The following is a 72,089-nucleotide window of genomic DNA, read 5'->3' as shown; positions in this document are numbered from 1 at the left end:
CGGAAACCTTCGGATTTCAAGAACTGTGAGATTTATTTTACCTTTTCTTTTCAGTTTATATGATGAATATGTTTGTTCTCCTATGCTTATTTTTCCTATGATTGTTTATTTTAATTGCTAGAGCGGACTCTAAGTTATTATTGTAGACAATCTATTGTTAAGTTTTGATATCAAAACCGGAGTTGTGGTATATGAACTTGTGAAGCAACTGAGTTTAATAATTGTGGCGGATCTACGTTATTAATCTTAGGGAGAACATTCAATCAAATCAAACATAGACTGCGGACAGTTATGTTTTCTTGATTAATCAACTTATCTAGTTCTTAAGGCTGCCATTGCATTAAATTACTAGTGCGGACACTGTGGTTGTTTGATGGTTAGGGCTAGTTATACGGCGGATCCGTTAACTAACCAATGTTAAGAAGAGATAAATATTCAGAATATAAATTGATGTTTCATTTCCATGATCAGTTCTGATTTCTGTAGGTGGATGTGTGCTTGTGACCAAGGTTTGTTCTCTTGATAATTTTCTGATTTTATTAAATTTAGTTTGATAGTTTTCTGTTTTCTTTTGCTTTAGTCTAGATAACGTCCAACCCCCCCCCCCAAATTGCATATCATCTAGCATAAAAATCTGACTTGAATCTTCCTCGTGGGATCGACCCCTTGCTTGCTCTATACTATCTTGTGTGTTGTGTTTGAAGCTAGGGTAATTAATTTGTGCGACCACGACATCGCAACAGGACTATACTGCAAAATAAAGAGGGAGATTCATCCTTTTATATTTATATGTATACATTAATTGTCATCATAAAAAAAGGGAGAGATTGTTGACCTTAGGTCATATATTAATATTTGTATATTTTGATGATAACAATTAATCGAAAATGAAATAATAATATGCTTGGTTGATATTAAATTTAAATAGGTTTATATGAATATCATCAACAAGCATGAAGAATTAAATGAAGAAATAAACCAAAAGGTCCAAAATACAAAGCAAGTGAAGACTTCTTAAGGATTTATTTTAGTGCTTATTATGTAAATACTTATATCTTACTTGATAGCACAAATTAAAATGAATTCATAATCTTTATATTGCATGTATAATAGGATTAATATGCATTTAGTCGGTTCAAAATTCACCAATCTTAAAAATGTTAAAACTGGATTTTAAGTTGAACTAGTCAATTACTTATTCATCAGGAACGAATATTTAAGAATCTAGAAGAACTGATTAACCGATTGGCTTAATCAATCTGAACTAGTTGACCATTTTAGCTATCAAAGAAATAATAATGATAAGAAATCTCTCCTTACGTGGGGGGGGATTGAGTGCATGGCTGGGGGTACGGTTACTATTGTGTTTTGTGTTTTGTTGAATAAGTCAATTAATAATGTAATGGGGAATAGGAGTTGCTGAAAGCATTCCTAGTCTTCAGCTCCAGTATTGGAATTCCTGTTAATTAGGATTATCGTTGCATTGAAGTGGCCTTTTTAGGCTTACGTTTTCTGTATTGAATGGGACATTGAATAACAAATAAATACTCTATAAAACCTCTGTTCTTCTTCCTTCTTTATCTTACCCAAATTCTCTTCTTATTAGTGGTATCAGAGCCATTCCAGTTCATGGATACACGCAGTAAAACTTATGCGGAGTTTCGCGTTGAGGTCACTGAGGCCCTCGCCCGACATGAAACCAACTTCGATGACTTGAATCACAATTTTGGCCGAGTCAGTGATGCCTTACAGGGAGTCATGGCTGAGTTACAGGCAATGAGACTCGCCCATTCCAATCGCACTCTTGACAAGGACGTCAACCCATTTGCAGCTGGAGAAAATTCCCATGACAGGCCTTCTGCTTCAAACACTTCTAATTTCGACAGGAATCACACTCACCTCAAACTGAATTTTCCAACTTATGCTGGCGAGGGTGAGGACCCTACAGGATGGATTTTCAAAGCAGAGCAGTACTTTGAATTTCAAAATATTAAGGCTCCACAACGAGTGCAATTGGCATCCTTCCATTTATCAAATGTGGCTCTTTAATGGTTTCGGTGGTATACCAAAAACAGGGGTCAGTTGCGTTGGAATGAGTTTGTCAAAGCTCTCCTCCATCGTTTTGGTCCAACAGATTATGAAGACCCGTCCGAAGCATTATCACGACTCAAGCAAACCACGACTGTCAATGCATACCAAGAGGCCTTCGAAAAATTATCCCATAAGGTGGATGATCTTCCAGAAACTTTTTTGGTGGGGTGTTTCATTGCAGGGCTGAAGGATGAAATTCGTTTGGATGTACGTGTTAAGCAACCAAAGACTCTTTCGAAATCCATCAGTGTAGCTCATCTAATAGAAGAACGCAACCAGTTCCAGAAGAAAACCAACAACCATTTTAGGCTGGCAGTAACTCCATTCCATCCCAGACAGCAGCAGAATTCCACAGTGGGACTTCTTGGTTCCTCGCCTTCTCAACGGACACCTCAGGCTCAAGGAACCTTTAGCGGACCTGTCCGACGACTCACTGGACAGGAGGCAAGGGAGAGGCGTGAGAAAGGGTTGTGTTTCTACTGTGATGAAAGGTATGTTCCTGGGCACCGTTGCTCCAGACCACAATTATTTATGATGGTAGATGTGCAGCCGAATGAGGAAGAAACGGATATGGACATGGATATTGAGTTAGCAGAGGAAGCCATACCAGAAATTTCATTCCATGCCTTGGCTGGTACAGCCCACCCACAGACCTTTCGGGTTATTGGAAAGGTAGGAAACAAAGATTTGACGGTGCTCATTGATGGTGGAAGCACCCATAATTTTATTGATCAATCTGTGGTTACCAAGTTTGGATTGCCTGTGGTTCGAGGCAGAACATTCAAGGTGAAAGTTGGCAACAAGGAAGTTATTGAATGCATTGGCCGATGTTTGGGGCTCTCTTTATCACTTTAAGGCATAACCATAAGAGCTGATTTTTTTGTTCTTCCAGTGGCGGCATGTCAAGCTGTTTTAGGAGTCCAATGGTTGGAAACTTTGGGTCCAATCGAGACTAATTACAGGAAACTCAATATATCTTTCACACAAGCAGGCATAATTCATATATTGAAAGGGCTTACCAATTCAGAGCTTGCTCCCCTGAGTGACAAAGAATTGCTGCATTTATCAGGCATGAGATTTTTTGTTCATATGATTTCAGATGAGCAACCAATTCAAGAAACTAATTTACCACTAGATATCAGTCAAATTCTGTCAGAATTTGCACATGTATTTGACGAACCTACTGAACTGCCACTTATACGCAACCATGATCATCAAATTCCACTGCTGCCCAACCAGCCTCCAGTTAACACAAGACCTTACAGGTACCCCCATTACCAAAAAAATGAGATTGAAAAACTGGTAAAGGAATTCCTTCAATCCGGAATTATTCACCCTAGCCGGAGTCCCTTCTCCTCCCAGTATTGTTGATAAAGAAATCAGATGGGTCTTGGCGTTTCTGCGTTGACTATCGGGCACTCAATGAGATTACAGTTAAGGATAAATTTCCCATACCTGTCATTGATGAGCTGCTGGATGAGTTACATGGCGCAACATTTTTTTCCAAACTGGACTTGCGCTCCGGTTACCACCAGATCAGGGTCCAGCAAGATGATATTCCAAAAACCGCTTTCCGGACTCATGACGGTCACTATGAGTTTGTGGTGATGCCATTCGGATTAACAAACGCTCCAGCTTCTTTTCAGAGTCTCATGAATGATATTTTTCGGCCGCATTTACGAAGGTTTATTCTAGTCTTTTTTGATGATATTTTAATATATAGCAGGACTTGGGAAGATCATCTACTGCACTTAAAACAAGTGTTGGGAATTCTTTCTATTAATCAGTTGTATGTCAAACTTTTCAAGTGTCAATTTGGGGTGTTATCGGTGGGGTATTTGGGCCACCGCATTTCTTCGGAGGGGGTGGCAGTAGACCCAGCAAAGATACAATCGGTTCAAAATTGGTCGGTGCCAACGTCACCTAAACAGATCCGCGGGTTCCTTGGATTGGCTGGTTATTATCGTAAGTTTGTGCGGGGATTTGGTATCATCGTTGCCCCCTTAACAAACCTTCTCACCAAAGATGGCTTTTGTTGGACTGAAGCTTCTCTGGTGGCTTTTAACAAACTGAAGCAAGCTCTTATTTCACCTCCTGTATTACGGCTGCCTGATTTTTCACAGCAGTTCATAGTCGAATGTGATGCTTGTGGAGATGGTTTAGGTGCAATCTTGTCTCAGAACAACCAACCTATTACCTATTATAGTGAAGCATTGAAAGGGAAATCTACACTCCTGTCCACCTACGACAAGGAGATGCTGGTTGTGGTGAAGGCAGTGCGTAAATGGAGACCCTACCTTCTAGGCCGACCATTTGTGATCAAAACTGACCATAGAAGTCTAAAGTATTTATTAGAGCAACACCTCACAACGCCTTCTCAAGCTCGGTGGCTGCCAAAGATAATGGGTTTTGATTATACTATACAATACCACAAGGGAAAAGAGAACCAAGGAGCTGATGTTCTTTCTCGTGTCGCAGCCTTCCACTTTCATGCCTTGTCATTTCCAATTGCAGATTGGTGGCAAACGTTACAGCAAGAGGTACTCCAACAACCTTATTATACTTCTTTGCTTACTAATCCATCCTTACACTGTGTTCAACGAGATGGTATTTGGATGCAAAGTGGACGGATCCTCTTGAGTCCCACTTCTTCCCTGTTGCCTGATGTCTTGGCCGATGGCCACTCTTCTCCTTCAGGTGGACATTTTGGTTACCTGAAGACTCTCTCCTGTATTTCAGCAAGTTTTGTTTGGCCTGGCATTCACACTTCTGTCAAAAGTTTTATTCGGGAGTGTGAAGTGTCTCAACGTTGCAAGCATGAGACCCTTCAGCCGTCCGGGTTGCTTCAACCCCTACCCATTCCACAGTGAATTTGGACAGATGTATCCATGTATTTTGTCGAAGGATTACCGCTGTCACAGGGTTACAATGTAATTATGGTTGTGGTAGATCGCCTCTCCAAATATGCCCATTTTGTGCCCCTGAAGCATCCCTATACAGCAGCATCAGTAGCCAAATGTTTCCTCAATAATGTGGTGAAATTACATGGGATGCCTCTTTCCATTATTAGTGATCGTAACAAAATTTTCATTAGCTCTTTTTGGAAATCTCTGTTCAAATTACATGGCACAACACTATGTTACAGTTCTAGCTATCATCCCCAATCCGACGGCCAAACTGAGGTGATAAATCGCACCCTTGAGCAGTATTTACGTTGCTTCTCTTCTGACCAACCCAAAGGCTGGATGGAATGGCTTGCCTGGGCCGAATATGGGTACAATACAGCAGTACATTCAGCTACAAAAGTGTCTCCGTTTGAAGCTGTTTATGGAGTTCCTCCTCCGACTATGACTTCTTACATTCCAGGCATAACAAAAATTCAGGCTGTGGATAACTTGCTGCACCAACGAGAGGTCATACTTCGTGATCTCAGGCGCAATCTATTGGAGGCACAGGTTCGCATGAAGTCTCGCGCAGACCTGCATCGTCGAGAGCTCACCTTTGAAGTTGGGGATTATGTATTCCTTAAGCTGCAACCTTACCGCCAGAAATCAGTAGCTTTCAGAAGCTCTTTGAAACTGTCGCCTAGGTTTTTCGGGCCATTCAAAGTTCTAGCTCGAATTGGGGCAGTTGCGTACAAATTAGACCTTCCAGCAGGGGCGCGCATACACAATGTTATTCACGTCAGTTTACTAAAAAAGAAATGGGGACCTGTCATCGACCAAACTGTGATCAATCTTCCTCCTGTCTCAGCAGATACAGCCCTGTTACCAGAACCAGAATTAATTTTGGACCGACGGGTTATTCAAAAAGGCAAATATCGTCCGAAAACAGAAGTCTTGGTCCAATGGAAAGGGGCTCTGCCTGAAGATGCTTCATGGGAAAACTTGTGGCGTTTTGCCAAAACTTATCCTCAATTCAACCTTACGGGCAAAGAACTTCTTAGGGGGATGGATTGATAAGAAATCTCTCCTTACGTGGGGGGGATTGAGTGCATGGCTGGGGGTACAGTTACTATTGTGTTTTGTGTTTTGTTGAATAAGTCAATTAATAATGTAATGGGGAATAGGAGTTGCTGAAAGCATTCCTAGTCTTCAGCTCCAGTATTGGAATTCCTGTTAATTAGGATTATCGTTGCATTGAAGTGGCCTATTTAGGCTCACGTTTTCTGTATTGAATGGGACATTGAATAACAAATAAATACTCTATGAAACCTCTGTTCTTCTTCCTTCTTTATCTTACCCAAATTCTCTTCTTATCAAATAACGACTATAAAATACTAGTTTTTGCTGGACATATAAATAGTTTGTCTAATTGAAGAATATATATATATATATATATATATATATATATATATATAGGCTATTTTAAGAGAAAAAATAACTTCAAATCATCAATCTCAAATCATACTCATATTTGTGCATTAAAACATTTATATTCTTGCACAAGAGTATAAATTCTCACACTCACTACAGTTAAACACCTTCATATATTCTAAGTGTTATTGAGTGAGCAATAAAGATATAAGCTTTAATTGTATTATCTACTATTTGAGAGGGTGTTGTTACATTTCGAACAATTGTAATCCTTCAAGGGTTTAAGTGAAAAAATCTTGGTCATTGGTGAGGTACATCAATAAGATAAAAAAAAATCTTGAAGAAGGTATTTCTTTAAGTAGGGGTTTGGTGAGGATTCATCAAGGATGTTATAATCTTTAGCTTGGATTAGTAAAAAATACAATACTCAACACCAGTTTGATGCTTGAGGTATGGATGTAAGCTTGTTGAACCACATTAAAAATCAAGTTTGTGATTATATCCTTATACTATTTACTTTAAGTACTTTAATTATGTTGTTAGTTTATTATGTTTAATTGATTAATTGCAATATTTATTATTAATAATAAACACATAATTCACTCCCCTTCATGTGTTATTGTTGTTTTAATCCTAGAATAACACATATGTCCAAGAATAGAGGCAAGAGAATAAACTAATTAGAATATTCTCGAATAACTGGAAGCCACATATACATTATGAATTGCACAAGGCTTGATATTACTTACTCGGTTAGTAAACTAAGTAGATTTATAAGTAATCCAAGTATGAATCATTGAAAGACAATAAAAAGGATACTAAGATATTTGAGATACACCTTGAACTATAGGCTACACTTATTAGTTACCCAATGCTACTAGAAGTGTATATTGATGTTAATTGCATATCCAACACTAAGGATTTAAAATCCAAAAGTGGATATGTCTTCATACTTAGTAGAGCTGTTATGTTAAGGAAATCCTCTAAATGAAGTGTATCGCAAGTTCCATGATGGAATTAGAGTTTATTGCTCTTAATAAAGTTGGAGAAGAAGCCATATGGATTCAAGGTTTCTTAAAAAATATTCCATGTTGCCCAAAACTAGTGTCAACTATTTGTGTCCATCACGATAATCAATCAACAATTAAAAGGGCATAAAGTATTATGTATAATGGTACGTCTATATATATATATATATTGTAAACATAATAACATTAAACACTTACTCTTGAATGAAATTATTTCCATTTAGTACATAAAGTCAAAGAAAAATAATGCGGATTCACTAACAAAAGATTTTTCGAGAGAGCTTGTATATAATTAATGGAGGGGAATGGACTTAAAGCCTTTTAAGATGAAAGAGATTAATGATGATAACCATACGTAATCAATTGGAGATCCCAAGATCTAGGTTCAAATGGAAAACTAAGTCATATAACATTATTAATAACACTAGAAAACTATTATTTTCTTCTTATTTTTTTTTATGAAATAAGTGCTAGAAGTAGTGTGACAAATGGTGAGTTGTTCTCTTAATGATCTTTTTATCTTGGTACACCAAGTAGAGTATAGTATAATACTTTTAATGAAAGATCACCTATATGAGTGAGAAATATAGTCGTTTTCTTTAGATTTTCAGCAAAGGCTAAATTCTCTAAAACACTCATGAATCCAAGAATTGTTTAGAGATAAAATAAACATAACAGTAAAAACCAAAAGAAATATCTAGGTAGAGAACTATGTGAATACTAATGTCTTAGTTTATACAAAATTAAAGTTGAGAAGTTAAAGACATCGTATTCACTATTTAGACGATTAAAACTAATAGTATTTCATTAAAAAATGTTCAAAGCCAAAAGCAACCTTCTATCATATAGTAATCTACCAAATTAGTATCCTTCAATAAATCTTCGAGTCATTTTCAAACTGGTCAGACAATTTTCATTTATGTGGTGGATTGTTAGAAAATTTATTAAAACATAGTTAAATGGCACATGTAAGGCCAAATAAAAGAGGAGTCCACTCACTTTTTTTTGTTAAAACTTTATTAAAATTTAATCTCCAATATAAGCTTTTTAATATAGAACATTAATATGATTTAAATAAATTATGAGTAAATAAGAAACTGATCTCAAAGAACCCTTGGTTGACATGTTTTGGAAAAACTCTTCAAAGCAAAAAAAAAATGATGTCTAGGTGCATTTTTGAATTCTTCTAATGATTTTTTAGTTATAATCAATCTTAATGAGGGCAATTCAATCTTTTAACAAATATAAAAATAATTAAAAAATTAAAAATAGTTGGCATATATTAAACAAGCGCCAACGAGTGAGAGGATCCCACGCTTTTTGGGTGGCACATGCGGCGCCTCTAGGCGATCAAACGTCATCTTTATTGATGATATTGGAAATGTCACTCCATCCTCTTCTCGATGGTTAGACGTTTATGTACGGCGGAGTAGTTATTGAGTTTCGATTGACTTTTTTCTTTTCTTTTATATTTTCTCTCTCCTTGCATCAAATTTCGTGTAAGACCTTTTAAAAATCAAATAAATCCTGTCAGTTTGTATTTGTATCAATTTTTTCTTCATTCTTTTAAATGCTATTTTTTCTATAATATTGTTTTAATTGATTTTTTTTCAATTGAGTCCCTCAAAATTCTATTTTATTTAATTCTGGTATCTAATTTGGTCCTTGTTCTTTTTATTTCTATTTTCTTGGTTTTTTTTTATCATTTTCTTGATTTATTATTTTTTCAATTTATCCCACAACATTTTATTTTATTTAATTTTTGTATTCAACTTGGTCCCTTTTCTTTTAATTGCTATTTTTTTGTTTTTTTATCCTTATTAATTTTATTTTTTTAATTTCATCCTCATTATTTTATCTCATTTAATTTTAATAATAGATTTGGTTTCATGATCCAGGTCATGAGTTTCGAAGGTAAGCTTGATTTGACGTTCTATTTTAGGTTCTTTTTTTAATTGATTTTTTTTTTATTTTCATCATTCGACTTTAAGTTATTATACCTTTAGCTTTATGATTTTATCACTTTAAGTTATTATGCCTTTAGCTTTATGATTTTTATCACTTTCTTTTTTATTAGGTTATCTTGATTTCATATCTCGAGCTGTAGGTTAGTTAAGTTAACTCGAACGTTTTTTAATGTTTTTCTAATGGTTTTTTCCTTTTTTTTCATTTTATTGTTCTATTCATTTTTTTATTTTTGTGTGAGGCTATCCCAATGTCACAACCAAGCCATAAATTTAGCATACTGACTCGAGTTACTTTTTTTTCTTTTAAAATTGTTTTTATTTTTAATTCGTCCTTTAGCGTTTGATTTGCTAGTAATTAAGATTCATATTTTTTCTCTCTCTTTATGAGGTTATCTCGTTCTCATTTAATTTTTTATTTACGATCAAATAAGACCGTTGAGATATTTTAAGAATATTTAGAGGATATCTTTACGTAATATTGGCAAATATTTATTTTTTAATTAGTAATTGTCATTTTTGGGGTTTTTTTAATTGACGTTGCCTTTTTTTGTAATTATATATTTAAATTAACCAAGCTTATTGAACTCATGTTATTTATAGGTTAAATGCCCTAATTGCATGAATTAATAGCTAATTTCAACCACTTCATACAAAACCCTTAAATTATGCAATTTATCCAAACATTCAAGTCAACACAAAACTCAACAAAATTCATGTTATTTTCATGCTTAATTGCGTGAAACCAGCGCTAATTGCATGATTTCATAGTTAATTTTAACTAACTCAAATAAAATCTTTAAATCCAGTAATTTCATGACCTAGGTCATGAGTTTCGAAGGTAAACTCGATTTGACTTTGTTTTTTAGGTTATTTTTTTAAATGATTTTTTTTCTTTTCATCATTCGACTTTAAGTTATTAGGCCTTTAGCTTCATGATTTTTATCACTTTCTCTTTTATTGGGTTATCTTGATTTCATATCTCAAGCTGCAAGTTAGTCAAGTTAATTCAGGCTTTTCTAATGTTTTTTTATTGGTTTTTTTTTCAGTTTTTTCATTTTATTGCTCTATTTTTTTATAAAGTTATCCCGATGTCACAACCAAGCCATAAATTTAGCATACTGACTCGAGTTAGTTTTTTTTCTCTTTTAAAATTGGTGTTTTTTTTAATTCGTCCTTTAATGTTTAATTTACTAGTAATTAAGCTTCATATTATTTCTCTCTCTGTATGAGGTTATTCTATTCTCATTTATTTTTTTATTTATTATCAAATAAGACCATTGAGACCTTTTAAGAATATTTAGAAGATATCTTTACATAATATTGGCAAATGTTTATTTTTTTATTAGTAATTGTTATTTTTGGGGTTTTTTTTATTGTCATTGCCTTTTTTTGTAATTATATATTTAAATTAACCAAGCTTATTGAACTCATGTTATTTATAGATGAAATCAATCCTATTTGCATGAATTAATAGCTAATTTCAACCACTTCATACAAAACCCTTAAATTAGGCAATTTATCCAAAAATTCAACTCAACACAAAATTCAACCTAATTCATGTTATTTTCATGATTAATTGCATGAAACTAGCCCTAATTGCATGATTTCATAGTTAATTTTAACTAATTCATACAAAATCTTTAAATCTAGTAATTTCATGACCTAAGTCATGAGTTTCGAAGGTAAGCTTGATTTGACCTTTTTTTAGGTTATTTTTTAATTAATTTTTTTTCCATCATTCGACTTTAAGTTATTAGGCCTTTAGCTTCATGATTTTTATCACTTTCTTTTCTATTGGGTTATCTTGATTTCATATCTCGAGCTACAAGTTTGTCAAGTTAATTCGAGCTTTTTCTAATGTTTTTTTATTGATTTTTTTTTCTAATTTTTTCATTTTATTGTTGTATTCATTATTTTTATCACTTTCTTTTCTATTGGGTTATCTTGATTTCATATCTCGAGCTGCAGGTTAGTCAAGTTAATTCGAGCTTTTTTTAATTTTTTTTATTGGTTTTTTTCCAATTTTTTCATTTTATTGTTGTATTCATGATTTTTATCACTTTCTTTTCTATTGAGTTATCTTGATTTCATATCTCGAGCTGCAGGTTAGTCAAGTTAATTCGAGCTTTTTCTAATGTTTTTTATTGGTTTTTTTTCAATTTTTTCATTTTATTGTTGTATTTTTTTATGAGGTTATCCCGATATCACAACGAAACCATAAATTTAACATACTGACTCCAGTTAGTTTTTTATATCTTTTAAAATTCTTTTTATTTTTAATTCGTCCTTCAGCGTTTGATTTGCTAGTAATTAAGCTTCATATTTTTTTCTCTTTTTATGAGGTTATTTCGTTCTCATCTAATTTTTTATTTGCTATCAAATAAGACCGTTGAGACCTTTTAAGAATATTTAGAGGATATCTTTACATAATATTGGCAAATGTTTATTTTTATTATTAATAATTGTCATTCTTGGGGGTTTTTTTATTGTCGTCTTCTTTTTTTATAATTATATATTTAAATTAACCAAACTTATTGAACGCATGTTATTTATAGGTTAAATCAACCCTAATTGCATGAATTAATAGCTAATTTCAACCACTTTATATAAAACCCTTAAATTAGACAATTTATCCAAACATTCAAGTCAATACAAAACTCAACAAAATTCAACCTAATTCATGTTATTTTCATGCTTAATTGCGTGAAACCAGCTCTAATTGCATGATTTCATAGTTAATTTTAACTAATTCATACAAAATCTTTAAATCCAGTAATTTCATGACCTAAGTCATGAGTTTCGAAGGTAAGCTTGATTTGACCTTTTTTTAAGGTTATTTTTTAATTAATTTTTTTTTCCATCATTCGACTTTAACTATTTTTTTATGAGGTTATCCCGATATCATAACAAAACCATAAATTTAACATACTAACTCGAGTTATTTTTTTTATCTTTTAAAATTGTTTTTATTTTTAATTCATCCTTCAGCGTTTGATTTGTTAGTAATTAAGCTTCATATTTTTTTCTCTTTTTATGAGATTATTTCGTTCTCATCTAATTTTTTATTTGCTATCAAATAAGACCGTTGAGACCTTTTAAGAATATTTAGAAGATATCTTTACATAATATTGGCAAATGTTTACTTTTATTATTAATAATTGCCATTTTTGGGGTTTTTTTTATTGTCATCTCCTTTTTATAATTATATATTTAAATTAACCAAACTTATTGAACACATGTTATTTATAGGTTAAATCAACCCTAATTGCATGAATTAATAGCTAATTTCAACCACTTTATATAAAATCCTTAAATTAGACAATTTATCCAAACATTCAAGTCAATACAAAACTAAACAAAATTCAACCTAATTCATGTTATTTTCATGCTTAATTGCGTGAAACCAGCTCTAATTGCATGATTTCATAGTTAATTTTAACTAATTCATACAAAATCTTTAAATCCAGTAATTTCATGACCTAGGTCATAAGTTTCGAAGGTAAGCTCGATTTGATTTTCTTTTTTAGGCTATTTTTTTAATTTATTTTTTTTATTTTTATCATTCGACTTTAGGTTATTAGTCATTTAGCTTCATGATTTTTATCACTTTCTTTTCTATTGGGTTATCTTGATTTTATATCTCGAGCTGCATGTTAGTCAAGTTAACTCGACATTTTTTTAATGTTTTTTTATTGATTTTTTCAAGTTTTTTCATTTTATTGTTCTATTTTTTTATGAGATTATCCCGATGTCACAACCAAGTCATAAATTTAGCATACTGACTCGAGTTTTTCTCTTTTAAAATTGATTTTTTTTTCCAATTTGTCCTTCAGCGTTTGATTTACTAGTAATTAAGCTTCATATTTTTTTTTCTCTTTATGATGTTATCCCGTTCTCATTTAATTTTTTATTTGTTATCAAATAAAACCGTTGATACCTTTTAAGAATATTTAGATGATATATTTTCATAATATTGACAAATGTTTATTTTTTTATTAGTAATTGTTATTTTTGGGGTTTTTTTTTAATTGACGTTGCCCTTTTTATAATTATATATTTAAATTAACCAAACTTATTGAGCTCATGTTATTTATAGGTGAATCAACCCTAATTACATGAATTAATAGCTCATTTCAAACACTTCATACAAAACTCTTAAATTAGGCAATTTATCCAAACATTCAAGTCAACACAAAACTCAATATAATTCATGTTATTTTCATGCTTAATTGCGTGAAACTAGTCCTAATTGCATGATTTCATAGTTAATTCTAACTAATTCATATAAAATCTTTAAATTCAGTAATTTTATGACCTAAGTCATGAGTTTTGAAGGTAAGTTCGAGTTGACTTTCTTTTTTAGGTTTTATTTTTAATTAATTTTTTTTATTTTCATCATTCGACTTCAGGTTATTAGGCCTTTAGCTTCATGATTTTTATCGTTTTCTTTTCTATGGGGTTATCTTGATTTCATATCTCGAGTTGCATGTTAGTTGAGTTAACTCGGGTTTTTTCTAAATTTTTTTATTGATTTTTTTCCAGTTTTTCATTTCATTGTTTTATTTATTTTTTTATATGAGGTTATCTCGATATCACAACCATGCCATAAATTTAGCATATTGACTCGAGTTATTTTTTTCCTCTTTTAAAATTTTTTTTTCAATTCGTCCTTCAACGTTTAATTTGCTAGTAATTAAGCTTCATATTTTTTCTCTCTCTCTTTATAATATTATCTCATTCTCATTTAATTTTTTATTTGTTATCAAATAAGACCATTGAGACCTTTTAAGAATATTTAGAGGGTATCTTTTTATAATATTGGCAAATATTTAATTTTTTTATTAGTAATTGTCAATTTTTGGGTTTTTTTTATTGTCGTTGTCTTTTTTTATAATTATATATTTAAATTAACCAAATTTATTGAACTCATGATATTTATAGGTGAAATCAACCCTAATTGCATGAATTAATAGCTAATTTCAATCAATTCATACAAAACCCTTAAATTAGACAATTTATCCAAACATTCATCTCAACACAAAACTCAACAAAACTCATCCTAATTCATATTATTTTCATATTTAATTGCATGAAACCAACCCTAATTGCATGATTTCATAGTTAATTTTAAGTAATTCATACAAAATCTTTAAATCCAATAACTTTTTCAAACATTTAACACAATACAAAACTCAACAAAATCCAACCTAATTCATCTTATTTTCAACCTCAACCCTAATTGACTTAATTTACATTTAATTTATCAAAACCCAACAATTCCTAAACAATAATTTAATCACAACTATACCAATTACAAATTAAATATAAAACCCTAATAATATAGGATATTTACGTTACTTTTTTGACTGAAAAGTGGTGGTTGTAGCTAGGAAGTGACTAATTTCTTTTTTTATCGTGTTATTCCTTTAAAATTTATAATTTATCGTGCTAATTAAAAAGAAATCAATGCTAAGGCTCACTATCCTATGTCATTAGTCAGTGTACTTTTTCTTTTTGTTAACATTCTCATGTTACTTGTTTTTTATCAGCCAAAAAAAAAGAAGAAAAAGATGTGACAATCACTAGTTAATTAGCATAAAATAACAGGAAACAAGAATATTTTAATCTTACAATTATTAATTTCCAACAACTACACTTGCTCTTCCACAAACCTGTTTGAAAATTTCCAAGAATAATTAAAGAAAATATAATAAGAATTCAGAAAAATAATAATAAAAAATCCCTTAAAATCCAAACCCAAGCATTGAAGTGAGAAAAAATAAAAATAAAAGAAAATCATAAGATAAACAAGGAGCTAAATATTATCCTCTGCTCTATTGTTGCTTTGATGGTGGGCGTGTATTTTTTTTTTGTGTTACCATGAACTCATTTAAATTAACACCTAGTTAAATATGATATGATTATTTTTTAAAATATTTTTTATTAAAAAATATATTAAATAATATTTATTTTATTTTTAAAAAATTATTTTTGATATTATTAGCATATTAAAATAATCAGAAAACATCTAAAAATATTAATTAAAAAAATAATTTTTTCAAAATCGCTTCCAAAACTCAATTCTAAACCTACCATTTGTTACAGTATATATATAAAAAAATTGTAGTCAGCCACGATTAGCATAAGCTTCTATGTTAGAAGAAATCAAATGAATTAATACTGCAAATCATCATTTATTACAAGTCACTTATTTTTCATGGAAAATAAAGTCTCGTTAAATCACCGCAACACGTGTCGTCAAGATGACAGGGAAACATCCATTTTCATTGCAAAACCAATCCTATTCCTAGTTGTTGCGTTGTCTTTTCGGGGCGGTTTCTGTTTTCTTCTTCTCTAGAAGCCAGTCCAACATAGAGCCCACTTATCACCACCAACTCATGCCCTTGCTCGTTATGATAGGCCGGAAGACCAGCCCAATCCTGGATTTCCCCCCTCTCTTCATTTGGTCCATGCCGCAAAAAGTCTCATCTCCCATTTTTATTTTCAAATCCTTGACCATTGTGAGATATCTCCCATGTTTATCTTAGAGGTTACAATCTTTCCTTAGTCATTCAATTCTGACATCTAGGTTTCAGCGTCTCAGCAAAGGCGGCGGCGACGGCGGCTAAGCGCTAACGATAATCTGGTCAAGAAAACTGTATAGAGCCTTCGAGCTCGAAGACTGGTGTGAATATATAGGCATCAAGAATTGAACAATTCTCCGAGCGTGTTACAGGAGACCATTATGGCCGGCCCTGGACTTGTTCAGAATGAGCAAATTAATTTGAGAACTCCACGGCACCGATATTCAAACCCGTCATTTTCTTTGATTTGATATTATTTCCTTTCACCGGAAAAGAAAGCGTGCGTGTCCATTTTCATGAAGAAATTAAAGAAAATGTATCTTTTTTGAAGACTAACTTTTATTAAGAACCAAAGTTGTTCTTGGATTATACCTTCATCCTTTTTCTTGGTTCCCACCTGTTAATTAGGGCCTTCCGAACTTGAAGAGAACAAAGGGAAGGTCGTAGATTCCCAAAGATATGATCGTAATAGGATAAACATAGCATATGCAAAAAGATTGACATTTTCAACATTAAATCTTTGGTCATTTGCCATTTCTCTTGTTGATCATACTCCTTCCTTTGGTCTAAGATTCTATAATCTTTTGATGGTTGATAGATCCCTATTCAAATTCCACTCAAATAAATATTATTCGCCATTTCTTACTAATTAACTCCCATACTCCTGCATTAGAATATAATCTGATGCTCATCAAGTTTTTTTTTTTTTTTAATGTGGACTTGACAAAATGCTATATTCAATATGTTTCATATAGGAAAAAAAAGGTATTAAGCAAAACTGTGACATAATGTTTTGTTCGGTCAAGTCTTATCACATAACGTTTTAGTGTATGAAATCAGTGGGATTTTAAATATTGGACCGAAATTCCATGTTGCATGTGTATATACACACACACGCACACAATAATAAGTGGTCTAAGATCCTCCTAACATGGGAAAAATTGTCTCTAAGCCAGGCCCGTTGAATTTATTCTTGGTAAGGCAATTGGGCACCCAACGTGAGGCTTAAAATGTTTGGTAGAGAATGCCAGCCGTACCAGTCGATTTTTCTTTCTGCGTGGGACATGTAAATGCCTCAGCGGGAAACCACAAGAATAAAGAATATATTAAAAGACTAAACTATTGATTTGCTGCTTAGCATGCATGGATTGCGATGACTGATGTGTGCTGGTTTGGAGCTGAGCTATCCCAAAAACATACCTGCTTCATTGTCTGTAGGCGTGTCAGTGCATAATTTACTGAAATAATTAGTCTTTTTTCTTCTTTTCTTCCTTCTTGGGTGTGCATGAAATGTTGCTCGTTATGATTGAGGTGAAGACCATTAACGTTGTGATTCAACATAAAATTATGATTCCTGATCTAAGGGTATAGGTAGTCGCAAAACGCCAAGAGGCTAGACCTACAAAATTTGTTTAAGAATCAACACCGAGGAGATATAGAATCCAAAATCCAAACTATCATTGGTCCACATTCGCAAATGCACCCCCCTTGTTTCCTGAAGAACTGTCACGTAACTATATATTCCGTCCACTTCATGCTCAGGGCCACAAATCTTGTAGGCTAATATCCAACAATGAAGTCCCAACTCCCCACAGCTGAAGTAACAGAGCACACGGTTGCATAATTGATCTTCTTCTACATTGCTTTCACCGACAGTAGTACCATGCAATAATTTTCTTGATCGTGCCCTAACTCCCACAGGAAGGAAACTGGGTTCCATATGCTACTTTTAAATCTTTTCATACCAAATACGTGACAATTAACAAGTGTCCCTTGCAGCATTGTCCACACATGGAAATCTTTCTCTACTGGCGAAAAGTCATCATGCGAGGCTCGGCATATAACCGCGTTAAAGCAGCGTTGGCTCATCCTGAAAACAGAAGTACGTGCTTATCATTTCTCTTGTTGTCTTCTTCGTGGCTCCAAATCTACAACACAACTTTATTTAAAAAAAAAATAATAAATAAAGTGTTGATAGTTGGTACAATATAAAGTGGCATTCTCCTCCGAGAAAGAAAATGGCTCTGCCGTGCCAGCTATCACCTCTCCCTTTTCCTTCATTCATGTTTTCCATGGAAAATAAATATTAATTTCTAGAGAGAAAATTGTCACAACGTAGGCCAAGATCCATGCCTAGGCTTGACAACCCTTTCTCATTGTGAATCTAGACTTTTTAGTTACTTTAGCTCCCCAATCCTTCCTTTACCCGACATGAAATCTGGAGCTTGTTAATCAAATTTGCCCTTCTTTTTGTTTTTCCTAAAGTGCCCTTTAAATCCTATCCATAAGCCGCGTCACTTCAAGATTAGAATTATTATTATGGCATACTTTAACATAATTAGAAAATGACAAGGCAAAGTACCGACTACATCTTAAGGAAGAACTCGAGAAGGTTATGAAAACTTTTTCTGATTACGCCCCTAGGTGGTTCCATGCTTGCTTGCTTGTTTTCCCATTCTTAAATCCGTGGACAAATTCCTGTATGCATAAGTTCATGCATCAATTTTTTCGTACTGGAGTATGATTTTTGTGAAACTTATGGGAAAGGGAGCCAAAAAAAACAAAGAAATCCACCAATTTGACAGAGAAAGAATTGGAAAGGACCCTCCCCTGTGCACCAATCTATCACCACAAGAATTGGTGGAATTTGTTCAAATTATCTTGTGCTCCATAATAGAAGATTGCTCCATTTTGATCAAATGAATAGTGATATATAGTGGCCCATTGCACAAATAATGAAGGGAACTGCATCTTCATCTCTGCATACTTTCACGAAAGGATGACATTGGAATTGACAAGGAACCTTTATTCTTTGTCTTGCCAAAACAACAATGAATGGGGCTTTACATGACAGTTTGTCAAGATCTGCTACCTAACACCTAGCCATCATGTTTCACTTTCTCTATCCTTCCCCTCTCATTGCTTACGCATCAATTCCTTCCCTTGGCAATTGATAAATTAGGCAAGGTGTGGTCACAAACTTGAAAAAAAAAACCCAGAAAAGAAAATAATAACTTGGAGGATACAATTGGATCCTTCCCAAGTGCGCACCCTTGATGCTAGTTAGCAGCGTAGATTTAAGGCTCATCACAACCCAAGGCCCACACAGTCATTCATAATTGAGAATTGTAATGGGAGAAGAGCATGTGGGTCACAGTTGCAGAGGAGGATGATGAGAAGGGAAAAATGGAGGAAGACCCTTAAAGTAAGGCGTATAAGAAAATCCCACATGGCCAAGCCAACCACACCACATGCAAATAAGCTTATCTGTTGATCATATGATACTACTCTCATTATTTAATTAACATTAAGATGGATAATAATATTAAACATTGAAAAAAATTGGAGACCTAATATTATCCAGTACCGATTCACTTCCAATCTTCGCAGCAGCCCACCACCACCGCTTATGCTATGCACCAGCAACAATTTGAAGATAAAATAGAAATACTTTCAATCCAGAAACCAGCCAGTAAAATACTTCATTTTCTATATCATTTAATCTTCTTCTCTTCATCCTCGTCTTCTTTCTTGATGCCGTCCTCATAGTCACAACCTTCTTTAGGACTCTCCAAAGCTCTCTTCTCTTGCTCTTCCTCTTCCTCTCCCACATCCTTCAAATTCTTCTCTCTAACACATTCTCCACTCTTCAATTTCATCTCTGCCTTATTCTTCAATGCCTCCAACAATTCAATCACTGCCCTGTCCTTATTTCTCCTGTTCTTGATCAATAACTCACTTATATCAGCAGGAGTCATCTCTGCCTTGTCAATAACCTCTTCCAATTCCTTCAAAACCCCCTCATCCAAATCACTTTCTGCATTGCCCAAGTAATTCTTCAACAAGATCCTCAATGCAGGAAATGAACAGTAGCTCATGAAAACATGCATGTCCATTCTACCACTCCTTAACAATGCAGGATCAAGTTTGTCAATGTGGTTTGTTGTGAACACGAAAATCCGCTCGCTTCCACAACATGACCACAACCCGTCAGTAAAATTCAATAACCCAGATAAAGTTATTGAATTCCCTCCTTCATCACCAGTGCTAACACCAGGCCCAGATCGCATTTCTGGGTCACAGTAACTCCTCCCAATAGAACTACTATTATTAGGACTACCCTTCTTCCTATTACTCAAATCAATAGAACAATCAATGTCCTCAATAACAATGATAGATTTTGAGCTTGTTTTCATCAAAAGTTTTCTAAGTTCAGAGTTATGGTGTACCTCAGTCAATTCAAGATCGTAAATATCATAACCAAGATAATTAGCCATGGCAGCAATCATGCTAGATTTACCAGTACCAGGAGGTCCATAAAGCAAATAACCTCTCTTCCAAGCTCTACCTGTCTTTTGATAAAAAGATTGACCATTTGCAAAATCTTTCAAATCTTCAATGATCTCAGCTTTCTTGACAGGGTCCATAGCCAGAGTCTCAAAAGTACTCGGGTGCTTAAATGGCACTGACTCCCAAGGATGCCCTCTTGAATCCAAAGACCCACCTCTTGAATTAGTGTACAAAAGCCTGTCCTCGTTTTTCCTCCTCATATCATTGGCTTTCTCCATAATGTAATCAAGATAAGAATCAAGAATCAAAGACTTGTCCTTTTTCTTGATACGTAGAGTGAAACCTCTCTTCTCGTCAGGCAATGGACGCCAGGAAAATGTCTGTGCTTGTCTTTGAGTCACAATATGTTCCCAAAGGACAGTAACACCATTGAAGGTGTCAAAGATAGTGTCATTGTTTGTTAGGCCAAAAGTTATGGCACTTGAATTCAGAGCACGAGTGAGGCTCAAACGGCTGCCAGAGATGGTGACACAGGAGCTTAGATAGAGTTGGACTGCGTTGTAGAGCTCGTTGGTGTTGACTCCATCAATTTCTGTTATATCAAAGTAGCAATAAGAAGTGAACATGTTAAAGACCCGGTTGAAGAGTTTCAGAGTTGCAAACCGGAGCTCTGGTGGGAATAATACATGAAGGAGACTTTGACAAAAGGCCAACACACCAAGTATTGAGGCCAAAGAGCCCCAATATTCTTTCATTCTGCTGCTCCTTTTTGTAAAGGATTGAGAGAGGTGGTGCTTAGTTTTTTGGGTTTTTTTATGAGAGGGGAGAGGGAAAGAACCAAGGAGGTGTTTTCTTTCTGTTCTCTCACTTTCGAGGAGGTTTTGTAAAAGGGTCTTTCTTGCTTTAATTTATAGGGACTGATGGGCCTTGGGATTTTGAGGGGTTTCTCTGTAGAGACTGGGGGATTTGTGGAGGGAGAGATGGGAATAAAGGAAAAGGAAGGGCACAAAAAGGGCAAGGGAAAGGAAAGGTTTTGAGATGTGGAGGAATTGGTGGGCCAAGATATATACAAGTACAAAGAAAACAGCAAGGTAGAGAGGGGAAAAAACAAGAAGGATCTTGGAGTCTTGAGTTGGAGAAGATCAGAGATGGGTCCAATTTGGTGTTCGAGGTGTTGGGGACTCGAGTGATTCACAGGAGATTTTGCTGGACCATTCTTGTTTTTAACTCCCTTCCAGTACTCTATTATGGAGGATTTGAAAAGGTCCTTTGCTTACAGGAAAAAAAAAAAACTGAGATGGATCGTGAAATGAGAGAGATGATATTTCAAGATGCATGAATGGGACAATGAATGAGGCTGGACAGCAGACCTGCGGTTATGTTATCAGAAAAGCAAAGCCATAACTATTTGAGTGACATCATTTTTACCTATTTTCATTAATCCGACGGAGATTTGGCAGGGATTAAATACAAGAGAGATCAGAATTCAGTCACTAAACGGAGAAGCAAAAAAAAAATACAAAAAGGAAATTCAAAGGGCATCGTGATGTATTATTATTTTTATCAAGTGAAAGGTTTTTTCAAGCACATGCCCTTACCTTAAGAAGTTATCCCGTGTTTGATTATAGAGATTAATTTAAACTTAATCGTTCTAACTGCAAATCTTCTTGCCATGCCTAAAAAGTCAGAGAGCAATGCGTGTTATTGACCCAGGATGTAGGCGAGGAAAGGATAAATAAGAAATATATATATATATATATATGTATAAAAGGATGTTCAAGTTAGCTTCCACACACCTCAATTAATCACACAAATTTTAAAATTAATAAACATATAAACATTCAATAATTATTATATTAGCAATTAAAAACGCATTTGTGGTGAAATAACAATAAAAAAAAATCAGAGTGAAATTGCTCGGTACTAACAAGGATTGGGTTATTCTCATTTTTATTAGTTTATTGTTTATATTTAAATCATTGGAAAATCGAATGTAATTAATGGCTGAAATTTGAAATCGAATGTAGTTATAGTGAGATTTGAAAACATTAGGCATTGCTGGAAAATCGAATGTAATTAAATTAATGGCGAAGAGCGAGGGCTGAAGGTTTTTAACTTTTTATTCAACCCCATTGGCCCTTCCAGGCCCACGTGACGAAGCTTGTACGTGCAGTACTATGGTTATCCAGAATAGCTCAAAGAGTTGTACATATATCAGTGATTCGCAAGTATTGAGTGTATCTCTTTTAAATTATAAAATTATTGGATATAAAATTCAATAAAAAAATATAAAAAAATAAAAGAAAATAATAAAGAAAACAATAATATATCAATATTATTGAAATCTACAAGACAAATGTAATATGAAAAAAAATTATCAATAATAATCAAAGCAGGCTATATAAACAATCTAAAAATAAGTGAGTCTCCATATCTATAGCTTGTATGGTCCACTGAATTCATTATTTTTATATATATTATTTTTGTTTGTAGTGCGTTATTTTATTAGTTTTTTTTTTTACAGCGTTAGAATAAAATAAAAAAAACTTAAAAGAGTTAGTCCCAAGTAAATCTCTTCCTTTTCAACTAGAATAAAGTTGTTACACAGAAATGGAATATTTATCTCCCTCATACGCCTACTAACCAATGGCCAGTTAACAGGTAACTTACTGCAAGGGTTCTGTCATAAAGTTCCCTTGATTAGTTGAGAAAAAAGATCTTCAAAGATCGAGGTTGATGTCTAAATAAACAGGTTATTCTCTTTCCAGCCATTGGATTTTACCTCCTTGGTTTAAAGCTCTTAATCCTGGGATTTCATCCTAATCTCTCTCGAAAGCAGCTGTCTAAATCTTAAAGGGCATCTGGTTACCGACCCTTCTCCACAACTGCGTGCAGAAGAAGAGCCTATCTTCTTAGCCTGTCCGAATCGTCTGAGACAGACACCCTTTTTTCACCACTGTCTCCTATGCGCATTGTCTTAATAATTACGTACCGACATGTTTGGTTGAATATAATGGACCGCATAATGTAGTGGTCACTTACAATTCTATATTTGGTTGTGTAATTTTTAAAATTGGAATATAATGGGCTATGACTACTTATTACATCATAAACATCGTGGATTAAACTCTAATTCTTAATAATATAGGGATAAAAAACTTTCCAATAAGAATTAATTTGTAAATAAAAAAAACATAGGGATTATAAAAACTTTCCATAATAATGCTCTCACACACATATAATTTGTATGTACATAAACTTAATTAAACAAAATGTATAGTATATATATTTGTTGAAAAACTTAGTACGTGTAAAAAGAATGCAAAATACATTGATGTGTATCTTTTATCCTTCAAGAATTTATTCTCCACTCTCCACTACTTGATGCAAATTAATTGTATGGAAGCATCCTCCTAGAATTCAATAACATTACCTTGAGAAGTTGCGCTACAAATTAAACTTAATAAAAGCGACTTGAAATTTCTCCACCAAAAACAAGAACCTAAAACTCTAGAATAACAAAAGGAAAAGCATGATGAAAACTAGAGGAAAAAGAATGCAGAAATGTTGATTTTTGATGCTGGGAACAACCCCCTCCAACTTCTATGATAATCAGCATGTTTAGTAATGTGGTAGTGGTTGTATTTTAAAGTGTTTTTCGAGTCGAAATGCATCAAAATGATATTTTTTTATTTTTAAAAAATTATTTTTGAAATCAGTGCATCAAGACAATCCAAAACATACAAAAAAAATTAAATTTTAGCAAAAAAAGGAATTTTTTGGGAATGCGGTTTGTACCACGTTCCCAAACGGTTTCTAAATTCTGGAACCAAAACTGAAGCATAAATAATTCTATTAATTAACAGAATTATTTTTTATTATTTTGTAATTTTTTTTTATTGGGTTGTCACAATATAAAATTTTTTTTGACAATGATTTGGTGTTTGATTTTGCAAAAAAAAAACTTTATGTTACTATTTTCACAAAATTTAAAACAAAACGACCAAAACTGAAAATGAGTGAAAAATGAAACTACTTTTTTGGTCCAACATTGTTCATTCATCACTTTTTGTTTTTTTTTTTTTTTTTGGGGGGGGGGGGTTAGCCTTGGGATTTTTCTTAATTTGTATTATGGTCATTTTAGTTTTGTAATTATATGTTTTGGTTAAAAAATTCATTTCATTCACATGTCTCTATATTTGAGGGATAAGAGAAAGAGAGAGAGAGAGTTGTCAAAAAATGAGAGGTAAAAGAAAGTAATTAGTTTCTATATTCTGATTTTCAGTGTTGATAAGTTTCAGTCAACGAAAAATATTTCATTGAGATTTATTTTATTTTTCATCTTGTAACATCAAGTAGATTGAGAAAGAATTTTTTTTTCAGCTTGATTTTGTGTTTTTGAATCAATTTAAAGATCTTTTATGTTGAAAGGTTAATTAATTGAGGTTTTAATGGATTTTTAGGTGGTTAATTTTAGGTAAAATGAATTTTTAGTTATTTTATGTTCTTATTTTTTGGCAACTCTCTCACCGCTGCAATCTAGAGTAATAGATGACATGTTGTATTCACTTTTTTTTTTAAGTCATCTTTCTTTTAATATAAGAAAAAAAAAAAAGGAGGCCTAGCATGTAGACCACCCAAGCTTGGCTTGCTTTTGTTCTTGTTTTTTATTTTTAATTTTTAATTCATTAAAACAGATTAGTTAGAAATTAGTTTGAGAAGTTTTTATCAAATAACATCGAATTTTTAATTTTTTTATAAGACCATAGCCTTTTTTATTATTATTAAATTGGCAGACACTCTTTTAGCGCAACCTTTCATGATGGTTTTTTTAAAATTTTATTCCATTGCTAATTTGTTTCTAAATATTATTTGATTAAATACCATTTATTTATTTTTTAATTTTTGAAAAATATTATAATATCTTGTTTATAACATTAGAAAAGACTCTCTTTTTTTCATCTTTCATGATGATTTTTTAAAATTTTATTCGATAACTTTAATATTCATTTCAATTTTTATTGTTATATAGTCAAATAAAAACATTCCAAAAAAATAAGTTGTTAAATCTACTAAGATTTATGAGCATGTCGCAAGTTAATCTGAATTAATCTGAATTGATTTAAATCGATCTAAAATATTATAATCTTTATATATATATATATATATATATATAAAAAAGATTAAAACAGTTGATATATTTAATTTAAAACTCAAGTCAAATAATTACCTAAGTTTTCGGGTCACCATCAGGCCGCATTTGGTGACATTGTAAAAACAATGCCCACGGAATGCACATGTGGTGTATTGCTAATTTGCTATTATATTTCTCAATGCATCCACGCCAGCATTAGCAGAATCCATGTAAAAAAAAACAAAAACCATACAAAAAAAGACATGTCAAATGAAACATGTTGAGATCAAAGAGTTTCAACCTTTCAATTTAAGAGATTCCTTTCTTGTCATTATTTCAAACTTGATGATTAGTTAATAACTCTCGATATGTTTTATTAAATGAGCGCATAAAATTTTTAGCATGCAATAAAAAAAAACTTTTCTTACTACTATTAAAATATGTTGGTGATAACTATACTTTTTTATGTTAAATTTTTTTTATTCGACTTGCAATGAAAAGTAGATTAATAAACTAGTGTTTATCTATTAAGAAAAAACAAGAAAATATATGCGTGTTAATTTGAATTCCTTTAAAGAAAAACTCTGACCATGCTAATTTGAAAAATTATTTATATTAAAAAATATTAATCAAAATTTACCATGTGTTTGTAAAATCTGTCCATTTCAAATCAATTATTTGAAAATTAATCGATAATCATCTTATAATTTAACGCAATTTAGTCCAACTTGGTTAAATTCACTATATGATAAATTTTGACCAAATCTTTTAATAGAAGCCTATACAGGATTATTTTGAGAGCCTTTGCAATTCCTTTGATTAGGAGGTTTGATTATCCATCCATTTATCCATGTTATTGATGACTATTAACTAATTTCTAGATATATTTATTTTGTTTTGTTTTTTTAATGAGAAAAAAATTATAATTAGAAACAGAATCTTTAATGGAGACCAGTCTCACAAATCAAACAAGATGTAAGAAATCTATTTAATTTTAACATATTAAAAAAAAAAGATAATGTGTTTAAAATAATAAAGAACAACTATTATTGTTTATTAATATAAATATTCGATCAGTTTACACGTATCTTAATTTTCAGTAAATTATAAAAAATACATGTATAATTGCAATGACTTTTTATAAATTATATAAAATCAAGAATTAACACTACACAACCATAGATAAAGTGGTAAGAACCAGCTGGTTAATTTTGTTGTCCTCTTCTGTTTTGCCTGTAAAACTGTACAAGTGAGAGACATGTGGAGAAGAGAGAGTCCAATCGGTTTGATAGCCCCGAGCTCTGTAGTTGCATGGTATGGTTTTAATCTAAAGAGAATCCTTATTGGGGCTCGTCTCTTCATGTCTGGTCACCAGCACATGCCCACACTTGCAAGCAAAGGTAAATCCAACCCAATAAGCAAAGCAACCCATCTCTGTCTCTCACACAGTAATTTCTGCCTGCTACTATTTTGTTTCAGCATGGCCATCATCAACATGGCCGTAGCGATAATGCTGTCTGTTACTTCCTTCCACCTTCACGTAAACTAAATAATTGTTACAGAAAAAAAACAAAAAAACAGACAGTAAATACCTGAGTAGTAGCTGTAGAGATACAGACAGTTTGACCGTACGATTTTATGCACATGTAATCCAAACAATGCTTCCAATGATACTGTACAATGCCAGCCAAACAGTCCTTTACTGTCTGCGCATACAGCAGCGAGCGTGCATCCGTCGGGAAACCAAGGGGCCAGGGAATTTAATTTTTTTTTTTTACCGAAGGTTAGGAGAAAATTACACGAATTGGATGTAAAAAAAAATACATATCCAACAATGGCCTCCATCTTAAACAATATATAGAACAAGAGTCCTTATTGTATACATTAAACATGTTTCTGATTTTCTTTATTAAGGAAAAAAAACTAAAACTGAAAGTCAAATAGTATTATGATAAAATTACCCTTAATCATCAAACTTTGAATTAGATGTTGGGGCTATAAGTTCTTTTCACCATAATCAATTATTATTTTCAAATATTTTTATTTTTTTGTGCATAATTAAATGACTTGGCTACCTCTTATATAGAGAGGAAATTAAAATTGACTTTTTAGTCTTTTTAAATTTTTTAAAATTATAATTACTTAATTAACCTTTTAGTGAAAATCTACTAAACTATCCTTTTCTATTTCTCCTTATGATTTTTTGGTTAATATCAAGTTGACTCAAGAGTATTTTTATATTTGACTAACTATTAAATATTATTTTAAAAAATAACTTATCGGTGTGGGCATTGCAAGTGTCATCGAGTGGGCAGTCTTTGCGCTCTTCACGTGACATGTATAAGGTTGTCCTGTAACCAAACTTTTCCTTTCAAGGTGTCGCTTGAATCATCTTAGCGTCACCTCCATGATGAGGAGGTGCACATGGCAAACATCTCTTCAGTCTAGAGCCGATAGCTTTTTTTTTCTTTTTCCTTTTTAATTTTCGCGCTTTCCTTTTTAAAACTTAAAGTAATACTTCAATTTGTTATTTCTTTATACTTGGTCCCTATTTTTTTATTTTTTTATTTGGAATAATTTATAAAATTAGAATTCCTTTTTAATTTCACCCCCTTCAATTTATTATTTTTGAAATTTGATCATCATTCTTTTGATTAATATTTGTTTTATTTGAGATAGTTTTTTAAATTGATTTTTTTTACTATTTCATCCCCCTTAACTTTTTTTTATATCAAATTTGATTTTTATTATTTTGATTGCTATTTTTTTTCACTCTAGTAATTTTTTTATTTCATTCTTCAACATTTAATTTGTTGGAAATTGAGCTTCTTTATTGAGCATGAGTCTAGGATTTCATGCATTGCAAGTTTTATAGATAAACTTAGATTTAAGAGGTTTTTTTGTTTTTTTTTTCTTTTTTAAAACTCGTGTTTTTTTTTCCAGTTTCACCATTCACCATTTATCCAATTATAGATTGAGCTATGCTATTTTTATTTATTTGCTTTCTATATATTTTTTTATAGATTTCGAAAATAAATTGGATTATCTTGATTCTTTTTATTTTTTATTCTTTGTTGAATTTATGTTGGAAAATTTTTAAAATTTATTTTTTTCTGATTTTATCATTTAATATTAGATTGATTAGAAATTAATTTTCCTTTTCAGTTTCATTTTTCAAGGTTGGAGTTTTTGGGTTGAGATTTGTGATTTTCTTCAATTTTCTTTCTATTTGTTTATCTCAGTTTCATCACTTAGACCATAAGTTAACCTGAGTTGGCCCAAAAATTTTTTTAGGTTTGGTTTTTTAAATTTAATAGTTGTTATGTTATGTCCTTAAACATTGAATTGTTTTGAAATAGAACTTCATAATTTTTTACAGTTTGCGTTCCATTAAGTTATCTAACTCACATGATCTGCGTCGTAAGGTTTGGTTAGCTTGCTCGATTTTCTAGTTGTTTTTTTGTTATTTTATATTAACATTTTGTTTCAATTTCATCCATCTACATTTAATTTGTTTGGAGTTGGAGTTTGATTTATTTTTTTATTTTTTTCTGTTGGCTCACCATATCTCATGACCCGATTTACATATTTAGCATGTTCACTTAGATTGACCGAGCATTTTTTTCTTTTTTTTTTATTTGATTGCTCAGAACCCTAACTTCGTTAACTTTTTTGTTTGGGTGACCATTCTTTTCTTTTTTTTGCAGGTTATAGTGATTTTTTTTGTTTATTCTCTATTAACTTTGTTATCTTTTTTTTTCTTAATCTAATTAGATTATACCTTCTTTTCTTTCTCTACTGGGTCTATGTTCCAAGTTGATTTTTTTTTCTACTTCTTTAAAACATGTTTGTGTTGCAGTGTAGTGCAGGTTATAAATCTAGTTTTTTTTAAAAAACATTAATTATGAATAGTCTAATAATATAATAATATGAGGTAACTTTACTATGCAATTTTTAATAAGATTTTTACAAGTAAAGAGTTTTCTTTAAGAAAAAATAAAATATTGATTATATCTTCCCTGTTTCTTTTAAAAGTCCGTTTGTTTACCTTTAATTTTTGTATTTACGGTGTAAAAAACACAATAAAGTGTTTGGTAATATACCAAACTGCGTTTTATAATGCGGAGGCCACTAAAAAATTGAGTTTGAAACGTAGTTTTTGTGAAGCAGTTTTTACATGTTTTATATCCAATATTTATACATGTTTTTTGCTACATATAAATCTCAACCATAATTTTTACTAAACACGTATCTAAATTCAAATAACCACATCTAACCACACTTTTTTAAAACTTATTTTTTTTAAAACCACAACCACAAAAATTATCTAAAAAACAAACACACTATAATAGTTGTTTGGATCTGCTGTTGCGGCTGCGGTTAGAATTAAAAGTTGTATAGTCGATCAAAATTAGTATTTTGTTTATAAACACAAAACATTGAATATAACTTTATATGTTAGAAAGAAACTAGTTTATAGGAATGCACCATGCCGGTTGAATTAATTTTTTTTGAAATGTAACAAGATTGTAGAGAATTATTCAACATTGTATTATACTCAGTCTATCAGACAATCTTGAAATTTTTTAATAATAATAAAAGTAAAATTAAAAAAATAAAAATAAAAAAAGGGGCTAAATTGAAAAAAAAAAACTTTCCCTGTTCAGTTCCATAAAAAAATCTTGATTTCTTAGTGTAGAAAATAATTCTAGCAATCAAGATTTTCAAAGTCAACGTTTGGTTAGGAGGGTCAGGGGTTCTTTCAAACAAAACAAAGCTAGTTCACTGTAATTGTATCAGTGAAGCTGTGTGGGTTCATGTGGCTTCGCTCGACAATGTGAGTTCGGGAGTCTTTGTTTTTATGATTGAATTTTATATTATTTTTGTATTGAAAAATTATTAAATTGATATATTTTTAATAATTTTAATGTATTAATATGAAAAATATAAAAAATTATTATTTTAATATATTTTTAATCAAAAAATACTTTAAAAAATAAATTCTACATGTTACCAAACACACCAATGTCACTTACCGCCAAGCTACTACGCCTTCACTAAAATTGCTACCTCTACTTGACCAACATTCAAGGAAAAACAACTTCGGTTTCATTTGATATATAAGATATAATTATAGTAACTCTTGTATCTTCTTAATAATTTATTTATTTAATATTTATGGTGGTGGTTTGGATGTCTAACAATTAGAGAGTGTTTATTTATATGATTGCTTCTAATTTTAAAACAAATAACATAAATAAAATGTTTGGTAAAATATAAAACGTTGTTAATTGTGTAAGATCCACTATAATTTACGTTTTAAATACAGGTTACCCGAAAGCAGCATCAATCTGCTTCTCTCTTTGTGCCGCATATATGCAGAGTGAATTAATTCACTCTACACTGTTCACTCTCACTCTACACTATTCACTTCTTAAGTGAGTGAACAGTGGAGAACGTCTCCACTGTTCATGGCCGGATCGGGTTCGGTCCAAACTTAAATGCATTGGATCGTGTCTGAGTAAGTAAAAAAAATCTAATTTTTTTAATTGTGTTTTACTCGAAAAACTAGTGTTTAATATTATTCAATGACACTACATAAATTAGAAGGAGATCGCATGATGACGTAACATTTGCAGAATTTGATCGCAATCTAATTTTTTCCTTGATGATATTTTACCTAATGTTGTTGCACACTTAAGAAACCATAGAAACTGTAGTAATTGTCGGTTGGATTTCGTACGTGATAGAATTGTAGATAGTTTAATGAAATAATAAAAAATATTTTATATACAGTATTATTTATTTCATGATATAATAACAGTAGTTAAATCTACAATATTTAAATTAAAAACCATCAATATTAATATATATCTTTTTTAGTTATTTTATAACCTCAATTTAAAAAGTATTTTTAACCAAACACATTAAACTACTTTTTATTCAATCTTAATTTCAACTACAGTTTTAACCAAACATATATAAATACCAAACTAACCTCAATTAAAAGTATTTTTTATAAAATAACTTTTTTCAAACCACAACCACAAAATCTATCACAACACCAAACACACTAAACTTAGAGTTTTGTTAATATTTAAAGGGATGCCAATACTATACAAAACAACTTTAATATTTTGATAATTTTATAAATTTTTAATTGTTCAGCTAAGACAATTAACATTTGACCGTGGTAGCTATCTTTTGCCCTCTTTTTTTTTTGTATATTAGTTGATATTAGAACCAAAATCAATTATAATTTTAGTGATTATATACAAACGGTTAAGAGTTTTTAGATGCAATCAAAACCACAGGGTGCTAGAGTTGCCAAAGATATTAAACCAACACAAGCAAAGGGTATAATTATGGTTTTTCTTTTAATATTTTATCTACATAATATTTAATATTTTGGTATTTTAGACTGTTGAGATTTTATAATTTTTAAATATAATAATTTATCTTATTTAGGATTTTGCTAGCATTTAAATGACTGTTATTCTAGTAAATTTTGATAATTTTTTTAAAGAATTTATTCTTATTAAAAAAAATGCTTTACATATTTTGACACATCAAGAGAACACGTGTCGTTTACACCACGCTAGTAAAGCGAATAAGTGGAAGATTTGGCACATCATCATATTTTTATTTTTTGGCACCCTTGTATTGAAGGCAAAATCTCCAAGCCATCTCGTCCCTCTATCCTTCAATCCACTCCCAACTAGGATGAAGGACATTGTTGGGAAACTTCAATCATAAAATGAAAACAAAGCTCAACACTATTCTGGATGAAGGATCTACCTTCTTATTAAACAAACTTGACGTTATATAGCTTTAAAGTAATAACAGGAAAGCTAAAAGAAAGCTTATGTTTAACATTACATCCACTAACATGGTTAGTGTAAATTGACCGTTAACAGTCCCAGCTATCCCTAAAGACTATGGATTTTATTAACAGAAACAAAGACTGAGTAAACAGGACTCAGTAAACTCCTAAAAACAAGTAACAACTTGTCAATCCCTCCCCTAAACTAACTGTGATACCCAATCACTTTAGCTTAGCTGCCTTGCAAATGCCGTTTTGACTTCTAAACTTCTAGAAAGAATCCAACTTCAATGGTTTTGTCATTACATTTGCAGTATGTGCCTCAATTATACAATGCAACAACTCAACAATTCTATCCTTAGCAAACCCTTTCAAGAAATGGAAACGTACATCAATATGTTTACTTCTCCCATGCATGACAGGATTCTTTGACAATTTAATGGTGGAGCTATTGTCATATATGACAATGGTACCCTTCTTCTGAACATGTCTCAACTACTCCAAAACTTTTCTCATCCATACTACCTAACTTGCACACCCAGCTACTGCCACAAACTTTGCCTCTATAGTTGACAATGTAACAATTTGTTGTTTCTTTGAAAGCCAAGACACTTCTCTAGAACTTAAAAGAAAAACATAATTAGTAGTGCTTTTCCGGTCATCTAAGTCATCAGCATAGTCAGTCATTTGAACTCCCCTTCTTGTACATGATTCCATAATCAAAAGTACCCTTCAAGTACCTCAATATCGACTTGGCAACTTGTAAATGAAGCTCTGTAGGTTTAGTCATGTACCTGTTGATCAAGCTTACATTGTACATTATATCTGGATGAGTTGTCGTGAGATACATGAAACTCCCAACAATTTACTTGTAATACGATTCATCAATTACAGCTCCATCCACATCCTTGCTTAGCTGGAAACCTGGAACAATCAGACTATTAACTTCATGACTTTCTAGCATTCCAAATCGCTTCAAAACCTCCACTGTATATTTCCTTTGGTAGATGAAGATACCATCGGATTTTTGTAACACTTTGATGCCGAGAAAGAACTTTATTTTTCCCAGATCAATCATCTAAAAAACCTACATCATTGAATACTTGAAACTACTTATCATCTCTTCATTATCACTAGTATAGATTAGATCATCAACATAAACACTTACAATAAGTATTTTACCTTCTTTGCTCTATTTTGTGAAAAAGAACTACTCATTTGGACATCTTTTGAATCCCTCACTGACAAAGTAAGTCTCTATACGGTTGAACCAAGCTCGTGGAGCTTGCTTTAAGCCATATAGAGCTTTGTGCAGCTTGTAGACCTTGTCCCCACTTTCTTTGATCTCATAACCCCTTGGTTGCTCAACATACATATCTTCATTAAGCTCACTATAGAAGAAGGCTGATTTCACATCTAACCGGAATATTCTTCAGTTTCTTTGAGCTGTCAGAGCTACTACCATCCTCATAATTTCCATTCTCGCCATCGGAGCATAGACCTTTGTGTAGTTTATTCCATGTTTTTATGTGTACCCTTTAGCCACTAAACATGCTTTGTGCTTCTCAAGTTCTCCATGCTCATTATATTTAGTTTTATAGATCCATTTCACCCTAATTTTCTTGGCTCAATAGGCAACGTAACCAACATTCATGTCTTGTTTTTCTCTATGGATTTGATTTCGTTGTCCATGGTCAATCTTTAGCTTACATCCTTCATTGCTTCTTTATAGTACAATGGATCACTTGACACCATTGGTGTTAAATTACCTTCATCTTCAAATAACCCGAGACCCTCCTCATTAATATAATCCCTCATCCATGGTGGAGGCTCTCTCATTCTCTTACCATCTTCATTATCCTCAACATCTCTATTATTTAGAGATACATATCCTTCTCTCTTACCACTGTTAGTCTCATTTACATCTTCACCATCATTTTTAACTCCATTAATATTTTCCCGCCCTCACCTGTATTATCATCTACTCCCGCTATAGCATCATTCCCCATTCTAAAACTATCAAAATTTGTTCTTTATAACTCTCATTCCAATCCCATTGTTTCTCCTCTTCAAATATCACATCCCTACTCACTACTATCTTTTTTATAATAGGATTAAATAGTTTATAGCCCTTGGATTCCTCACTAACACCTAAAAATATACACAAAACTTCTATTGTCAAGTTTAGTTCTTCATACCTCTATCACATGAACATGTGTTATGTAGGTGAAGACTCGAAAATAATCAACAGAAGGCTTCATTCCACTCCATGCTTTTTCTAGGGTATTGTTTTGACTGCTAAAGTTGGATGTCTGTTCAACACATAATTGCAATTTACTGCCTTTACCTAAAATGTTTTTGGGATTTTCTTCTCAGATAGCATTGTATGAACCATGTTCATTACTGTTCTATTCTTCCGTTCAACCATCTCATTTTATTGGGGGTGTAGGTAGTTGTTAGTTGCCACTTAATGCCATTCTGCTCATAGAAATTGTTGAATTCAAGCGAGGTGAACTAGCCTCCCCTATTTGTACGCAAACACTTGATAGGAAAACCTGTCTCATTCTACACTATCTTTTTAAAACACATGAAATGAGTCAATGCTTCTGATTTCTCTATCAAAAAATATATCCATGATCTTCTGCTATAGTCATCTATAAAACACAAAGTGTACCTTTTGTTGTTATTACATATAGGAGCGATTGGACTGTAAATATCTGCATGGATGAGATCCAATATCTAACTTGCTCTCCAAGAACTCTTACTCGGTATAATATCACGGTGATGCTTGCTAACAATGTAGTTTGTGCACATCTGAGACAGTAAACTCGGGGAGGCCACGTACCATTTTTTTGCTCTGCAAAGTTCTCAAACCCCTGTAACTTAGATGTCCATATCTGCGATGCCAAAATTGTGATAAATTCTGTGAGCTCGTGTGAAGACACTTATCATGTTGTTGCTGAAACATCATTTGTGATTAAGCAAACATAATAAACATCCTATTTGTACTCATGTTGGTCTCAATGATCCAGCTTATAAAAAGGTGGTAGATCTTGCATACCCCTTCCTAAATTAGAATTACCAAGCCTTTCTTTTGAAGCTACCCTATGCTCAAGAGGTTATTCATGAGTTCTAGAACATAGTATACCTCGAACACAATATGATTGATCCTATTTAAGAGTAGTTTCACACTCCATTTGCCTATCACATTCATCCTGGTGTTGTTTTCTAAACTGACCAATTATTGAAAACTATTATCAATCTCACTGAACATGGTTCTATTACTGAAAACTGTTATCAATCTCACTGAACATGGTTCTATCTCCACATATGTGATTGGAACACCCTGAATCAAGGAACCATATATCTTTTCTTTTAGCTCTGTTCATCTTTACGTAGGACATCAATAACCTCTCATCCTCCTCATCAAGCTTGGAATAATTGGCTTCTTTGTTCCAGGAGAGGTACTCATACTAAAAATGGCCTAGTTTGTGACACCGATAGCATTCAATTGTAGCTATATTGAAACTGGTACCATCACTGCCTCTTCCTTTGCCCCTATAAGCAATACGACCTCGTCCTCTACCTTTCCCTTCTTCAAATGCAACCTTCCAAACCTATTCTTCACCACTATTTTTTCAAAACTTCTACTCATACACAATTAAAAGGCTTTAAAGTTCATCCACATAGAGATTATCAATATCCTTTGACTCTTCTATACAACAGATAACGTGGTTAAATTTCTCTGTGAGAGTACGCAGAATTTTGTCCACGATCTTCACATCCTCTATCTCTTCTCCATAGACTCGCATCTTGTTTGCCACCGTCGTAACTCTAGAAAAATACTCTGTCACTCCTTCACCAGAATTCATCTGTAGGGTTTCAAATTCTTGTCGGAGAGTTTGAAGATGAGACTTCTTGACCCTTGCATTCTTTTATAACTTGTTGGATTTCATACGTGATAGAATTGTAGATAGTTTAATGAAATAATAAAAAATATTTTATAAACAGTATTATTTATTTCATGATGTAATAACAGTAGTTAAATCTATAATATTTAAATTAAAAACCATCAATTTTATATATATCTTTTTTTTGTTATTTTATAACCTCAATTCCAACCACAATTTTAACCAAACATATATAAATACCAAATTAACCTCAATTAAAAGTACTTTTTATAAAAGAACTTTTTTTAAATCACAACCACAAAAACTATCACAATACTGTACCAAACACACTTTAATTATTCACTTAGAGTTTTGTTAATATTTAAAGGGATGCTAATACTATACAAAACAACTTTAATATTTTGATAATTTTATAATTGTTCAGCTAAGAGAATTAACATTTAACTGTGGTAGCTATCTTTTGCCTCCATTTTTTTTTTCTATAATAGTTGATATCAGAACCCGAAATCAATTATAATTTTAGTGATTATATACAAACGATTAAGAGTTTTTAGATGCAATCAAAACCACACGGTGCTAGAGTTGCCAAAGATATTAAACCAACACAAGCAAAGGGTATAATTATGGTTTTTCTTTTAATATTTTATTTACATAATATTTAATATTTTAGTATTTTAGACTATTGAGATTTTATTATTTTTAAAGATAATAATTTATCTTATTTAGGATTTTGCTAGTATTTAAATGACTGTTATTATAGTAAATTTTGATAATCTTTTAAAGAATTTATTCTTTTAAAAAAATGCTTTACATATTTTAACACATCAAGAGAACACGTGTTGTTTACACCACGTTAATAAAGCAAATCAGTGGAAGATTTGGCACAACATCACTTTTTTATTTTTTTGCACCCTTGTATTGAAGGTAAAATTTCCAAGCCATCTCATCCCTCTATACTTCAATCCAGTCCAAACCAGGATGAAGGACATTGTTAGGAAACTTTAATCACAAAATGAAAACAGAGCTTAACAATATTCTGGATGAATGATCTACCTTCTTGTTAAACAAACTTGGTGTTATATAGCCTTAAGAGTAATAACAGGAAAGCTAAAAGAAAGCTTACATTTAGCATTACATCCACTAATATGGTTAGTGTAAATTGACCAGTAACAGTCCTAGCTATCCCTAAAGACTGGAGATTTATTAACAGAAACAAAGACCGAGTAAACATGACTCAATAAACTCCTAAAAACAAGCAACAACCTGTCAATCCCTCCCTTAAACTAATTGTGATACCCAATCAGTTTATCTCAGCTACCTTGCAAATGCATGTTTGACTTCTAAACTTCTGGAAAGAATCCAACTTCAATGATTTTGTCATCACATCTGCAATCTACTCCTCAATTCTACAATGCAACAACTTAACAATTCTATCTTTAGCAAACTCTCTCAAAAAATGGAAACGTACATCAATATGTTTACTTCTCCCATGCATGACAAGATTCTTTGACAATTTGATGGTGGAGCTGTTGTCACACATGACTATGGTACCTTTCTTCTGAACATGTCTCAACTGCTCCAAAACTCTTCTCATCCATACTATTTAACTTGCACACCCAGCTACTGCTACAAACTTTGCCTCTGTGGTTGATAATGTAACAATTGGTTGTTTCTTTGAAAGCTAAGACACTGCTCTAGAACTTAAAAGGAAAACATAACCAGTAGTGTTTTTTTGATCATCTAAGTCACCAACATAGTCAGTCATTGGAACTCCCCTTCTTGTACATGATTTCATAATCAAAAGTACCGTTCAAGTACCTCAATATCCACTTTGCAACTTGTAAATGAAGCTCTGTAGGTTTAGTCATGTACATGCTAATCAAACTTACATTGTATATTATATCTAGATGAGTTGTCGTGAGATACATGAAACTCCTAATAATTTACTTGTAATACGATTCATCAATTACAAATTTACAGCTCCATCCACATCCTTGCTTAGCTTAAAACCTGGAACAATTGAACTATTGACTTCGTGACTTTCTAGCATTTCAAGTCGCTTCAAAACCTCCAGTGCATATTTCCTTTGGCAAATGAAGATACCATCAGATTGTTATGACACTTTAATGCTGAGAAAGAACTTCATTTTTCCCAGATCAGTCATCTCTAAAACTTACATCATTGAATACTTGAAACTGCTTATCAAGTCTTCATTATCACCAGTATAGATTAGATCATCAACATAAACACTTATAATAAGTATTTTACCTTATTTGCTCTATTTTGTGAGAAAGAACTGCTCATTTGGACATCTTTTGAATCCCTCATTGACAAAGTAAGTCCCTATGCAGTTGAACCAAGCTCGTGGAGCTTGCTTTAAGCCATATAGAGCTTTGTGCAGCTTGCAGACCTTGTCCCCACTTCCCTTGATCTCATAACCCCTTGGTTGCCCAACATACACATCTTCATTAAACTCAGCATAGAGGAAGGCTAATTTCACATCTAACCAAAATATTTTTCAATTTTTTTGAGCTGCCAGAGCCACTACCATCCTCATAGTTTCCATTCTCGCCACCGGAGGGTAGACCTCTGTGTAGTCTATTTCATGTTTCTGTGTGTACCCTTTAGCCACCAAACATGCTTTGTGTTTCTCAAGTTCTCTATACTCATTATACTTAGTTTTATAAATCCATTTCACCCTAATTTTCTTGGCTTAATAGGCAATGTAACCAACGTTCATGTCTTGTTTTTCTATATGGATTTGATTTTGTTGTCCATGGTCAATTTTCAGATTGCATCCTTCACTGCTTCTTCGTAGTACAATAGATCACTTGACACCATTAGTGCTAAATTACCTTCATCTTCAGATAACCCGAAACTCTCCTCATTAACATAATCCCTCATCCATGCTGGAGGCTCTCCCATTCTCTTACCATCTTCATTATCCTCAACGTCCCTATTATTTAGAGATACATATCCTTCTCTCTTACCACTATTAGTTTCACTTACATCTTCACCATCATTTTTAACTCCATTAATATTTTCACCACCCTCACCTGTATTATCATCTACTCCCGCTATAACATCATCTTCCTATTCTAAATCTACCAAAATCTGTTCTTCATAACTCTCATTCCAATCTTATTGTTTCTCCTCTTCAAATATCACATCCCTACTCACTACTACCTTTTTTATATTAGGATTAAATAGTCTATATCCAAGGATTCCTCACTAACACCTAAAAATATACACATAAAACTTCTATTGTTAAGTTTAGTTCTTTGTACCTTTAGCACATAAACATGTGCTATGCAGCCGAAGACTCGAAAAAAATCAATAGAAGGTTTTATTCCACTCCATGCTTTTTTTAGGGTGATGTTTTTTACTGTCAAAATTGGACATCTGTTCAGCACATAATTGCAATTTACTGACTCTACCTAAAATGTTTTTGGGATTTTCTTCTCAGAGAGCATTGCATAAACCATGTTCATTACTGTTTTATTATTCCGTTCAGCCACACTATTTTGTTAATGGGTATAGGTAGTTGTTAGTTGCCACTTAATGCCGTTCTGCTTATAAAAATTGTTGAATTCAAGCGAGGTGAACTCGCCTCCCCTATCTGTACGTAAATACTTGATAGGAAAACATGTCTCATTCTCCACCATCTTCTTAAAACACTTGAAATGACTCAATGCTTCTGAATTCTCTATCAGAAAATATATCCATGACCTTCTGCTATAGTCATCTATAAAACACAAAGTGTACCTTTTATTGATATTGAATATGAGAGCGATTGGACCGTAAATATCTACATGGATGAGATCCAATATCTGATTTGCTCTCTAAGAACTCTTACTTGGTATAATATCATGGTGATGCTTACCAACAATGTAGTCTGTGCACATCTGAGACAGTAAACTCGAGGAGGCCATGTACCATTTTTTTGCTTTGCAAAGTTCTCAAACCCTTGTAACTTAGATGTCCATGTATGCGATACCAAAATTGTGACAGATTCTGTGAGCTTGTGTGAAGACACTCATCATGTTGTTGCTAAAACATCATTTGTGATTGAGCAAGCATAATAAACATCCTATTTACACTCATGTTGGTCTTAATGATCAAGCCCTTGTAAGGGTGGTAGATCTTGCATACCCCTTCCTGAATCAAAATTACCAAGCCTTTCTTTTAAAGCTACCCTATGCTCAAGAGATTGTTCATGAGTTCTAGAACATAGTATACCTCAAACACAACATGATTGATTCCATTTAAGAGCAGCTTCACACTCTATTTGCCTATCATTTTCATCCTGGTGTTGTTTTCTAAACTGACCAATTGCTAGAAACTGTCATCAATCTCACTGAACATGGTTCTATCTTTACATATGTGATTGGAACACCCTGAATCAAGGAACCATGCATCTTTTCTTTTAGCTCTGTTCATCTCTACGTAAGACATCAATAGCATCTCATCCTCCTCATCAAGCTTGGCATAATTGGCTTTTTTGTTCCAAGAGAGGTATTCATACTAAAAGTGGCCTACTTTGTGACAGTGATAACATTTAATTGTAGCTTTATTAAAACTGGTACCACCACTGCCTCTTTCTCTGCCCTTATAAGCAATACGGCCTCGTCCTCTACATTTCCCTTCTTCAAATGCAACCTTAAAAACCTATTCTTCACCACTATTTTTCCGAAACTTATGCTCATACACAATTAAAAAGCTTTGAAGTTCATCCACAGAGAGATTATCAATATCTTTTGACTCTTCTATGCAGCAGACAATATAGTAAAATTTCTCTATGAGAATACGCAGAATTTTGTCCACGATCTTCACATCCTCTATCTCTTCTCCATAGACTCGCATCTTGTTTGCCACCGTCGTGACTATAGAAAAATACTATGTCACTCCTTCATCGGACTTCATCTCTAGGGTTTCAAATTCTTGTTGGAGAGCTTGAAGATGAGACTTCTTGACCCTTGTATTCCTTTATAACTTTTTTCTTTATGGTATCCCAAATATCTTTGGTAGTATCCTTTTTGAGAATGATGTCAAGAACTGTGCGATCGATGGCCTGAAAGAGGTAGCTCTTCACTTTGAGATCCTTTAGCTTCATCTCATCAATTTTCTTTCATTGTGCATCCGTCTGTACTAATCCACTCGCTGGCTAAACATAGCCACTCTCCACCAGCCCTTAAAACTCCTTCGAACGCAGAAAGTTTTTCATAAGCATGCTCTAATGATCATAATGGCTATCAAAGTGAGGAATGGATAGCCGCATAAAATTTTCATCACTGGACATCTCTCACACACACTTGTTTGAAATCACTCAAAGCTGCGACTTTTATTTTTCAGGCCGTAGTGGTAAGCTCTAATACCAGAATGTTGGGAAACTTTGATCACAAAATGAAAATAGAGCTCAACAATATTCTGGATGAATGATTTACCTTCTTATTAAATAAACTTAGTGTTATATAGCCTCACATTTAGCATTACATCCACTAACATGGTTAGCGTAAATTGACCACTAACAGTCCCAACTTTCCTTAAAGACCAGGGATTTATTAACAGAAACAAAGACTGAGTAAACAAAACTTGATAAACTCTTAAAAACAAGCAACAACATGTCAGACACTTTGCTCGTGGGTGCCCTAAGCTGAAGCATGTATAACCATGTTTAATTTCTTGCTTTGAATCTTTAGTTTCTTCCATGTATTTGTTGTTGAATCTAATTTTTTATGGATTATATACTCAGGAGCAATAGATTATGTCGCGAGAGATTGAATTGGGTTTGTAAAGTAATGTAGAATTCTAATCGGAAGTAGAAAGCTGTACAAGGGAACAAGTCTAGTGTTGACTTACGTGACATTGCCACTTATAAAATATTCATAAAAAAAACCAACCTTGTATCTCTATGATGTACTTTATTTTTTTGATATTTAACAAAGCTTATTTTTCGTTCTTGCCATGCTTAAGTTAGGCTTTCTTTTTTGCTTAGAGAATAATTATGTTGCGATGTATCTCAAAATAATTTTTTATGGTTGTTGTTATTTTATGGTTGATTTTCTAGTTTTGGATGTAAAATACTCAGGTTTTCTTGGTGAAATTGGGAAAGGCATAACAAGAGCTTTCAGGTGAGGTAATGCATGTTGGTGGAGGAGTGGCAATAATGCTCCAACGACATATTTTTTCCTCCTCTCTCTTTTCTCTCTTGTTTCCTCAAGATTCATGCTTGTCTGGCCAAAATTGAAAAATATCCTATCATTTTATCTTCATGTCAAATTTGGTCTCTATTCTTTTTATTATTATTTTTTCTTTGAAACATTTTTAAAATTGATTGTTTTTATCAATTTTGTCCTTGGGTTGGTTAAGAAGTAAGTTTCATGATTTTTGTTTGATAAGGTAATCCTAATCTCACAACCCAGGTCTTGGATTTAAAAGGTTAACCAATGTTGGCATTAGTTTTTTTTCTTACACTCATTTTCTTTTTTAATTTAATTCTTTAACATCGAACTGGTTGAAAATTGAGCTATATGATTTTCATTTCTTTCATTTCTTTGGGGTTATCCTAGACTAATGACCTAGGTTTTGGGTTTAATTGGTTAACTTGGTCTGACTTAGGTTTTTTTTTGGGTTATTGTTTTAAGATTGATATTTTCTCGATTTTATCCTTTAATATTTGGTTGATTTCATAATAGGGCTTCATGTTTTTTTTCTTCTTATTTTCCTTTCTATTAGGTTATTCTATTTGTATGATCCAACTTATAGGGTTTGATAACATGGATTTGATGATGCTTTAATTTTTTAGGTTTTTTTTTGTTAATTGATTTGTTTTGAACTCATCCTTATACATTTTGATTGTTAGGAATTGGGTATTATATATTTTTTTATTTTTTTCTATAGGGTTATTCCGGCCCCACAACCCGAGTCATGGTTCTTGTATTTGACTCGGGTTTTTTTTCTTTTTTTAATTTTATTTTTTAATATTAAATTGTATAAAAATTGAGATTTGTAACTATTATTTTTCTATTTGGCAAGTGTTTATTTTTGTGCATGTCATCATGATCACCTTTTCTTCTTTAATTCAATACATTTTTTATTATTGGGTTTTTATCACATGATTAAATAAAACTAGTTTATTTGACCCGGTTGTGTTTATGACCCGTGTCATAATTTTTTTTTAAACACACTAACAATACATAAATATTTTTTTTAATATTAAAATATAATTTAATCTTGCCGACAAAATAAAGCATGCCAACTATCTAGTAAATATCTATAAGCTTGATTGGAGATCACGTAAAGAACACATAAAAATAAAAACAAATCCCACAAATGCTTGGTCCATTTGAGTAGAAGATCTATGAAAAACTCATTTGCCTATTTACTATTTAGCATATTACTATCACCGATTATTTACCCTTGTTGTGGGGGAGTTTTTTAAATTTATTTTCATTTAATATTTTTACAATTAAATTAAATATTTGTTCAAAACATACAATTTAAATTATTTAAAAATATATATTTTATTAAATGAATTGTTCTTTTCTTATATAATCATTTTTTTATAATTATTTTATTCGTAACATGTTTTTTGAATTAAAAGTAAAGGAAATTAAAATGAATTATATAAAAATTCCAATAATTGAAAATAAGTATAAAATATATCTCTTCAATAACTAAAAAATTCTGTAGTTTTAATTTTAAAAAAAAGACAAATTTTGCATTATATTTAATGAAATAATATTTTACATATAATTTAAATTATTTTATCTATAATGATTCTTAATTAAATTTCTTAATAAAAAAAACTAATGAGTTGTCTAAAATTCCACACCCGCATGCCTGGACTTCCCCCTTGTTTAATAGAACAGACAATACTTTATATCCTTTCGTTTTTTTTAAAAAAACATATTAGCAAAGCAGATAATACGTCATTTATTAGTAATTATTTTTGGAAACCAGAGTTAGCCGGAAAGTCAGGGTCTAGAATCCCATGTCCCAAAAATTCAATTTCTATTTTTTCACTTGGAAATATTTAAAAAACACCAGAACACCTTTAAAAAAAGCCATTTTCAATATCAAAACACCATAAAATTGCTAAATAAATCCAAAATTAAATAGAATTAAAAAAAAACTAAGCCCCGATCTATTTATTTAAGGAGATAAAAGTTCGAAAACATCTAGTGCTACTCCTCTAATCAAGAGAAATCAAATAAAACCAATATCAGTTTTTTTTTATTGCCAGAATGTGGCTAAATGACTACTCTCTGTCGTTCCTGTTTTTAAACAACTTTTTCTTTCATTTTTCAAAATTAATGGATTAAAATGTAAAAGAAAAATAAAGTGTAGGACCTAAATATAAAATCTTAAAATTAAAAGCATAAAAAATGACCGCATGAAGAATTTGTGGACGGAATTAACTTTTTTCACATGAATTTGAAAAAAATCCTCTTTTGATTTTTTTCGGCTCTCAATCTTTCTTCTATTAATTGTTTTTAATAAATTAAAATATTATTTAATTAAATTAGCCTCTAATTCAATCATAAAATTTTACAAAACACCTTGAATTCTCAAGCACATTCAAAGATATGGAAATGTCAACAAATAAAATATCACTTAGAAGGATAAAATTAAAATAAAGTAAAGTAAAAGCTTTGGACTCGTATTCTTTAAAAGAAAAGTATTTTATCTTTTAATCAAAGACTTTGGTCAAACACGTAGAAATAGTCTATCTTTAAGAGATTTTCTTTCTAAAACACTTACTTGCAACATCACAATAATTAATTCAACAATATTATGATTCAGAACGTAAGAGTATAGATTAAAATATATCATATTCTTCTTCAATACAACAATTCAAAACAAACCATGGATAATATTAATTATGCTACAAAATTTAAGAATTTAGAATAAAATACATCTTTTATTTGATGAGAAACTTATAGTATACAAACGAAAGCGAGCAAAGCAAAAGGTAAACCATTGATATCTCTTTTTTGGTCTTAATTAATTTAATTTAGTATTTGAATTATTCTTACAAAATATATTCAATCCTCAATGTAAATAAAATAAATTAAGGTAAATTACAAAGAAGCATGCCATAAATGGCTTAAAAAGCATGCAATTAATTATTAACCTATATAAATAAAATATCTAGGGTGGGTTTGGTGTTCATGAAACTCCTTTTTCATTGCTTGATTTCTTGAGTTTTAACCTATTCATCAAATTGAAATGAAGAATGCGTTTTTAAAATCATTAAAAAATATAAATTAATCACAATTAACATGCAAGTTCATCTATTATAAAACCATCAATCATTTCTTTCAAGTTTTTTAAATTTTCATATTAGTCTAATTAAAGTCATGTTAATATATTTATAATTTAGAGACTAACTTGCATTTTTTAGGGTAAATGAATCAATTTGTCTTTATATAAGTAGACAAGTTCAAATAGGTCTATACCTTTTAAATTGTGTCAATTATATCCTTGTATTGTATGCAAATCTCTAATATGTCCTTTTTATTAAAAGTTCTCATCCAAATTAATAGAATTATATTTTTCATTCAAAGATTCTATTTATAAAAAAATGTAATAAAAATTGCTTAGAGTGTTTTAAGAAACTAACAGATTTCAAAATTAGTCAATCACAAAAAAATTTACAAATAATTTTTTTTAAAATTTTGTGGGAAAATAAAATTATATATATTCTTTTATAATTCAAAGATATTTTTTGAAATGAAAACTATAATTCTATCATTTGGATGAAAAAAATTTAATTAAATAATATATTGAAGAATTAAATACCATGTCAGGACAAAGATATATATATATATATAGTGATATAATGGAGACTTGTTTAGATCCAAAAAAATCATCCTAGTCTGATTTTTTAACCACTTTTCTAGTAATAAAAAACTAGTTAAGTAAATGATGTATTGTTTATCTTAGCAGATAATATATCATTTACTTTTTTAAAAAAAAAAAAGAGCAAGAAAATATCATTCTCTTCTTCATTTGTTTATCTTAGCAGATAATATATCATTTACTTTTTTTTTAAAAAAAAAAAGGGCAAGAAAATGTCATTCTCTTCTTATGCATAAAAAAGAAGAAGCTAGATGTACATGTTTGAGCCGAGCCCGTGAACTTTTTATTAAATGAGTTAAGCGCATAAGGACACCCGAATCCAGGTGCCTCCCCTTCTTATATTAAGCTCATAATACATTTTTTATTTGTTTTCATGGAAATAAATAACTTTAAAGTATATTAAAAATATTATTTTAAGAATAAAATTATATGTTTTTTAATAAAATTACCTACAGATTCCCTTAGAGTCCTTTTAATTTTTTTTTGTCAAATTAACTATAATTAAAATTGCTTTTTTTTTTTTCTGTGGACTGCACAATACAGTCTACAATAAAGATTGAACAATTTTTTTATGCTTTTAACAGTGGACTGCATAGTGCAGTCTACAGTGAAAAAACAGATGCCTTTAGTTTTTTTTTCTTTTTAATTAATATAATTTTTGTTTACTTTAGTTTGTTAATGTTAATTTTTTTTTCTATTTAGTTATCAAATTTTCATGACATGGATCCTGAGTTTTACGGGTTAATCCGGATTTTTTTTGCTAATTTTTCCTTTTCATTTAATTTTTTTCATTTAATTTAGTTTGGTTAATGTTAATTTTTTTTAATTTAGTTATTAAACTTTCATGACATAAATCTCAGGTTTGACGGGTTAATCCAGCTAATTATGGGTTAACCTGTAAATTTTCTTTCCTATTGAGTTATCAAACTTTCATGACATGAATCTCAAGTTTGACGGGTTAACTTGGTTTGAAGGGTTAACCCAGTTCATTCAGTTTTTTTTCTTCATTAGTTTTTTTTTCATGTAGATTTTTTTTCTTTGTTTTTTTCTTTTAAATTAATCTTTTTTGTTTAATAGTTTTTTTTTTTTGCTTTTTTCTTTCTTTTTCATTTTTTTTAAAATTTAGTTTGTTAATAGTAAATTTGTTTCTATTTAGTTATCAAACTTTCATGACACGGATCCCAGGTTTTACGGGTTAACTTGGTTTGACGGGTTAACCTAATTAATTCAGATTTTTTTATTTTTTTTATTAGTTTTTTTTTTCCTGTAGGTTTTTTTCCTTTGTTTTTTTCTTTTTAATTAATCATTTTTTCTTTAATTTAGTTCATTAATATTAATTTTTTTCTATTTATTTATCACACTCTCATGACATGAATCCCAAGTTTAACGGGTTAACCTGATTTAGCGGATTAGCCCAATTGATTCATTTTTTTTTCTTTTTCTTCATTTGCTTTTCCTTCCAATTTTATTTTTTAATATTATAACTATAACTAAAATAGATGTGGATTGCACTGTGCAAATTCATAATGAAAGGCAAATGTCTTTTAGTTATATATATTTTTTGTTTTTTTTCTTTTAAATTAAAATTTTTTTGTTTAATTTAGTTTGTTAATATTAAATTTTTTTCTATTTAGTTATTACACTCTCATGACATGGATCCCAAGTTTGACAAATTAACCTGGTATGGTGGGTTAACCCAGTTGATTCAGATTTTTTTCTTTTTCTTAATTTGTTTGTTTTCTTTTAATGTCATCTTTTAATATCGATTTGATTGGGAATTAAAATTCGTAATTTGTTTTGTTTAATTTTCATTAGATTATCGTAATCTCATGAGAGGATTTTATTGTACCCCTCCTCGCAAAGCACTATTCATTGGAATAGTGCTTTGCTTTTTTTTTTTCTTTTCAATTAATCCTTTTTTTTGATTAATTTTATTCTTTAGTATTAATTTTTTTCTATTTAGTTATTATATTTTCATGACATGACCTTGCAGCCAAACCTACATCCAAGGCTTTTGGGTCTGATGTTGCAGCCAAACCCAAGGTTCTTGAACTTGGCGTTGCAGCCAGATCAACTTAAACTTGAGTAATGCAAGTTTAATATTATTATTATTATAAAAAATAATATTATGTGTATTATAAATATTATTATTTTTATTATAATGAATATTGCTAATATAATAATTAATAATTTTGAAAAAAATATTATTATTTATAGGTTTTTTTTTGCTTTTTTCTTTTTAATTAATTAATTTTGTTTAATTTAGCTTATTAATATTAATTTTTTTCTATTTAGTTATCACACTCTCATGACATGGATCCCAAGTTTGACGAGTTAACCTAGTTTGACGGGTTAAACCAGTTTATTCAGATTTTTTTTCTTTTTCTTAAGTGGTTTTTTATTTCAATTTTATCTTTTAATATTGATTTGATTAAGAATTAAATTTTATAATTTGTTTTGTTTACTGTTTTTTAGATTATTGTGATCTTATGAGGGGATTTTACTGTACCTCTCCTCGCAAAGCACTATTCATTGGAATAATGCTTTGCTTTATTGTTTTTTTCTTTTTAATTAATATATTTTTTTAATTTCACTCTGTAATATTTTTTTTATTTTTAATTATCACACTTTTATGATATAACCTTACAGCCAAACCTACATCCAAGGCTCTGGGTTTGTTGTTGTAGCCAAATTCACTTAAACTTGGGTCATGCAAGTTTAATAATATTTTTAATATTATAAATATTATTTTTGGATCAGACATTGCAGACATACCCAATACTTTTAGGCAAGGTTGTTAAAATCGCGATTTTGACACGGCACGGAAAGTACTAAACAAACTCGGATCGTAAAAACGGATCGTAAAATTGTAAAATCGTAAGGAATTTTAAAATACATTAATAAAAATTCATGCTTCAAATAAAAATTCATACATAATTTAAATAACTTTTCATTAGCTAATAATTAACAAATTTAAAACAAATAATCTGCTGGTGTGTCATGTAAACTAAAACCAGCTTCATTGCCTTCATCTTCCTCATTATTCCTCAGACATTCATCAGTATCATTAGCATCAAGAGGATTACTAGTGTCACTACTAGTACTAACACCAATATTATGAGCATTAGTGCTGCTACTAGTACCAACACCAATATCATCAATTTGAATCTTCAAATCATCTTCAGTACCATGACTCTTCATTCCATCATCATTAGGAATTTCTTCTTCATCACTTCATCTTCATTACTATTTTGTCTTCGTGTTGCACTATCAATAGCACCAAGCAAATCAATGTTTGAATGTTTTTCTCCCTCGGTTATCCAATCATTATCAGATGAAAGATCATCTTCTACACCAAAATCATCAGCTTGCTTTTTGACTTGATTATTATTCAATTTCAAATTGCACATTACAAATACCAAGTCATTTATTTTTCTCTAGTGCAAACGATTTCTTCGTTTTGTATGAACCTAAATAAACAATTCAAATTGATATGATTTTTATCAAATATTTCAACATTTAAAATAATAAAATAAAAAAAACTTACCATTTCAAATGCACTCCAATTACGCTCACATCCAGATGAAGTACAAGTCAAGCTTATAACTTGATTGCAAACCTTTGTAATTCTGGACATTCATCCCCATAAGAATCCCACCATTGAGCTGGAGTTTTTTTATCTCTAGCTGTCTTGGCAGCCTAAATGCAAAACAACCATTTTGCATCCTTGAATGATTCAAGTTGCAAGTCAATTTTGCACCTTTCACTTGCATTAGGCACCATCCTTTCTAAGCATTGATATAATCCAATTTTAATGTTGGCATTAACCTTAAAATTGGGATTATAATGATAATGATGATTCAAATAATAAGCTGCTGCATGTAAGGGTCTGTGGAGTTGAAGTTCCCATCTTGCATCAACAATATTCCATATAGGTATATAACTATATAAAAAAATAAAAAAAATATCATTACTTTATATACGACATTCATATTAATAAATGACAACATTTGAAATAAAAATTAGCAAGATATATACCTTTTTTTCATAGAACCAAAATTCACTTGTATCTTCTCTTTTGCTTCATCCATTGCTTTTTATATAAAACCCATAGCTGGTTTCTCATCAGAATCAACTAATCGAAGAACTTTAATTAGAGGAAATGCTGCCTTAATACATATAGTAACATCATGCCAAAACCTGCTGTCCAAAACACAATTTTGAATTCGTTTCCCTTCTTCTATTCTTGCAAACCTACATGAACTCCACTGTTTAGAAGTAAACATGGTCATCAACTGCATTTTATGATCATTCAAACATTCCAGAGTCAAATATACAGTAGCAAATCGAGTGGCAGCAGGCCTAATCAAATCCCTTCCTTTCGTAAAGTGCCTTAGCATGGAAATAAGAATAGTTCTTGAATAAATATATGAGGTGATTCTCCTCCCTTTAGCAATAGTTACTTGATGAACCTCTAACTTCTTCTCAAAATCCTCTAATATCAAGTCAATACAATGGGCAGCACATGGTGTTAAAAAAAACTCTTTCTTTTTTCCATTAATAATTGTCTCGTTGCCTTATAATTTGCAGCATTATTGGTGATTACTTGGAAAACATTTTCCTCCCCAATCCTCTCCACAATGGTATCTAACATCTAAAATACCCTATCAGCAGTCTTGGACATATAAGAAGTATCCACTGATGACAAAAAAACCATCCCTTTAGGACTATTAACCAAAAAGTTTCAAATACAATGTCTTTTTTTATCCGTCTATCCATCAGACATTATTGAACAACCAGTTTTTTTCCATTCTAGCTTGTATTCCTCAAGCAAATTCATTGTTTGATCCACTTCTTGCTTCAAATACTTCTCTCTAATATCATATTAGGATGGAGGCTTGAAATCTAGCCCATGCTTTGCAACCAATTCAAGTGCCTTAAGAAACTCAGGGTTTTTTACACAATTAAATGGAATTGCACTAGTGTAAAAAAACCTTACAATTTGTCGACATGCTTCTTCTCTAATATCTTTTTTTAGCAATTGATTTAGGGTTGTTTGTGTACTTCCACTCCCACTAGCTACTCTCTTTCCTTTGTCCTTGAAGCTAATTTCTTTTATTTCATCATCATCATCCTCATTTACACTATATTGAAAGACCTTTCTTTTCTTTTCAGTTGCTTCTAGATTTTTCACCAAAACACGTAAAATCATCTGCTTAACATTTTCTGGTACTTGTTGACATGACTTAACATCCTTATGAGTGCAAGCCAAATGTTGTTTAAAACGAAAAATACCTCCACTAATAATTTTTTGACAATACTTGCACTGAACTTTTCTAGAATTCTTATCAATATCTATCCCATGTTGCCATCCCACATCAAGCCTATGACCAGAAGAATTTTTTTCTAGATGCCATAAGTTCAACAATTCAAGAATCAATTCAAATCAGCCCTGTAATCAATCCAAACATTTTATAACAGGTTACAAACTTGATTTTAGTACACACTCAGCAGCAGAAGCAATGCAGCAACAGAATACTAATTGATTGAACAGAATACATAATGCAAGAACAGTTTACCGAAATATGCATTTATATCATCTTTCTTAGCAATTCACATGAATCACATTGAATAATGTAATACCAAGTAAACAATAAATAAATGAAAGCAATTATAAAGCATTAAAGAAAAGATCATATATTCAGAGAGAAGTATTGAATTGACTTAGAATTCATATATATAATCGAAATCAAGCTTTAAAATATTTAATACATAAAATCAAAGTTGAATAAGATCTCAACAATTGTTTTATAAGCTTGGTGATGTTTACGAATAGTTTTATATTACAATCTCTACTCTCTAACACGTGGAATGGCAACACCTATTTCTACTATAAATCCATTCATCACAAAATCACAAATCACAACTCAGCAGCAGCAGCAATGCAGCATTGAATCTAAAATAGAGTCACACACACGCATGATTAAATTTGAATCTAAAATTCACAAGCAAACTCTCAACAATAGACATTAGACAGACTAACAGAGTCACAGAAACTTTGAATCAAAATATTAATCTTTAACAATTAACATCATTAAACTGTAAAGAAACGGACATGGTAAGAAACTAAGAAGCTTACCTCTATTCTAAGCAATGAGCACCGAGGCTGAGCAGATGCAGATCAATATTGCAGTCAAGGTTGGAGCTTGCGAATTCAATCAAAGAAGTACCAGTGAATATTAACATCAAAGTAAGAAACAACAGGGAAAAAGAGACGTAGGTAGTTATCGATAGAGAAGAGAGAACCGGTGAATTTTTGTAGGAGATGAAACAAGAAAACAGAGTAACTTACCTGGTGAAGAATGGAGAGACGCCGTTGTTATTGTGTGGACTCTAGTTCTCACGGTGACTGCTGAAAAGGACGTCGTCGATGGTGGAAAAATAAAAAAGATGAGGGGTGAGGGCTGTTGTGGAGGTGGATGGTGGTTGATTGTTGACTGAGAGAAAGAGATTAAGAGACTGAGTGGCTGAGGATTTCGATTTTAGGGATTTTTTATGTTCTGATTCTTTGATTTTTGAATGTGAATGGTGAATCTGAAGAGAAGAGAGAAGACTGATTGTTTCAGTGAAATGTCAAATGTGAATTGCTTTTGATTTAGTAAAGCCAATAGGCAGATGACACTTGGCAGCTGAATTGCATCTTTATTTCCTGTGGGCAAACTCGTTCAATCGGGTGTAAAATTGTGATTTTATCCGATTTTAACGATTTTATCCGATTTTGACCCGATTTTACCCGATTCCGAGTTTTATAGACGATTTAGCACGTAAAGTCTACATTAACTCGTAAAAACGTACGATTTTACGAGTTGAATCGCGATTTTAACAACCTTGCTCTTAGATATAGCTTTGCAGAAAAATCTGTCACTCTTAAATCTTCACTTTTTTACATATTTTTTTGCAAAAAAATTTAACCCACGACACATTATAGCCATCTTTTATGGAGATTTGAACCGACCGGCTCCACTCCACTCCACTGCTACTTCACCCCCTGTGCTCCTGGAGAAAAGCCTCGGGCTGTAAAAACATGCTATCTGATGCCCCATGCATGCAATCTTTAACAAGGAAATGGATACCTTGAATCGGAAGCCTTTATTTCTTTCAAGGATTCGGAGTGTCAAAATTATTTCCATGCACAGTCTTTGACAAGGAAATTGGTAAGACTGTAACATGAAATTTGTTGCCATTTGTTTTTTTTTGGCCAGTTTTTGTCTTATTCCTGTCAGCCCACAAATGTCATTCTGGGTCTACAAATAACAGCCAAGTGACAGTAACATAATTCCCCCCTTTCCTTGCCCCCTCATTGACTGCCCTTTATCTTGTATAATATAAAGGAAGATGGAGGCCAGTCAAAGGGCCAAAATTTCTGAATGTTCTAGCTCTCTGTACGTACTGCCCTCAACGTTTGTAGTTACTTCTCAATGAATTCTTATAAACAAGCTAATGATTTATTTATTGACAATTTTCTAATTTGTTATCTCTGTTTAAAAGAAGAAATTAAAAAAAAAAAGAGTAAAATATATCTGATGCTTTCTTTATATAGAATGATTTGTTTATAACATATAGCGGTCTCCCAATGCCGTTGTGGTCAAAGATTGGCAGACGAAAGTTGAGAAATTCATTCAAGCATTCCCATGAAATAATGCTAATTAGTTAAAAAAAAGCCATTGAATTTCAACATCTCAATAATTCTTTCTTCTAGTTGAGCCAGGAAATGGATTTGCCGTGCGTATTTATTTTGAAAAAAAATATTGTCTACCTTCTCTACCTATTTATTATATCACTTTTTACTTGAAAATACAATAATTTTAATATATTGATGTATGAAAACAAAAATCTTTTTATTTTAATTTATTATTTACACTGTTTGTTTTTTTGTTTTAAAAACGTTTTTGAAAAAAATTAAATTTTTTTATTTGTTTTAAAATAATATTTTTTTGATGTTTTTAGATTATTTTGATGTGTTGATATTAAAAATAATTTTTAAAAAATAAAAAAATATATTATTTTAATATATTTTTAAATAAAAAATATTTTAAAAAGCAATCAAAATCATATTATTAAAATATATAAGACGGTTCCGCAAGCCATCATCCACTGGGGCAGTGGCGGCGAAAGCAAAACATTTTTATTTATTTTTATTTTTTTATTTAGAATGCTGGACGCAATATATTATTTCAACAAGGCATATTGTTGATAATAATTGATTCTACGAGAAAGAAAGAAAATATAATAACCATTGTCTACGACAATATTACACCTTTTCACAAGACCATTTATTAATTTTAGTATCATAGTCAAGATAAGATTATTACCAATAAATACTATTTCCGGTGAGGAGATCCATTGTTCATTCGAACATTGGCTTTCTTTTTTTAGTTCCTAAGATCTTTTATGCTCTCGTCCTTTAATTTTCTTTTTTTTATTTGCTACTTTAACATTACTTTAATTTGAGATTATTCATTATGATTTATTTATCATAACCATATATAGAGATTTCGAGATGTTGAAGAAGCACTTCATTACTTTGTTGATGTTTAATTTTATAAAATAAAATTTAATATCATTCATTTAAAATAATTAAAGTTTAGGAGATTAAAATTAAGTCTTAGATAAATATTAAGTTTTTTTTTTTTGCTAATATTAAAAACTAATTTATACGATGAGAGAAAGAGTTGTGTTTTTTTTTCTGTCACTCAACTTCTTTTCTCTTAATCTATTCATTATGATTTTATTTGAAATTTAAATTTATTTAATTAAATAAAGAGTTCTCGTAATGTCAAGAAAAAATTTAAAGCACTTGATTCATGCCCGGTTTAGCAAAATCAAAATTACAACTAAAGTAATTATAGTAAATTAGGGTGTACAACCAAGCCAACTAGATTTTTGCACGGATCACACGCTACATTCAAACAACATGTGTAGCCTCCTCTAATGGTAAAAAATAGTTACACACGAGGCTTGCAGCTCAGTGGTCATGGCAGGCTTCGCCCTGCCTATGCGTCCTGAGTTCGAGTCCTCGAGTGTACCCGCACTTGAGGGTTTAGCTGCTGTGGTCAATTCGTGTGACTTGTTCCGCCCCCGTCCCGGGTTCGACCCTCTATGTGTACGCCTGTCACCCCCGCGGTGCCTTACATGCTCCTGGGCTTGCAGGATGTCCAGCGGGCCGTGGGGAATAGTCGTGGTGCGCGTAAGCTGGCCCGGATACCCCACGTAAATCAAAAAAAAAAAAAAAAAAAAATAGTCGTCCACGATAACATTTGAAGCATCGCGTCTAGTCCTCTCCATTAAGGTGATGCGTTTCTATTTATGGTCGGCGTTTAGGTGGCGACGATATATATATATATATATTTATATTTCATCTCCCCGAGATTTGTGCTGTCCAGTAAAAGTTAAAAGGTGTCCAATATTACATCCATTGTGTAAGCTGTAACTTATTCGGGCCATAAGATTTTTGGGCATATTATAGCTGCTATGGGCTCTTAATTGACCTGAGCTTTAGAACCCGAGCCCAAAATAAACAACACAACAGAACAGGCTCGGCAGTCAGCAGCACTCTTTCACTATTTCTTCTTCTTCCAATGCTTAATTAGCAGAAGCAAGCAAGCATCCATCTCAATTTGCAGTGACAGAAGGAAAGAAATGAAGCCTGATTCACTCACCTCCCATTTCTCTCTTTCTTCACACTCGTAAGGCCCCCCCCCCTCTCTCTCTCTCTTGAATTTATTGATTCATTTCTATGCTTTTTCTTGATTGCTGGTTAATTGGGCTCGCTTTTTACTCATTTTCTTGCTTTCCCTTTTCTTTAATTTTCAGCCTGTCTCTTCTTTGTTTCTTTTATGTGGTGGGAAGAATGAATGAAATGAATGAATTCTCTGTATACTGTATGTGGCTTGTTTACTGCCTATGACACTCTGTTTTATTTATTTTTTCCTGTAGTTTAAATGTGTAGGACCTTGTTGACTCGATGAATATTAGCTATTCTCTCTAATGAAGAATGTAAATGTTTCCCTCCTAGTACCCCCTTGCTTCTGAAAGTGAGAGTTGGTTTCTGGCATCCGTAACATTTATCAATGCAGTCTGTGTCTCTCTGCTGAAGATTAGCCATTATCAAACCACCCTTTATTGAGCTGCTACTGGTAGAGATTGAATCCCATAACCTCCATGCCGCGATGGGTATTTTTCAAGCTGGTAGCCCACATATTCATGCTTGTACATGTACATGAATAATCTTTGTATTTTCCCGACAATACACAGCAACATTGACTTCGCAAGCTCAGTAGTTGGATGCGCTTGTATCTTTGTATTTTCTCGACAATCTCGAACTTGTTCTAGGCTTCTAAATAATCTTAGAATCATTCTGTCACCTTTTAATTCTGAGATATTATTAAAGAAACTTAATCTTTCATCCAAATCAAATGATTACAGTACATGAGATTTGCATAAGTTAAGCTCCCCTCTTGTTTTCCCATAATTTTAAACGATGTTATTTAGTGTTTAACGAAGTGGAAATTCTATCAGAAAATAGCACCTTTATGCTGATAATCATGTACGATCAGCATATATTCTTTTAATGTTTTAGTTTTGGGATGACGATTTGATTTACCTAACTATTTTATTCATTTTTTGCTGTATGGAAAGATGAATGAAGTAATGGAATGAACAGAACAAAACAGTGAACTTGAATTAGCATTTTAAGCCTAAAGGAAAAGTTTAGAGTTTCAATATATATATATAGCATAACTAGATCTATCTCCTTGCAGTGTGATTAACAAATCACAAGTTCCAAACTAGAATCTACCACAAGGGATTCTTGCGTACTCTCTCTCTCTCTCTCTCTCTCTCTCTGAAGATAAAAGGAATATTATGTTCCTAATGTCGCGAAACTCCAGCTTCCACAATGCCATTTAAAAAAGGCCCCATAGGCATTTTTAAGTTTCTCTGCATTCTTCTCTTTTTAAATCTTGACTTGATAATACAAACTTTAAGCAAAAAGGGAAAAATCAACTACAGAACGTTCAGTAATGGAATTTTTGTGACAGTAACAGCTGTCATCTTTAGAAGCAGCATAAAAAATGGCAGGTTAAAAAAAAATAAAAAATTTCCCTTCAGGACCTTAGGAACCTCTCAGACACCGTTTTCAGAAATGACATTAAGCAGGGTACATAACCATATCAAAGTTTCATACTCTACTATATAACATCTGGCAGATTGAATCTCCAAACATGTGAAGTCAAAAAGGGTAAAAAAATGGAGCTACATGAGCAGAAAATTAACCACCATGTAAAGTTCCTATGTACTGCTGTGAGTTTAATTGTTTATGAAAATTCCAACAATGGGAGTTGCTTATGCATTAATCAATGGCGATGATGAGAAAACCAACTGATACGTACATGAGAAATACAGGGTAAAGTGCAAGTGCCTTTCTTCTTGGGTTTACAGCTGAACTCATGAAAGGATAGGCAGCCCACGAGCTCCAAGCCAGTGTCACAAATACCACAATCACTTTTATTATTACATTGTCCTTCAACATGCAGATGAAAGCTCCAATGTCTAGAGGAAAGAGACAGTAACCCAGGAGGCTCAGGCTTTGGAAGAAAATTATGTGTCCACCCTGTAACATCAAAGATGGAAATCACTTGCGATGTTGCATGTGGCAGGCTTTTAAATTACCATAATTTGAACATATATATTGAATTTCTCCATTCTATGCAACGCTAACGTTTGACCAAATATAAACTGGCAATATATCAGAGAAATTAAAGCTAGCTAATGTGTTCAATCCTGTGGGGTGTAAGAGCATACACACACACGGATTTGTGTGATTGTGCTTCGTGGAAAGGGCAGGATAAAGAAGCTATTACCAGCAGCAGAACATTCAGTGTCAAGATTACAGCACCAGCTGCGAGCAGTGCAAATGCAACGGCAAAAACCTCAGACTGGAAAATGACATGAAAAATGTTAGAACTGAACAAAAACTTGCAGCATTTTGCTCTAATAACAAATCTAATGTTCCTTTGAAAAGTAAAGAAAACATCGAGCAAGACGGGCAGCTAAAATCATCAATCCAGAGTGGGATAATATTAGTTTCTCAATATACATAGAACATGCTTCATTCATAACTGTCCATTTCTAGATCTTGCAAGAACATCAAGGTCAACTTCAGCATTGCACAAAAACTGAAACATGAGAAGACATGCACAGAGACAGAAAATGAAAGGAAATCACAACTCAACACCAAAATCACATATCAGCACTTAAATCCCAACTGAACTTTCTGATTGATCTAGCACATTCTGCCTTGGGTATAATAACTAATCAACATATACAAAGTCTGGAAGCATTGCAAGGCATTGGCCAAATTGCAGGCATAAATATCAAATCATTGAATGTTCATGCAGTTGTTTTGGCCTTGCTTTTTGGTAACCATACAATTGCTTCAGTGCCACCTTGTAACAACTATGGATTCGTTTGACCTTGTTGTTGGTTGGCCTGTGATGACCACACAGCAATTGATTAGCAATCATTCAAACACTATGTGAACACCACAAATAAGTTTTGTGACCACCACATAGCAAGGACAAAGCCAAGACGTTTGATAATGTTGCTATTTGTCACCACACAATAGCTTATATAGCATACGATGAAAAGTTGATCCAGGAAAGCAGGAAAAAGGGCTATTTCTCTGTTTGTCACAACAGTTATATAGCCATCACACAGTAACCAACACCAGCAACAAACAAACCCAAAAAAAGTTTAACTTAGAGCTGCTTGGATCTCTTTTTTTAAAATTAGTATCAAACACTATTTTACATTTATTTTGCGTCAGAAAACCTATGATTCCATTTCATTTATTCTCTTTTTGATTAAAAGAAAAAAGATTTTACAGTATTTTGATAGTTTTCAATTTAATAGGCATGAGATGGATTTCTGTCATTTTGTTTTAATGTTTTCTGGTCTTATTATGCAATCATAGTTAATTTAGGGTCTGAATTTCCATGTTTTCTATCTAGAGTCAAAAGTCTTTAAAGAATTAGGAAGACCTAACGAAGTCCATAAATTATTCTTAACTAATTAGATGTTCTACTCCAGGGATGAAAAAAATGCTTCGCAGAAGTTTTATAAGCTTTCTAGCCATCCTTCAGATTGTGTGATGCAATCCTGATACTAAGATATCTGATGAGACATTTAGGTACCTTCAAATTAATCCAGGCATAAAACCCAGAATATTTTTTTATTCTAGAAAAACCAACAAAAATTCAGACCTATTTTCACTTCCTTCAAACCCTACTTTTACAACCCTCAACAATTTCACAATCAATTGGCATAAACATGAAACCACAAAGCACAATTCACTTTTCATGAAACAATTTACAGCACTCGGTGTTCCTGTTGTCAGGCACAAATTTCATTTTTCTCTGTTTTTGATCGCTCAAAATTAAACATCTTGGTTCTTCAAACTACCAATTAGTTAACCATTGCAATCCTTTAGAGTCTTATAAGAATGTATTAAAATGCATTGTACACTGTCAAGAGTGTTTACATCTTGGTCTCAACCATCACAGAATGCACTGCATGGTAAACAATATTAAAAATTTTATCTTTAATGCATACATTTTCCACAAATCCACCAGAAAGGGACTAAATAAGTAAAGTTACCACACTGAAAAACCTATTATGATGCAATGCTATGACGTATGCAACACAAACTCAGTGTTTTCCTGCAACATTTAACAAAGTAACAATAACATGCAGACATTTTTATTAATTTTAGGTGACCTTTTTTTAAAAACTATAGCCCTCACGCTTGAAATAATGGACATTACAATAACAAAACGGCTGCTGCGATTGTTACGGATGCAATTAACATGTCCCATTATATGACAGTGGCTAAATGCCGCAGTGCATTCAGATCATATTATGTGCCTGGGAGCCACAAATTCTAAAGCCAACATTGCTACCTCATCTCTCCAAACTATAGTTAAATATATCAGGACCCATCATCTATCTCTGCCTTATCAATTCCTTCAAAACCGCATTAATTTGTAAGGAATAAAAAAAAATGACTAAAAAGCTTACATTCCTACTAATTCCCATTCTTCAACTCTCACAGGCATCAAAAATTATCCTAAAGAGTTAAAAATAAATAAATAAATAAATTTTACTAACCTTTTTAACAGAAGCGGACCAAGAAAGAGTGAGTCCTAAGAAGACGATGAAGAAAAAGGGACCCCACAAATCCCAGTCTCTCAAGGCCTTACCCGGATCTTCACGATACGGGTTTGGAAACACAACCAGCTTCAAATTACTCATAATCCTAGACAGATCTCTTTTTATCGTATCCCAAACTGGCTCCGTCAACGTATTCGGAAGGGACCCGAACCCGGTAGCAGCAATATTACCACCGGAAGAGTTACCAGTGCTAGGTGGCAGAGGAGGTAGAGGGGCGGAGGGGACAGCAGATGGCGGTTTTTGAAGAGTGGGGAGCTTTGCTTGAGCTGGAGGTGGAGGAAGATTGGATTGGATGAATGGAGATGAGGATACGGGTATTCGGGGCGGGCTTGGTGGACGGGCAGGTAGGACTGTTGAAGGACTGGATTGGATGGAGGAGTTGATTAGGTTCTCGATCTCGTCGATGTCTGATTGGGAAGATGCGTGGAGAGGGATCGTGTCGCTGTTGTGCGACATTTTTTTTTTTTGGTTATTTTCCGGAAAAATGTGTTGGTAGTTTTGTTTTCGCGGGAAAGTGATGGAAAATTGGGGAGTTTTTTTCCAGATCTGATGGTGAGTTAAGCAGAGGATCTGAGAGGGGATTTGGTGTTTTATGGATCTTGAAGGTTTTTGTTCGTATTTTTAGAGGTTGATAAACGTCGTCGTTATGATATTGACGAGAAAGATAAATTAATGTTTGATGGTGGATACGCTTTTTGTCACGCTTGATTTCTTAAGATTTAAGAATTGAAAGAATAGAATTTTGATATTTTAAATGAAATTAATTGTTTTATTTTTTTTAATGTAAAATTAACTCTACTTGCAATAAATTTAATTTATTACTTACTACATCAAAACTTTTAGACCTCATTTACTGATATTGGAGGTTGCTTTATTTTTTTACATTTTTTTAAAAATATTTATTTTTTACATTTTAATCCATTTTTTTTCAATTTTGTCCTTTAACATTTACTTAATTTTGAATTTATCTTTATAAGTTGTTTTAGTTCGTTTTTAATGAAGTTACTGTAATCTCAGACAAATATTTTGACATTTGATTTGTGTTTGATTTGCGCTTGATTTTATAAATATTTTTTTATTGTATAATTAAATAAAAAATATTTTAAAAAAAAAAAACCAAAGTTCTCAAACCCAGTGTAGTCCACAACTTGGATCATGGATTTGACATGTTAAATAATAAAGTCTAAGATGATCCAATATATTATCTTTTTAATATTAAAAAATAAAATCATCTTGATTTTTTTAAAGTCAAACCATGTTTTTTGTTGATTTTCTGAATTACCTTGTGATCTGCTAAGTCGACTAGATAACGTTAGAACAACTTCTACATGTTTAATTGTAAACCTAAGCATGTCAAGGCATCAAGTAAAGAAGTTTCAAGGTTGATATATTAGATCAGGTTTAATAATAATATCAAATAGTTCCTTACGATTTGAATATATTTTTTTATGCTCAATTCTTTTTTATTCAAGTCGTTGCTTAGCGCAAACCTCTAAACTAGTATTATCTAAAAATAATGGTTAGTTTTTCTTAATTATATTATAATTTAAAATCATTGTATTACTATTAACATTAAATAAAAACTATAAGAAGATGGACTTTTACTAAACATTGTTTGTTAATTGTAGAAATGTCATTATTGTAAGTTCTTACAGTTGCTGACATTTTCTTTTATATAATTTTTTGGGCTCCAGCTATGGCTTCTTTACTAGCATATATATGTTTCTTACCTTTATTTTTATCCATGTGAAAAAAATAATTTCTTTTATTAATTGAAAAATACCTAAACCTTTTCTTTACTTTCATTTTCTAAAGACATCTAAAACCAACCATCTAGACTAATCTTTAATAACACAACCTTTCTCCATTACTCCTTTTCTAGACTAGGAAGGAAAGCCTCCAAATAAAAACAAGAAAGTACTTCTTTTCTCTGCATTGGTGTCTAATATTTTTAACCTTATTTTTTTATAGTCAGAAGAGATAATGTGTAAAGTTAATAGATTAAGCATATCTTTAAGAACATAACCTCTCTTCATTACTCTTTTTTTGGACTAGCATGTGACACAAAAAAGAAAAGATATCCCTTCTCTCCATCTTGATATCTAATATCTTTTATTTTTTTATCTAAATTTATCATTTAAAGCGTTTTTAGAGGATGCTAAGAAGCATTTTATGGTAATTATTCTTATATAGGCAATGGAGTTTCTATTGTGATTATTATGTTCATTGTGTTGTGTCTTATTTACATTCTCTGTGTTCACTTTGATAAGTGCAAGCATCATCAACCAAGAAAAGCTTTTGGTGGTAAGTTTGTCTATTCATTTTTTTTTGTATGATTTGTGAGAACATGCATATTGTGGTTGGCTTACTATGTTTTAGCATATTGGTTCTCCATTCATAAACTAGAAGTATAAACTTTTGCATTAACTTGAAAAGATGCCAGCTCCAACTCTTCTAAACTATTGTGGATATGAAACAATCTTCTAAGGCAAAGGAAAGAAGTTGTGTGGCCATGATGAAATCCACAAAGAACCCTGCGCATGCGCGTACACACACTTTTCTTTACTTGTCAAGACTTAATTTTTTTATCCTTTTTTAAATTTTATATGTATAGAGGATAGGTAATGGTTGATTTGGGACATATGTATAATTTGTTTTGTGAGCTTAGTTTGCATCTCTATGTTAAATTGATAGGGTCAACTCCATTACTTAAATTTTTCTTTTTCCTTTTTCTTTTTTGAAAAATGGTTTTTTATTGAAATAATTTTGAAATGTTAGTGTAATGTTCTTGTTGTGTTTATGCAAGCATGATTGTAATGAGCATGGAGAATCAACTGGAATGGTATTGAGTTTTTTTTTCTTTTTATTTTTAGGTGGTATTGATACTTGGTCGGAGAAGAAAAGTTTCTAATGAGATTAGTTTGGTAGCTAAGAAAATAAAAAAGGAAATGGAGAGGAAAGACATTTTAGAATTTGATTGATTTTATTTTTATTTTTGTCATACCATGAAGGACACGATGATGAGGGTTTAAAATGTGAGGGAGAAAATAAAATAGTTGGAGTCGCCACTTCATAATTAAAGAAAACTATGGATCTTAAAATTGACACTAGTTTTTTGTTTGTTAGAGATTCAGGTATTGTGTTAGTTATGTTTAAGAAAAAATAGACACCAATCTTACCGCATCCTTTCAAATAAAAGGTTATTGTTGCTTGTGTTTTCCTAAATTGTTATATGCTATAAAATTCAGAGCTTATTCATGATTTATTTAAAACTTGACGTTGATTCTTAAAAATAAGCAACTCATCAAAAAATGATGTTAATCTTTAAAATCAAAGATTTCATCATTTTGTTTTAATTTTTAATAAAAATCTTGATGTTAATCTTTATTAATAGGATATTTCATCAAGTTTTTAAATTTAACAAAAACAATTGATGTTAATCCTCTATTTACCCCAAGTATGGGGTGTGATCTTAGCTGAGATTTTCATAAAGAGAATTTATCTCAGGTTCAAAAGGAATTGCAAGGAATATATTTGTTTTTAAAAATTAAAGAGAAATAAAAAACTTGAGAGAGCAAAGAGAAGGGTTTCATATTTTTTGTGGATATGGAAAGGAGAAGAATGTCATTTTTTATTTTTTGTTCTTATGAAAAAAAAATTATATCCTAACTTTTGAAAATTTATTAACATGAAAATGATAAATAAAATAATTAAAAATCACGAAATGGTTGAGAATTTTTCAAATTGCGTCAAGAATATATTTTCATTTTAATTTTTGTATTTATTTTCTATCTAAAAATGTAGGAAAAGTGATCCAAATGTGGGGTCAAAATCGACTTACATCAATTGTTACATATTGATAATGAGTTGTTTTTATTTGGTTGTGGCAAAAAAATAAATAAATTAGTTAACAATGTTCCAATAGTGTTTTATGTTTATTGGTGTTTTATAAGGTGCAACACAAGAATATTGAGTTGTAGTTAAAGTTGAAACATAATAAGTCTTGGTTTGGTGGATATTGAGATGCAGTTGTGCATCTACAATTTTTTATAAAATTATAAAATATTTGGTTGTTGTATTCAAGTATTAAGTGTTTTTCTTTAACACTTCTCTAATAATAGTATAGGTTTTGTTCTCCAATCAAAGTGTCTTAAAAATCCAAATAATATGATAGAATCCTTTACAATGTTCTAAAATTAGATGGAATGACCATTTGGTTACTTTGAAAATGTTGTTGGAATTTGAGTTTGTTTAAATATGAATGTTTAAATTATACAAAAAACAGTGGGAAGCCATAACCACTTATCTAATTAATAAGTTCATATTTTTAAGATGAATTTTAATGGTTTTTGTAGACTTAGAATCTAGAAAATAAAATGGAATATGGACATTTTAGGTTAGAAATTGGATATTGTGTGATAGAAATAATTAATGGTAGTTGTTAGCAAGCTATATATATTGGTGACAAGCCTAATAAATATGTTTAAATCCATAATGAGGTGTATTAGAAACAATAAATAAATGATATGTTTGATTTTTCTACATGCAAAAAAAAGAAATATAAAGCATCTATGGTTGGCTTTTATTATTGCATATGTAAAAGCAGTAACAAAACTCTTTTTTAGTGTCATTGTTCTAGTCGCAAAGCGTGGGTATAAAACTAGTTTTTACTATTACTATTTTAGCTATAACAAAATCTTTCATAATTTATTTTTCTTGAATTAACAACATGTATTTTTTTCTTTAATTTTATTTTTGAATTAACTTGTATTTTTTTTCTTATTTTCCTTTTCATTTTAGTTAGAAAAATAAAAGATTTAAGGGAATAAATACTAAAGTGAGGTTTTAAAGACATTCAAATAAAGGTATAGTTTTTGTGAAATTTATTTAGAATTATTATAAAAAACATTTCACAATAAATAAAAATCCATAATTTCTTTTTAGTAATAATGAAAAAGATAATGATATAAGACAATGATGTTCAAGGTTCCAATAAACTATATAAAAAAAATATATGGCTTGTTATTTGGACTATGATCTAAACAACAAACAACTATTATTTGCTTGTCATTTAGACCAAGATCCAAATGATAATTGCTTGTCATTTAGGCTATGAACTAAACAAGAATTGCTTGTCGTTGAGGACCCAAATGGAAATGAAGTAATTCCTTGACTAGCCTGCGAGGTGCAGATTTTCTAGAAGTTAGAGAGGTCCAACCAACCTTACTTGAATAACTCACCACACAAGTTGTCCAATACCTTGTTAGGAACAAATCTCAAGTTATATTTTCAGTTCCCATAATTCAAGGTGCTTCACACCACCTACTACTAGCACCATAGTTTTGAAACCCGACCCGATCATCGATTCGGTCAAGTGATCGGGTCACGGGTCAGATAGGTTAACCCGAGTTAACCCAAAAAAAAAACAAAAACACCTATACAACACATTCATTTTTGTTGAATAAACACATTAAGTTCTTCTGTGTCCATAGAAGTAAATTTTGGATCAAATGTCGAAGGAATTGAGTCAATCTCGTCGAAACACCTAATAAATCATCAGCATGCTTCTTTAAAACTTCATCATCACAATCATCTTTAATATCATTAATATTTATAACATCTACATTTCAAACACAATTAATAAATAAATATTATATATTAAACAAAATTTTATTTTAAATAATATTTATCACTAAATAATCATAAATCTCTAACTCACCATGATTATTTAAAAACAAATTTGACGTTTTCAGATCTCGATGAAGAACCCAATTATCATGAAGATATTTCACACCCTCCAACAATTGGAGCATTAAGCATTTAACTTCACTATGATTAAATGGTTGTCGCATTGACTTCATGAGTCCTCTGAGGTCATGCTCCATGTACTCCATCACCATAAAAATGCTATCAAGGCTACTCCCTACCACAACTTCTTTAACATCAACAACTGAAGGATGATGAAAAAAAGAAGAATGTTTATTTCCCTTAGAGAAGTCGGTGGAAAACCTTCACGTTCTTTCTCCATCTTTACCTTCTACAATGCTACAATTTCCCTGGTTTTCTTTTCTCTGGCTCTATATACAACACCATAAGTGCCCTCATTTATTTTATTTAGTCTCTTAAACTCATCAACACTTCTACACCCCTGAAGCATGTTTACACTTCTTTGAGGTGAACCTGCAGGTTCTGGTGTTTCCCAAGAATCATCTTCATCCTCAGGATCTGTATCAGAATCACAAATCAAGAGTCAAGTCGTCTTCTGCTCCTCTACTCCTCTGTTTTTGTTTCGTTAATTCAAATTGATTTTGTATTTCGTTAATTAGGTTTTCATCTGTCCTCAATTCTGCTTCATTCTTCTTCAGCGTTTTGGCCTTTTAAAAGGCCAAAACGACGTCGTTTAATGTCTGTTAATATAAAAAAATAGACCAGGTCTCACTCGGGTTTAACCGGCTGGACCGGGTCCTAGGTCGACCCACCGGGTAGACCGAGTTTCACCAGGCCAACTCCCAAGCAGGTTTTTACCTCCACCTGGACTAGTTCCAGGCCCGGGTCTGCAGAGTCCCGGATCGACCCGCCGAGCTGGTCTGAGTTTAAAAACTGTGATTAGCACACAATAGTCTTTAACCATGTCAAAATAATGCCTACTATCCTTACCCTCAATGTTAGGGCACCAACTTTCCTAATGATAGTTAGGAATGATGAGCGGTAACATCTCCATTAATGATGCTTTAATTTTTCTCAACCCACTTTGAGGTCACTCTTCATTATTAATCCACTCACCCGAGATATTTGCAACACCAAGCTCTATGATCTACAAGTAAAGTGACACAATCAAGATCTATAAATACATCGTTTCACCAGGTAAGTTCAGGATAAGCAATAAGAACACAACATAAGAACAAAGTCCTCACATAACTATAAATATAAAACAAAGCAAACCATATCATAACCACTTCTTTGCTCCTGCTCCTCTATCTACACATTTTTTTTACTACTACTCCTCACATTATTTTCTTTCTCCACATACTACTCTCTTTCTATATTTGTTGATTTAAACATTAGTGGGTCCCATGTTTTGATAAATAACTTTTTTTACAGGAAAGCTATTGGACCAACAATCAAGCCCGATCACTCTATTAGCCTAAGATAATATTCATAGAAAGCCCATTCTAGTATGAAGTTTTAATGACTTTATTAGTGACATCGTCTATGAAAATTTAAACAAAGCTAATCCATTCTCTTTTCACACCTATTAATCAAAATGTCTTTCCATAGCTAATCTGAGTCACGAGAGAGTGATTGACCTCTCTTCTACAAATAATTTAGATATCCAATAACTCTCTTATAAAGTGAGAGTTCTCAACAATGTTTTTCTAAAATACAAAAACAACTTCGTACTCTCTTGTTCCTCTAATGAGAAATACAACACGTAGCTCTATTGCGTACACCACTAGGTTCATATAGATAACTCCAATTTTCTAAGAAAACAAGGCATAAATAAGTGCAAATTAGGCATGAAAATGCTTATACTTTAACTATATGAAGAAGTTATTCATATCATGAGGAGCATTCCTAAAAAATCCTTATTCACATGAGTGACTACCACCATCAATCTTCTTTTAAATCTCACTTGTATGCTCCTTGTTGAAAAAAATACCCTAACATAAAATGAGATCAATGATTACTTGAGCTTCTAAAAATGAACATTATTCCTACCAGGTTAGAGACTCTCTAATTTGTCATCGAGTTATACACACTTATCTATTGAAAGATTGTATCTTTGTGAAGGCTAACTTGGACATGCTATGACGGTCTTATAAATCTTAGAGAATATATACAAAATATAAGAAGCATCATAGAGCTTGTGAAGTAAAAGAATGATATAATGTACAAAATCGTCCCTTTAATATTCCTTGGATATGCTCGGGTGTGGTATCACAATCTTGAGTCTAACTTTATCATTGACCTTTATGATCTTTGTGTAAGATTATCTGTTATTTCAACACAAGTAAACCAACTAAAAATACAGGATTGAGCTCTTTGGCATCACACAACAAGAAGATGAGAACACCAGAGCATAGTTCTAAGGGTTTAACAAGGAAATGCTCAATATGGAGAATTTACTCGAACTTATTACCTATAAAATTTTGATTAATAAAGCACACAACTATTCCTTTGGGGAATGAATATACACTCTTCCTAACAAAACTCTCTTTGATGTGAAACAAGCAATATAGAACCATATTTGGGTAGAAGAAAAGAAATGTGACCAAACATAGACACTCCTGTTTCTAAATAGTAGTTTATTAAACGCCATTAATACCCTACCAAGGCATCTAAAAAGAGCACCAGGGGATCTATTTGTGATCACCTAACATCCTTGAGTTTTTAACCATACCTCTTATCACTATACATGCTGAGGTATTGGTTGCTATTAAGAGAAAATAATTTGTGCAATATCCTCTTTTCCTTTGAAAAGTAATGCAAACACAAACTACTCTAACAAGTTTAGTCAATTTCACCAAGACCATAACCATGATATAGAGGAATGTCATGCCTTGAAAAAAAAAAGATAGAAAGATTGATCTTTATGAGATACCTCCAACAATTTGTAAGGAAATAAATATACAACCCGAACAAGTAAAGAAAGATCCTCACGATGCACCACTTGAGATCAAATAATTTTTTAAAATTATATCACTATTATCTTTTGAGCTTTTCAAATAAAAGCAGTAGTGTTTTTTCATGTCTCCAAGATAGGTCTCTAATAAAATCTCCATTACGAGATCTTTATTGAATTCCCTATGTCTTTAAATAAATCCTCACGATGCACAACTTGAGATCAAATAATTTTTTAAAATTATATCACTATTATCTTTTGAGCTTTTCAAATAAAAGCAGTAGTGTTTTTTCATGTCTCCAAAATAGGTCTCCAATAAAATCTCCATTACAAGATCTTTATTGAATTCCCTATGTATTTAAATGGGTCTCCATGTCTTCAATAAAATCTTCATGGTGAGATCTCCATTAAATTCTCCATATCTTTAAACGGGTCTTCATGTCTCCAATAAAGTTTATGTGATGAGATTTATATGTCTCCAAATGGATTTACATGTCTCCACTGAAATCTCCATATGTCTAATAAAAATATCAATATCCACGAGAATCTCCACATCATGTCTCCATGCAACATCTCCTTACACAATACTTTGACACTATTTTCACAATCACAAAGCATTTTCCACTTTCTAAATAATAATGTTCTCTACTTTAAGAGAAACAAACTCACCAAACCCTCATCTTTTTTGCAAGCACATTAACAAAAGCCACGAGTAGGCATGTTAGCAAAAACCATGAAAATGTTAAACATGATAGTATAAAAGACTTGATGGGGAAAATGATTATGTCAAGAAATTATATAAAAAAATATTTGCTTGTTGTTTGAGTCATGCCTCGAACAACAATCAAATATTTGGGCCACAATCCATATGGCAAGCAAGCAATTCTTTACTTGTTTTTTGGGCCATGACCTAAATGACAAGCAAACAATTCTTTTTTCTTGGCTTGACAGTTGGGCCATACCCAAACAAGAAGTAATTCCCTGACCATCATGCCAGGTGCAAATTCCCTAAAAGTCAAGGAGGCCCAAACAACATCGCCCATATAACTCACCATTATGGGGTTGTCCAATACATTATTGAGCACACACCTTAACATATTGTTTCAGTTCCTATAATTCAAGGAGTTGCACACCACCCACTAGCACATACTAGTCTCTACCCTTGTTAGAATGACGCTTACTCTTCTCATCCATAATGCCAGGGCACCAACTTTCCTAACGAGAGTTATGCACCACAACTAATGATGAGCATCAACTTCTCCACCAATTATACTTAAATTTTTCTTCACTCACCACGAGTCACTCTCTATCATTACTTCATTCACCCGAGGTACCTGTAACACTACTATCCACAAGCCACAAGGTAAGCTGATGTGATCAGGGTCTATAAATACCTTGGATCATCAGGTAAATTAAGGATAAGTAATAAGAGGACAACATAAGAACAAAGTCCTTAGAGGACTCCAAATATAAAGCAGAGCAAACCAGGCCAGTGCCACTTCCCTATAGGGGTGAGCAAAAAAACTGATAAACCGATTAAACCGAGAAAACCGGGAAAAAAATAACCAAAAAAACCAAACCGAAAAAAAAAACCGAATTAACTGATTAAAAAATCACAAAAAAATTCCGGTTCGGTTCGGTTTCGGTTTCTAAAGTCTAAAACCGATTAAACCAAACCGAACCGGTTCAACCAGCCAGCACTTGAAAAAAAACCACCTATAAATACAATGTTTTCTAACCCTAAAGCTAAAATCACATTCAGCCCTCAGCCCCCCCTGTTCTCTCTCTGCAGATCCCTCCCTCCCTTCACTCTCACTTTACTCCCTTCTCTGCATATCTCTCCCTCCACTCTCACTTTAGTCTCTAAGTAAGGAAGCCCCTTTGAAAGCATTATTCATTATTTGAGTGAATCCTGTCTTGTGACAAGTTTAAAAGAAGGACTATTGAAAGCGGGGATAACAGATTATCTTCTCGGGAAAGCTAGCAAGCCATCTACTTTCTTTCCTTCACCCCTCAAGTAGTAAGGCTTTCCACCCTACCAGTCCCAGTAAAGCAGATGACATGAAACATCACTTTAACAATTTTCAAGGAATTATTAATGAGTTGCCTGCAATGGGTATTAACTTTGATGATGAGATACATGGATTGTGGCTTCTTGAAAGTTTACCAAACTATTTAGAATGTCACTGTTTAACTCAGATGTTCTAAACGAGGAGATCAGAAAAAAGACATCGGGTTCGTCTTCCCAATCACTAATTATCGGTTTGAACCGGTTTGAAAGGGAAAAAAACTGAACCGAACCGAACCAAAATTAGTTGGTTTGAACCAGTTTTTGGTTCGGTTCGGTTCAAAAAAATAAAAAAAAATAAAATTGGTTTGGTTGTTTATTTTGGTTCAAAATCGGACCGAACCAGAAATGCTCAGCCCTACTTCCCTAATCCTACTCCCCTCTTCACTCATTTTCCTTCTGCTCCTCACATTATTTTCCTACTCCATATACTTCTCTCCTTCTATATTTATTGACTTAAGCATCAGAGGGTCTTTGTTCTAACAGAAAACTTGTTTTGCAAGAAAGCTTTTGGACCAGTGGTCAAGCTAGTCACTTCACCAGCCTAAGATTGCAGCCATGAAAAGCTTGGTATCATAACTAATGATGAGCATCAACCTTTTTACCAATAATACTTGAATAAGATCTCTCTCCATTATTACTACACTCACTTGAAATACCTGCAACACCACTCTTCATACTCCACAAGGTAAGCTGATATAATTAAGATTTATAAATATCTCGGACCACAAGATAAGTTAAGAATAAACAAGAAGAACACAACACAATAACAAAGTCCTTCCAAGACTCCAAACATAAAGCAGAGCAAAACCAAGCTAGAGCCTTTTCCTTATTTGTGCTCCTCTCTCCACGCATTTTTCTGCTACTTCTCACATTATTCTCCTACTATATATGGAAAGCCACTAAAACAACAGACTTGTTTTGCATGAAGAATCATGGTCAAGTTTAGCCACTCCACCAAGTCTAAAATCATAGCCACTCCCCTATCAAAAACCCATTGCAAAAATGTTGGCAACTAAAAACCAAATGAAGAAAAGGGATTTTATGTTTTACCAGCACCTATCCACATTATCCGTGTGCTTGAAACTTTATTTTTATTCT

At 32.0% G+C, this 72,089-nt stretch overlaps 2 protein-coding genes and 1 long non-coding RNA gene across 3 annotated transcripts; 1 reads left to right on the top strand and 2 right to left on the bottom strand.

Annotated features, from left to right (window-relative positions):
- Positions 1-19,238: 19,238 nt before the first annotated feature.
- LOC133688509 (AAA-ATPase At5g57480-like) lies at positions 19,239-21,625 on the bottom strand. The gene has a single exon (XM_062108007.1). The coding sequence runs from the start codon at positions 21,029-21,031 to the stop codon at positions 19,481-19,483; it is 1,551 nt and encodes a 516-aa protein (XP_061963991.1). The 5' UTR covers positions 21,032-21,625; the 3' UTR covers positions 19,239-19,480.
- A 33,950-nt stretch (positions 21,626-55,575) lies between these two features.
- Positions 55,576-56,484, top strand: LOC133687960 (uncharacterized). Its single transcript, XR_009841068.1, has 2 exons — positions 55,576-55,754; positions 56,005-56,484. It is a non-coding gene; the product is annotated as an uncharacterized LOC133687960 (long non-coding RNA).
- Positions 56,485-57,148: 664 nt separating this feature from the next.
- On the bottom strand, positions 57,149-60,934 carry LOC133690112 (protein YIP4b-like). The gene is made up of 3 exons (XM_062110303.1): positions 60,235-60,934; positions 57,930-58,004; positions 57,149-57,679 (listed from the first exon to the last, which is right to left on the bottom strand). The coding sequence occupies exons 1-3, from the start codon at positions 60,751-60,753 to the stop codon at positions 57,419-57,421; spliced, it is 855 nt and encodes a 284-aa protein (XP_061966287.1). The 5' UTR covers positions 60,754-60,934; the 3' UTR covers positions 57,149-57,418.
- Between the last annotated feature and the right edge of the window lie 11,155 nt (positions 60,935-72,089).

The sequence above is a fragment of the Populus nigra genome, chromosome 3, assembly GCF_951802175.1.
Source record: "Populus nigra chromosome 3, ddPopNigr1.1, whole genome shotgun sequence".
Taxonomy (NCBI): Eukaryota; Viridiplantae; Streptophyta; class Magnoliopsida; order Malpighiales; family Salicaceae; genus Populus; species Populus nigra.
Note: the sequence above shows the minus strand (reverse complement) of the source record. Positions and strands in the feature narration are given on the sequence as shown.

Coding starts and splice junctions, on each gene's coding strand:
- LOC133688509 (XM_062108007.1), bottom strand. CDS start 21,031: ATGAAAGAATATTGGGGCTCTTTGGCCTCAATACTTGGTGTGTTGGCC.
- LOC133690112 (XM_062110303.1), bottom strand. CDS start 60,753: ATGTCGCACAACAGCGACACGATCCCTCTCCACGCATCTTCCCAATCA. Junction 58,005..60,234: donor GGTCCGCTTCTGTTAAAAAG/GTTAGTAAAATT, acceptor GTCATTTTCCAG/TCTGAGGTTTTTGCCGTTGC. Junction 57,680..57,929: donor CACTGAATGTTCTGCTGCTG/GTAATAGCTTCT, acceptor TTGATGTTACAG/GGTGGACACATAATTTTCTT.